General features: G+C 37.1%; 4 protein-coding genes and 2 long non-coding RNA genes across 11 annotated transcripts; 1 reads left to right on the plus strand and 5 right to left on the minus strand.

The window, feature by feature from the left end:
• Positions 1–3,889: 3,889 nt before the first annotated feature.
• LOC114269346 (abscisic acid receptor PYR1) lies at positions 3,890–4,923 on the minus strand. The gene is made up of 2 exons (XM_028210657.2): positions 4,238–4,923; positions 3,890–4,041 (listed from the first exon to the last, which is right to left on the minus strand). The coding sequence occupies exons 1-2, from the start codon at positions 4,850–4,852 to the stop codon at positions 4,039–4,041; spliced, it is 618 nt and encodes a 205-aa protein (XP_028066458.2). The 5' UTR covers positions 4,853–4,923; the 3' UTR covers positions 3,890–4,038.
• A 4,001-nt stretch (positions 4,924–8,924) lies between these two features.
• Positions 8,925–9,521, minus strand: LOC145806121 (uncharacterized). The gene is made up of 2 exons (XR_014348806.1): positions 9,061–9,521; positions 8,925–9,005 (listed from the first exon to the last, which is right to left on the minus strand). It is a non-coding gene; the product is annotated as an uncharacterized LOC145806121 (long non-coding RNA).
• Positions 9,522–11,615: 2,094 nt separating this feature from the next.
• MSP2 (microspore-specific promoter 2) lies at positions 11,616–13,655 on the minus strand. The gene is made up of 4 exons (XM_028210576.2): positions 13,443–13,655; positions 13,088–13,252; positions 12,440–12,619; positions 11,616–11,828 (listed from the first exon to the last, which is right to left on the minus strand). Exons 1-4 carry the CDS (start codon positions 13,512–13,514, stop codon positions 11,676–11,678), a joined length of 570 nt encoding a protein of 189 aa, XP_028066377.2. The 5' UTR covers positions 13,515–13,655; the 3' UTR covers positions 11,616–11,675.
• A 305-nt stretch (positions 13,656–13,960) lies between these two features.
• On the minus strand, positions 13,961–17,709 carry BOU (Mitochondrial substrate carrier family protein). Of its 2 annotated transcripts, XM_082902144.1 has the most exons (4): positions 17,363–17,635; positions 16,036–16,101; positions 15,199–15,590; positions 13,961–14,652 (listed from the first exon to the last, which is right to left on the minus strand). In XM_082902144.1, exons 3-4 carry the CDS (start codon positions 15,588–15,590, stop codon positions 14,151–14,153), a joined length of 894 nt encoding a protein of 297 aa, XP_082758270.1. In that variant the 5' UTR covers positions 16,036–16,101; positions 17,363–17,635; the 3' UTR covers positions 13,961–14,150. The 2 variants fall into 2 exon arrangements, with proteins under 2 accessions (XP_082758270.1, XP_028066376.2); XM_028210575.2 differs by lacking the exon at positions 16,036–16,101 and having other exon boundaries at positions 17,363–17,709.
• Positions 14,765–15,059, plus strand: LOC145806122 (uncharacterized). The gene is made up of 2 exons (XR_014348807.1): positions 14,765–14,902; positions 14,934–15,059. It is a non-coding gene; the product is annotated as an uncharacterized LOC145806122 (long non-coding RNA).
• An 8,780-nt stretch (positions 17,710–26,489) lies between the features above and the next one.
• LOC114269292 (uncharacterized) lies at positions 26,490–46,265 on the minus strand. Of its 5 annotated transcripts, none has more exons than XM_082902145.1 (12): positions 46,109–46,265; positions 45,020–45,096; positions 33,517–34,320; positions 33,139–33,414; positions 31,261–31,346; positions 30,617–31,137; positions 29,965–30,486; positions 29,389–29,845; positions 29,032–29,262; positions 28,820–28,944; positions 28,265–28,692; positions 26,490–27,215 (listed from the first exon to the last, which is right to left on the minus strand). In XM_082902145.1, exons 3-12 carry the CDS (start codon positions 34,207–34,209, stop codon positions 26,757–26,759), a joined length of 3,798 nt encoding a protein of 1,265 aa, XP_082758271.1. In that variant the 5' UTR covers positions 34,210–34,320; positions 45,020–45,096; positions 46,109–46,265; the 3' UTR covers positions 26,490–26,756. The 5 variants fall into 5 exon arrangements, with proteins under 5 accessions (XP_082758271.1, XP_028066379.2, XP_082758272.1 ...); XM_028210578.2 differs by having other exon boundaries at positions 46,023–46,200; XM_082902146.1 differs by having other exon boundaries at positions 33,517–34,214; positions 46,109–46,196.
• Between the last annotated feature and the right edge of the window lie 25,824 nt (positions 46,266–72,089).

Raw genomic sequence — 72,089 nt, forward strand, 5'->3', positions numbered from 1 at the left:
CTTTAAACAATCTAAGCCAATGCTAATTCTAGATATATTAATTTTAATAATCCATGCCAATGCTTTATTAACAAAGCATCTTTGACTTTGTATCAAATTATATATCATCATTCAATAGATTAAGACATTATTTAATTTACAGAAATGGAATAATCATTTTGTCAAAATAATTATTCTTAGATTTGATTCATTAAACAAAATGAATATATGTTGTAAATAGAATAACTAGTTACCAACTTAAGAGAATGAACAATTCATTTGGAGGTTAAGAATAACTATTTCATTTTTACACAAAAATTATTCTACTGAATCAAACACAACCTAAAAAATTTACCTCATTTTCACTATAGGAAATTACATTTTTTCCGACTAAAAATTTATTCAGTAAAAATCTATTTTTAGTTGGCAAAAGTTTTCTACGACTAATTTTTTTGGTCGCCACTTTGATTGCAAATTCATGGTTGGCAAAAGTAATTTGCAACTAAAAAATTTTTAGTTGGGAAAAAGAATATATTTGCTGACTAAAATTTTAGTCATCAAATATATAATATAATTATCGCGACTAAACCATTTTGTAACTAAAAAACGTTAGTCACTAAAAGTACTAATTTTCTTTATCATCAAATGTTGTTTCATATTTGTGTGAGTGTGTTTTGAGTTATTAATTTCTAGTATTATTGTTTCTTACAAATTCAAGTTAACTGTGAGCTTTTTTAAATTGAGTGCCATTGACACAGATCATGCACTAATAAATAAATAAACATATGATTCTTTGTATGAAGCATATGATTCTCTGTACTGTAAACAAATAAATATAAATAAAAATTAGCAACCAAATAAATAAACCAAAAAATATATATATATTCCAATTGACACATACAATGGGTATAATAAAGAAGCCTGATAAGAAGTCTAAAACTTTTAACAAATATAAAACAATAATTTCATGGCTTTTCATAGAAACCCATATAAACATAAACCAGACTAGAGAAATCCATAGAAACCAAAATAAGAGAGAGATAAAGAGAGAGCATACCATTTGTTGAAGGATCTCAGGAGTAGATGGTTGTAACCAATGAAACCCTAAACGATCTCGTTTGTCCATGCCGACACTACAACAAAAAACACAAACGGCGACTAAAAAAAAAAAATTCGTCGCTGAAAGTGCATGAAATGGCGACTAAAATGGAATTAGTCGCCGAAAAGCAGGTTTTTAGCGACTAAAAGGGTTTAGTCGCTGAACAGCGTGTTTTTAGCGACTAAAAGGAAGTTTTGTCGCCTAATATACGGTTTTCAGCGACTAAAGTTTGTTTAGTAGCCAAAAGTCACGGTTTTTAGCGACTAAAATAATTTAGTAGCGAAAAGGTAGGGTTTTGGCGACTAAAAACAGGTTTAGTCGCTGATTATAGCAGTTTTGCCGACTAAAAGCAATTTAGTCGCTGAAAGTGGAGGTTTTGCCGACGAAAATCCATTTTAGTCGCCGAAAGTAGTGGTTTTGGCGACGAAATTTCTCTTTAGTCGCCAAAAGTGCTGATTTTTAATTGAGAACTTGTTTTTTTAGCGACAAATAAATAATTAGTAGCCCAAAATAATACAATTAGCGACTAAAAAATGGTTTTAGTCGCCAAAAGTCGCCTAATTTTTTTTTATTAAATAATTTATTTTTTGACAAAAATTATATTGAATTAAAAAAATTATATTTATAAATATTATTTTGTATTAATTGCGGTTAATATAGTATATAAATAATATATATTGCATATATGATCATGTGATGATGTACTGGCATAGTGAAGGGAGTGTTGTGCAAAGGGTTTGGCGTGTGCAAAGGGACGTCGCAAGTTCGAAACCTGTTGGGAGCAACGGAGGCGAAATTTTTTTTTTCTGAAAATACTTTCAGCGACTAAAGTGAATGGTCGCCAAAGGTATTAATAATAAAATAAAAATGAACTATTGGCGACTAAAAGTTTAGTCGGCAAAGGTATAATTTCCAATACAGAAATTGACTATTGGCGACGAAATATTTAGTTGCTGATGACATATATATTGGCGACTAACAGTGTTTTAGTCGCCAAAGGCATTCGCGACCGTTTATTGGCGACAACACGGGCGACTAAACTTTTTTGTCGGGAAAAGTGAAATTTTGACATTTGGCGACTAAAATCGGACCTTTGGCGACTAAAAATTTAGTCGCCAAAGGTGTATTTTCTTGTAGTGCGACTTTCGAAGTTTGTAATCAACGAAGCCCTAAATCATCTCAATCGCTTATTTATATAAATATAACTAAAACAGGGGAGATGGTTGATGGAATGAAGGAAATCGAGAGAACGAGAGGCTAAGAAGGTGTCTGGGAAGAAGGTTGAGGAGCGGCCGAGAGGGAGAGATATATGAAAAAGAGAGGCCGGTGGTTTTTGAATTTCAAATTTTGAAACTCATTAAATTTTGGTGGTGACTGATTGTATGTGTGTGATAGAGAGAGAGAGAAACAGAGAAAGAGAGAAGAACCCTGCTTATATTCAAAAAATGCTGTGAAGAATTCTTGGGCGCTAATCTCAATTGTTTCCCACTAATTTATTTAGTAACCAAACAGTTAACAAATGGTGACCAAAATTTTAGTCGCCAAAAGTAATAATTTGCCGACTAATTTTGTTTTTGTCAAAAAAGTTCAGTATACCACGACTAAATCTGTTTTAGTCATCAAAATTGCATATTCACCGACCAATTTTTTGGTTGCCAAAGAGTAATAATCAAATTATAGTTGTTATTAGGCGACTAAATTTCTTTTAGTTAGCAAAAATTAGTATGCACGACTAAAACAAATTTTAGTAGTCTAAAAATTAGACTAATGCAGACTCTTATTTTTTTTTTTTTAGTCGTCAATTATGGCATATTTAGTGACTACTTTTTTTTTTAGTTGCCAATAGATAATATACATCTACGAAAAACATGTAGTAGCTAAATCCTAAGCCAACACCGACTAATATATCTGTTAGTCACCAAATTTAATCGCCAAAAGTATAAATTGTTGTAGTGTTTATAAAAGACATTAAATTTGAAGAAGAAGCAAAGTTGATACATACAATCAAAAATGGATTGCCAAGAGAGAGGAAGGGAGAGAGAGAGGAGGCCATTTGGGAATATCATAAAAAATTCAAAAGTCAACTTTTAACTTATTTTGAATCACATGACCTCTCTCACATAAAAAAGTTAAAAAAATAACAAAAAAAAAATTAACTTTTAACCATCTTTCCAAAAGACCATTTGTGACTATGGATTGTGCTTCCATCACAATGTTCTATTCATTATCTAGGTACAATAACAAGAAATAAACAGCATTGTGCTATTTTCGGTTTTATGTTTGGATTAAGGTCTATAATTTTTGTACAAGAAATGGTGAGTTGAGTGATCAATCAATGAGCAGTTCTAGGAACCAATAAATGGAGACCTAGATATCTATCCAAAATTAATAATAAAAGGGTTGAGATTTATTCACAATATGACTTACAATAATAACTTTAAATATGAATCATAGATTAAAATCACTTTGATCAATTTTTGATTCAAAATTCAAGATGGTGGACTTTCTGGTGATCAATATATAGTTTGAAATTTCATTATAAAAAAAAAATTACTTCAAAGTTTCATTCTCTTTTAAAGCTATCACAAAGATTTGGCCAATAATCACTTAGTAATATTACACATACAAAAAAATTTATTTAAAATTTCATCCAAAAATATTAATGTACGGTTTATATTTGTGCATATCTCACAGCAAAACAAATCTCAGTCATAAATCAAAATTCTTGTCGTTTTTCTGCAAGCTATGGACTAAAAATAAATAAATAAAAAACAAAAAACAAATAACAAATAACAAATAACAAATGGAGAGTAAATGTACAACATTACCAACAATTTAATTAGGAAAAAAAATATAATTCAAAATAAGATTCTGGCAAGAAGAAAATACACCGAACAAACGCCAAACCACCTCAGCTCAATCTCAACTTTTTTTTGTACACTGCACCATGTGCACCGTAGTCACTGAAAAAAAAAAAAAAAAAAAAAAATCTCTCAAAAACTTAAAAATAAATAATAAAAAAAAACCCAAGATTTTTTTTTTTAAACTCATCTTTAAATTTTGTATAGGATTATTATGAGTAAATCAAAGAGTGAGTGAGTGAGTCTGTATTCGATTCTGTTAAAATCATCAGTGTACTTAGGAGTTCGTATCACGTGCCGTTCCTTCGGCGACCGACGCCAGCTTCTGCAGATTCAACCTCACCACCGTATCAGCAAACAGATGCGTGTCCGCTTCCGTATTCCCTTCTGGCACATCCACAACGTACGATTCCAAAACAACGGTCCAGATCCTCCCGTCACGCTCGAACTCGTGCACGCTCGTCACCGACCGGTAATTCTTCAGCCGATGCTCACCCCCAGTAATACTGAACCCTGTGACGTGCCGGTCATCGTCCAGCAAATCAAGCCTCTCCGTACTGGTATCAGCCGGTAACCCGGAGATAACGTTGACGTCACGCGTGCAACCCACGGTCATGTTAAAACCTTCCTTGACGGTACAGCTCTTGATGAAATGCTTGTATGTTTGGGGCTTGTCGAAGCGTCGGAGGATGGACCAAACGACGTCGTTTGGGGCTTGGATGCGCCGGGCGAGGAGGGAGGAGCATTGGCCTGACTTGACTCGGTAGGTGTGGAACTCGGTGATGGACTGAGTTAGGACTTCGAACTCGTCCTGGGTTAGACCTTGTGGGAGGGTGAGGTGGTGGGTGGTGGTGGTGGTGGTGGTGGTTTCCTCGGTGGCTGGTTGTTGGTGGTGGTTATCTTCTTCTGCCATTGAGGGAGGTTGGAGAGAGAAAGAGAGAGAGAGAGGGGAGAGTGGAGGTTTCTATAGAGAGAGAGCGAGAGAGTGAGAGAGGAGAGATAAGAGGTGGTTTTGTTTATAAGTGGGGAATTGTGGGAAAAGAAGGGGGTAGAATTGGGAATTAAGAAATAATTGGAATTTAATAGGCGTTATGATAGGTGTAATGAAAAAAAATATCATAAAAATAATAATAAAAAAAAATTTATCATTAAATTACACATATAAAAAAATATTACACTAAATGATTTATTTTCATAATTTCTCATGTTATTCATTTAATAATGATATAATGATGGTAGTGTGAGTGAATATTTTGGAGGCTAGAAAGGTGTCACTAAGTGGTGACGGCAGGTGGCCTCGCCCATTTCCAACCACATCCATTAAATTTGATTTTGCCTGAATCATTTAAATTTATACATGTCAATTGATCGTTCGATTGTCATTTGGTAGATATTAATTGACAAAAGTAACAATTATAATTAATAAAAGTAATGCTAATCATTTGGAGAGTGATTTAACTTACATAATTCAAATGATTCGAACACACTTAAATTTTATAAAGTTGAAAAAATGAGTAAAGTTATATATATTGAGTTTTTTTATTTTATTTTATTCATATGAGATATTATAATAAAACTTAATAAATTATAATTATAGTAATGAAAATCAAATATAATGTAAATTTTTTTACAAAGAAACCCTCAAAATGAGAGAGAAAATTTCAATTAATATACAGAGCATTGTTTTCAAATCCGGACTGGACCGGGCCTTGTTCTGGTCCGGTAAATCCCCTAAATCCGGAGTGGGGCCAAAATCAAGAAAACCTGGCGATCCAGTGGTCGAACCGGTAAAACCGGTGACCCAGACGGGGTCAGGAGGGTCAGACCGGATTTTTTTTTTTATATTCAGTTTTCCTTTTTTTTTTATTTTCTTTCTTTCTTTCTTATATATTTATATATATATATATATAAATATATTTCAAAATTTTGACTAAAAATTCTTATTTCAAGAGTCTCCTCTCATACAGTACAGTCTTATTGAAAGCTTAAGAAGATTATGAAAGTTTATTCCTATTTATAGGAAAAGATTTTTTAAAGAGAATCTACAAAATTTTATGTGGGATTCAATCAAATTATTTGAAACATATTGATTGGAGGGAGAGTTGAAAATTTCATTTCCCTCCAAAATTAAATCTAGCATTCAATCGATTTATTTGGAGGGAATGTTTAAAAAATTTAATTTCTTTAAAATAAGTGACTTTTTTTTATCAATTATGACTTTATTAAATATTATTAATAAATACTATGCAATAATTTTTATTTTTATTTGATTATTTATATATATTTTCATTTATTTATAATTTATAATTATATTTTTTAATTATATAATATTAATTATGACGTCACGGTTCGACCGCTTTGACCCGACGGTTGAACCGGTGACCCGTCCACCCGATCCCTTTTCCGGTTCGCTCACCGGTCTGATTTTGAAAACATTGATATAGAGAATAAGATTCACACACAAGTGAGAAGATTCAAACTATTAACCTCCTAATAAGGTGCATGAGTTCTGGTCAATCAAGCTAACCCCATTGATTTATATATAGAGAGTTATATGGTGAAAATTTTAATTTTTTTATGAATAAGGATTAATTTACGTACACTTCGACTAATTTTGAGATTCACTCAAAGCTCTACGTGGATTGGAAAAATCTTGGACAAAGCTCACGGACATACTCTTAAGGAGTTGATAGTAGGAATTGAATCTGAGACCTGAAGAGAGCACACCCCAGGCCTCTAGTTACACCCACTAGACCAATCCCTCCAAACACTAAATTACATCTATTAGGCCAACCCCTAGGATTGTGAGTAAAAATGCACATTGAAAAATCATTGAAAAGTGCATAGAAAAATTGATTAAAAAAGTCACCATGGCCATCGGCGGTAGTTGGTGTTGGTGGTGGAGGTGAACATATATGTGAACTTGAACAAATAGGTGAATAAATTTGTGATCTTTAAACAAATAGACGGATAAGTAAACTTTGAACACATAGGTTTTCTTTTGAACAAATAATGTTGTTTTGGTCCAAAAAGAATTTAAACTTGTGCCTATTAGCCCAATAGTTTTAGGATTGAATTTTGGTCTTAGTGTTTTTATATACAGAGTAAATTACAAAAACACTTCTTGAGATTTGCTTAAAATACGAATTGCCCCCTGTGATTTAAAAAATTACAAATACTCCCTGTCAGAATTTTTTATTTAACAGAATTAATTGAAAAGATAAAATGTCTAACTGTTCACCTATACAATAATAAAATTAACTGAATTATTAATTGAAATAAAATTTTAAGATTGTTAAATACTGTTATTTAACTTGGTGGTTTATTAATAAAATAACTTATTTGTTATGAAATTAGAAACCTTAGAGGGCATAATGTAATTTCTAGAACCATAAGAGGTAATTTATAATTTAAGTAAATTTCAGGGAATGTATTTGTAATTTACCCTTATATATATAACTGAGGATTTATTGAAAATATAAAATTACACATATTTTTAAGTTAACAAAATCCTTTAAAAAAATTTAAAATATTTGTCACACATGAGTGAATAGATATAATTGCAGCCTGTTTGGATTGGATAATTTGGTAAGAAAAGAAAAGATTTTTTTTTTTTTTATGGTCCAGCTTGTCTCATATTTGAGATCAAGATTGGACTGTCCAATCCGGCCTATGGGCCCATGTTTTGGGTAACATTTTAATAATTTGAATCGTTTAATGTGTAAAACTCGTCGATTATTATATCTCTCTAAAAAAATCACGTTAATCGGATATTGATAATTATTTGATCGGATCAAATTTTTGTTAACCGTTTATTTTTTTACCGTTTATTTTTTTATACAAATTTGATACAATCAAATATCTATCGATATCCGATCAACGTGATTTTTTACAGAGATATAGTACTCGACGAATTTTACATATTGAATAGCTTGGTTATCGAAACGAAGCCCAAAAATGGGCCAATCGACCTGACTGGACGATCTAATCTTGATCTCAGACGTGAGACAAGTTAGACCCTTTTATAAGTACAGAGGAGAGAAATGGAGTAAAATGTAAAGAAAATTTTCTCATATATTTTGCATCTATCCAAAGTGGAGGAATTATGGGAGAAAAGAAATCAGCTAAATAATATTTTGTTATGATACCAAAACTGCTTTTTAGATATAGAACAAATGAAAAGATTAACACCTATAAAAGATTAATATGATAATATAATATGATATCATTTCTTTATATATATATATATATATATAACTTAAGCAAATAAAATAGGAGGAAAATGATTTTTTTTTTCCCTCTCCTATTTCTCCAAACAAGAGAGAGAAAAATCACAATCTATTTTTTTCATATATAAATTATTAATTACAATTTAACAAGTGTCCTATCTTAAAAAAAAAAAAAAATACACTTAAAAATTGTTTCAATTAGTGTATTAACAATCAAACGGAATATAAGAAAACAAAATTGTAATACCCAACAATGATATGTGTTAATGTACACTAAACCTAACCCACTACCCTAACCCACTACATTCACTCCACTAAACCTAACACACTTACCATCTCCACTACCACCCACCACCTCCACTACCATCCACTACCACCACTCACTTACCTCACACCTCTCCTATATAATAGCTTGTAACATACAAATCAATACACATCAATCAAAATATCAATCAATAATACATTTATTTTAACTTGGTATCAGAGCTAGGTTGAGAACCTAGTATTTTCGTTCCACCGGCGGGCGGCAATCTCGCCTTGGCCGCCCGCCGGACAAACCCAAATCTCACTCACCTTGGCTGCTTCATGTTCTTCTCAGGAGATAAACTTGAAATGAAGAGTTTACCAAGGTTGCTGGATCTGATCTGATTAAGCCTTGCACTGTTCAAGCAAAAACTACATCTGATCGTAACACATACTTAACCCACTCCAAGATCTTCCCACACGCCGGAGCTCCAACATCACAGAGATCCTCTCTTCCTTCCCACTCCATACACCCACTCCATACACACCCAAGATCTTCCCACACCATGCACAAGAGACCCAGCTAACACACACCTCTCTCTCACCCACGGCTCTCACACACGCCACTCACCCATGCACACTCAGCCACCTCTCTCTCACCCACGGCTCTCACACACGCCACTCACCCATGCACACACCCAGTCACCATACACTTCTCACACACAGCCCAATCAGAGCTACACACACACACTGCCATCTCATTCTCTCTCTCTCGGCAAGCCCACATACACACTGATACACACACCATGGAAGTTTCACTGCAACACACACATAGAACACACACACACAACACCATTCACACACACGGTTTTAGAGAGAGAGAGCACACACACCATAGACAGCACACATACAGAGCTCCCTTGCATGAAGGACACTGATACAGATCAACACACACACATGCATCTATTCTCGGGCTCTCTCACTCTCTCGGCAGTTTTGGGTTGGAGCTGAACACACACCACAAAAGATGAAGCTCTCTCATGGGATAAGGGATACTCAACATGCACTGATCTCTCTCTTCTCCCTCTGGGATGATACACGGCTGCACCAGCACACACCAAACAACCAGCACATGGGGGCACCCACTCACTCTCTCACTCTCTTTCCCTCTCATATTTTATTACTCTCTCTCTCTCCATCTAACCCACCAACTTAGCCACTTTTGTCCCCCCACCATAATTGTTTTCACTTCCCACCACCCCACACCAGCACTCACTTCCCTCTTTTATTTCTTTATTTTACCTACTTTTCCACGGAAAGTGAGCCAGCCCTTTTCAAATAATTTTTCATTACATTTTTTATTTTACAACCAAAAAAAAAAAAAAAAAAAAAAAAAAAAAACCACAAATACATTCATTCCACTTGGTTTTTCTGCCTTATCACACCTCCCATTCGAGTTTGCACAACACACTTATTTTATTCATATCAGGGATTCACCCCGATCACCGTTTTACACCACAAAAAAAAAAAAAAAAAAAAAAAAAAACAACAACAACAACAACAACAACACCGGCTTTGTTTACTTTTCTGCAGATGGCCACACACCGCCATCCCTTCTCTACTCTGCCGCCGGTCTCTTCTTCTTGCCTCCGTCTTGGCCAGCCCTTGACGGTGTTGCCTCTGTGTTTTCCACTCCACTGGGCATGATCACTACTCCCTGCTCCTCCACTGCAACATATGGCGGCCCTCCAAATCGGAACATCACGGTGGCCTTCCGCTTCAGCTCCTTGTTTTCTGCCCTTAGCACGCTTATCTCTGCTCGCGCATCCTTATACATGCGTTGGAGCAGAGCCAGCTGGGAGTTTAATTGCTGCACCTCATTAGTCCTACTCTGTAGCCGGTGCGACAGATTTGTGACCGCCGTCATGGACTCCACACATGCCTTCAACGTATACTGATTGGCTTCCACATCCGACTGCACCGCCATTTTTTGCTCCACAGACCGCATCGGAAAGTTCAGCGGAGCAAACCCAGCAGTGTTTGGTTGAGGTTCACTGGCCACCGCACCAGTTCTCTCTCCTGTGGACTCGTTGAGGTCGGGAAAGAGGGTAAGCAGCCCACGGGACGACGAAGCCATTTTCTGGGCAACAGCAACAGAGTGTTACAGCCTATCTCTCTCAGCAAAATGACCTCTCTTTCTCAGCAAAATGAAGAAGTTTTCAGAGGTTTCTCTCAGTTTTTCTGTCTCAGTTTCTGCCTCCTCCGCTTCGGTTTATAACGACCATGACACAGAGACAGCCACGCGCATCGCGCGCCTTTTGACACCGACAACCTGGCACGCCTTTTCATGGCACACCTTTTCATGACTCGGGCACGTCTTTTGATGACACGCCTTTTGATGGCACACCTTTTGAGGGCACGACTTTTGAGGGCTCGATATCTACATCCATATATATTTTTTGGGCAGCCTACATACACACTCATACAGTGTCTTCTACACCGGTCAACTTTATCAATCCCTTTGTTTCAACCTCAAATAGGTTTCTATCTTTACACCTATTTGAGTTTGAGGGGGGGTTATACACAGTATCATGTATAAGTCACTCATGGCGCACTCCCTAAGTCGCCCCCTTGGTACACCACCACAACCTGCTACAACGGTCCGACATGACCCCGTAAACTGTCTTTTACAACGGTCCGACATGACCCCGTAAACTGTCTGCTACATCGGTCCGACATGACCCCGTAAACTGTCCTGCTACATCGGTCCGACATGACCCCGTAAACTGTCTTCTACAACGGTCCGACATGACCCCATAAACTGTCCCGACATTGATTCCGGTCAGCTTCTACAACGGTCCGACATGACCCCATAAACTGTCTGCTACATCGGTCTGACACGACCATACCGTGTCTCCTATCCTGTTTTATTTATCAGTTTATTTTTCTGTTTTGTGACTCTCTCCAAACTCAAGTTGGCTAGTGCCTATCCTCCTTGAGTTTGAGGGGGGCTGTTAATGTACACTAAACCTAACCCACTACCCTAACCCACTACATTCACTCCACTAAACCTAACACACTTACCATCTCCACTACCACCCACCACCTCCACTACCATCCACTACCACCACTCACTTACCTCACACCTCTCCTATATAATAGCTTGTAACATACAAATCAATACACATCAATCAAAATATCAATCAATAATACATTTATTTTAACTATATGGAAAAAAATTAGTCAAAAGGAATGGAGAGAGGACTAGCAACCCAAAATCTTGAAGTGTGGCCAATTGGGAGGGACACCTTTCTTCCCATTTTTGCAAAATTTGTCATCTTTGTTCCCATGTTGTTGTTCCTGCTGCTTCACACTACTTGGTTGTTTTAGCCTCTGCTGCACTCTTTGAGGCTTTCCCTTTGCACAATGCGCAAATTCAACACAACAAATAGATTAAAAGTTCAATTTGATATAAAGACTAATTATTTGACCTATTTTGAATAACATTATGGTCATGTTTGTTTGGGTGGACATAAGTTTGGGATTGGACTAATAGTCCAATAAAATTATTAATCCGATGTTTGGTTAAACAATTGAAGTACGGATTAATTATTTTAAACTTGACTATTAGTTAAGATAGGATACATAATCCAACGAATTGGTTGTCCTAGGACTATTAGTCATGGGAATGCTAATCCAGTCCGCCCAAACAAACATGGCCTATATGTTTAATTCACCTATTGGGTAATTATTTAGTAGTTCCAAGTCAATAAGAACAGTAGTCATGAAATGGGTGGAGTTGACCTGACCCACCTTAATTGGTAGAGTAAAAGACAAAATTAATCTCATTTATCTTCTTTTACCAGGTTATATTAGTCAAGAGTACCATGTGCACATGCCATAATGGTCCCATGGAGTAATTAGGTTGTCGGAGAAAGCAACTTGTAAGGTACTAAATGATGTGTATTGTTCACATCATAGTTATCATTAAAAAATGAATGAAGTTGATAGGGGAAAAAAAATATTACCTGGAACTCAAACCTATTGGTTTGGGCACAATGTTGTTGTTGATTGTATATAGGCTTTGGATTGTTGAAAGTAGGAAATGAATAAGATAGTTCCCTTTTGGATCCATAGCCAGAGGCTAAACCCCAAGATTTCTGTATTGTTGAATGTGGTACATTGCTAGATTCGATCTCCAAGCACAGCTGTTAAAGTACATATAATCAAACATAAGATCAGTATGTGATTTTTGTGTTAGCATGCATTCTTTTTAACCATTAGTTTTGAATCAAATTTCATACAAATTTTTTGACATCGTGATTTAGCCTATTTATGCAGTTGTGACAATTTGTCATAATTATTAACTAATACTCCTAACTCAACCTCTATTGTGAGTCTATAATTGATGAAGATTAGATTAGGCCACTAAAACAAGTTAGGCTAAACTTAATGGCTGCTAAAATCTGTTCTACAATAGTTATTCTCAAGATTCAAGTCATATCAATGATGGATAGTATTGTCATTGAATCAGGTCCCGTGACAATAATATTAGAAACTCTTTATTTTTATATAAGACTAGAATCCTCTATAATAATTCATATTGCAATAATTCATCATGAAAGAGTATATCATAATTTTGAAATCATAATTTGATTAAATTATTTGACACAGACCTGAATAAGTCGATCTTCAAGAGATGCCACCCGATCCAAGAGTGAGCCTTTGGAGTTGGCCTCCCTCACTGCCACATCCAACGGTTTGCATTGTCCCTCCACTCTCCTTACCAAACTCTGGTTGCTCCACCTCCTTAATTTCTCTTTTCCTTCAATAAATTTCACCTATATGTATACATACACAAACTCATAAATTTTTATTTTTTATTTTTTTTTAAATGAGAGGAGATAAAAGAAGAAATAATTTTATTGACAAAAAGTTTTGAAGATGAAACTGAAATATAAAAATAAAAAAAATAAAAAAATAATTTAAAAAAAAAAAATTTAAAGAAAAAGAGGTGGAAAAGAAACTCACAATAGAATCCAAGCGATCCAACCTTGAAACAAGAGGAATGGAGGAGTGACATCGTTTGTTGTCCTCACCCATCTGCTGTCACAAGCCAACCTTACTAGAATGCTTGTGTTTGTTTGTTAACCCTTTCTCATCTTCTTATATACATTCAATAGTATTGAGAGAGAGAGAGTGAGGAATTTTTCCTATAACTGTTACACCCTGATATAGGGGCGTTGTTAGTTAGTATTTGAGGGGGCTGGTGGATCGAGTCATGGATCCCTTTCTATAGCGGTTCAGAAATATCACGTGATTGTGTGACTAATTAAAGATATTTTATAATTTTTCATATTTTTTTTGCTAGTTTTTGGGATCATGTAAATACATAACCTCATTATTGAACAGATATACTGTTATGATGAAATTCCCAAAATACAGTTTTACTTAGATTGCTTCTATTTTATGCAGTTCTCTCTCTCTCTCTCTCTCACACACACACACACACAGATCACTAAAAACAGATTTTGATGTGGAAAGACACATTGAAAGGTGAAAATGGAACTTAAATAAATATGGTTTGTCAAAAAAACCTTCTTTAAACTCTAAAATGTATCTTATAGTATCTCAAGGCATGTAGAACCAACCTACACTGAACATGATTCAACACGCCATGAAAAACATAATTGATTCAATGGCATAAAAAGAGTTAACATTCAACCAAATTCTTAGTTGTCACCCCAAACTAGACCTTGCTATCTCATATGCCAAGAAGCACGCTGCATTCGCTGGAACGCTCCGAGCCATGGCAGGTCCAAAGCCCCTGTACAGACCTTTCACTCCCTCTGAGGCCATAATCTTTCTAAAAGCATCGACTGAACCAGAGAACTTTGGATTTTTGTAATCGTCGACTTGAATTACACTCTTGACGACATCAGTTGGATAGACAGAGGCCCAGAAGGAAGCTCCAGCCAAGCCTCCAGCGACAATCAAAGAACCTCTTCCCAACTTGGAAGTGTCTTGCCCTCCTGCGAGGTATTGCTTGAGGCCTTCATAGACGCCAAACATTGCAGCATTTCCTGGTATTTCACGTGCCATAGTGGGAAACAAGCCCTTGAAGAGACCTCTCATACCTCCTTCTGAGCGGAGAACGTGCCTAGCTACATCCATGGGCCCGCCATATTTCACAGCCACAGCAGCTGAGCCAGAGTCTGCCAGTGCACTCTGGGCTTGCAACCTGAGCAGTTCATTGGTAAATCTTAAAAGTACCAAATAGAAGAGTTTGAAAATTAAAAATTCAGGAATTGTACAGCGCAGATTTGTTTTGAATTTGTAATCATTGAAGATAGTCATGAGCAAGGAAAATTCAAAAAAAAACTTTGATGAGAGGGAAAAAAGAATGTGTAAATAATCAAGTTGCAGTTGATCTGAAACATTAGGAAGGTTTCTGAATGGTTAAAAAATTACTCATAACCAGGATTTCCAATGTTCAAAAATCGAAGAACTCAACACAATCAGGTTAGGCAGGCTTAGTAAGGGGTCCAAGTCGGACTTTCAAAACCTGGAAAACAGGGTTTTAGAGGGAAGAAGTGAATTTAAAAAATAAAAAATAAAAAAGGGGGGGGGGGGGGGGGGTTAAAAAAATTCTACATAAGATTTTCCATACAAAATAATATGGTCGATTTGTGTTCTCTCACTTCAAAACGAAAGACACACAAAGTGACAAATAGAATATGTATGTTAAAAGTTTCCTCAGAAAATTAAAGAGCACCATAACACTGACCTGCACTTGATCAATTCAGTGGGGCAAGCCAAAAAGGAGACTGCAACTCCAGCCCCAGCACCGCAAATGACCTGTTGGTTGACTGTAAGAGGGGCACCAGGTTCAGACCTCAATAAAGCTTCCATTTGTCCTCTCACTGTGAAGAGGATGGCATTGAAGGCCGCCACTGTGGCAAGTGGTGCTCCCATACCTTTGTACAAACCCCTTGGGCCTTCTGATGCTAATGTTTGCCTGACAGCATCCATTGCACCCGAGAATTTGGGAGGCTGGCCTGGAAGTGGGGCGGGTTGGCTTTGGAGTTTGACCTTGATGGTATCAAAAGGGTGCCCAACAATCAACTGTGCTGCCCCGCCAACAGTCCCAGAAACTAGGTCCTTGGCTACATCACCCATCTAGGAATTAAAATATATGAAAAATAATCAGCTTGGAACATCTGATTCATCTAATTTACGACTTGAGGAGAAAATCGTTTGACAAAAAAGCAAGTACGACACGGTATGCTACTGCCATTATATGTATGAGAATGGCAGGAGGATGAAAAGACTGATTACCAACCCAGAAGGCAAGCTTATTTATATCATCCAGATTTATGAACAGTGACCATTGGTCACCAACAACTGGGGGGAGCTAGTGATTTACATAAAAATGGTAAAAAAAAGACCACTAAGTGAAGAATACATTCTTGACAAAAGAGAAAGGAAAATCCTTGTTGAAGGCCTTAAAACACCCCTGTTATAAAGCTTTGCAGCTTTTACCTCTAGAGGCAATGCCATAAATGATTATTGATTTAAATTTCTCTACAAGATGACACCTTCGAAATACTTGGGATTAAGGTACCTGAAACTGCCCTCGTAGTTGTGCTAGTGTGGGCTTACTCCAACATGGGACTAATTTTATTTGGCCCTGAAATTCTGAAACTTATTAAACAAAATTCTTGAGAACATATGTCGTCTTTTACATCATGGTAACAACACATTCTACCACACCAACATGGAGATAATGCAAAACTACATGCTACACTAATGCGTATGGCACAGGAAAATGATGTCTCCTCTTTTTTCCTATTTTCTCTTTTTATTTAAAAAGTTAGATAATTCATTGAAAGGCACCAAAAAAGGGATGCAACTCAAGTACACAAAATGTAAGAAAAACCTATCTTCAACAGAAAAATGTCCTCTATTATCTACAAAATCTAAAAATGTCTTGAAGCTACAAAGGACATATCAATCCTCCACAAAAACCAAGCACGCAAGAGACTCAGAAAGAATTGCTTTTTCAATGAATAAACCAATTCCCTACATCTTCACAGGCTCTCTATTTGTCTCCCTCCAAATGTACTGTTGTGCCTCAACATCACTATATTGGTGCAATTCAAACATATAATACACCAACGCATAAAAAACCTCATGTTCGCATAAGAATCTTGTTGCAAGAGTTTCCACGTTCAGCTTATCTTAAATTTGCACTCACAAAAAGGAAACACATATACAGTAATCTTGAGTATCTCAATCTAGACTACTTCTAAAGAAAAGATGAATATTTGACTAATTTGCACTCACATATCTGAATAGAAGAGATGAACAGAAGAAGCTTGACTGTCCTCTTAAAAAACTATACGCAATAAGAGCAATAACAATCCAGTCGATTTTACGAAACACCCAACAAAAGAAAAAGCCTACTACTAAATAAGCACAACTTTGCTTATGCTGTGTTTTGTTGATGAATTTGGGTAGGAATTTAAAAATGGAAAAGCAAAAAGTATGTGAAATGTGAATGAGTTGTAGTTATATTTCATTCACATTTTCCCTTTCCATTTCCAAATCCATTAACTAAACAAAGGCCTTAGGAAACGCAAATTTTTGAATTCAACCCAAGCAACATTTTTTAATTCAACACAATATCATTTACATTTCCAAATGATTTCATTATATGACAATCCAAAAGCTTTAAAAGGTTTGTGTTTTGAGATTGAGAACCCCTTTTGATGAACAAACAAACGGGCTCAAAATGGATGCAAAATATAATGAAAACCAAACACCATTTTATACAGAATTGATGCCAAGAGCTCTGTTTGATGACCCAATGATGAAAAGAATCCAATTATAGATTATGTAAGGTTGGAAATAACGAATATAAACATTTCTGAGAAACCCATGAATCTTACCTAGCCGATTTTTCTTGACCCAGATAGAAATTTGAAGGAGAAGTCCCAAAGAGTAGGCTAACAAATTCAATACCCAGAAGAGAAGAGGGAGGATGATTTTCAGAGGCAGCTCTGTGGAGATGAGTTTGTAAAAGAGAAATGTGAGAAGTAACAAATTTAAAGAAAGAAAAGAATAGAATCTTCAAAGATTCATAGCCACATGAGAAAGCTCAGTAGTGGTTGGTCCGGAGTGGATTTCACACTCTATATAGAGAGAGAGAGAGAGCCGCGGGTGAGATGCGAACCAGAAATGAGACCGCTTGAGATGAGATGCGGACACAACCTATGGTTTATTTTTTATTTCTCTTATTAGAAAAAAGGGCAAATTACATATACACCCCTCCAGGTTTGGTTAAATTACAGATACCCCTGAGGTTTCGGAAATTACATCCCGCCCCCTGAGGTTTGTATTTTCATAACAATTTACCCCCTGAGGTTTATATTTCATAACAAATTACCCCCTAATTTCTTATGCAAATATAGCATTCAGGGGGGAATTCGTAATTTCTCAAACCTCAGGGGGTATCTGTAATTTTGTCAAACCTGGAGGGGTGTATATGTAATTTGCCCTAGAAAAAAAAACGTACTGAAATATAAAAAGGTGATTTATCTAAATAAGTTAATAAATTGATTTTTTTAAAAAAATTTATCTCAAAAAAAGGAATCAAAAACATTTTAAAATATTCTTGTTATCAAATGTTTTAAATTTTAATATGCACATCATTTTAATGTTTAACTTGAGATTTCAAAAATTCTTAAGCAATTACTGTATATAAGCGAAGCGAATCGAATGTCAACCTCTCTTCCCTGCTAGAAATTCCACATAGTGTGAGTTCCTTAGCATCTCCGATCTTCCATCAATTTTTTCATAGAAATTTTAATTTGGCATGAACTATTTCAATAATTTTATGGGCAAAATACCATTAAATTCCAAATTTGAAAATATTAAACCATTTAGTCTTGTGTTTTTTTTAAAGATTGATAGGTCCTATTTCAATGTTAAAGACTTTACAACCCATGGTTTATGCGTGTAGGTTTGAAATAATGAGGGTAAATACGGGTTTGTGTTCATGTTAAAATTACTAAAGTGTCCAACAACGAAAAATAATGTTCTTTTGTTGTCCCTCATACATGATCGGAACTATGACGGTGAAGATGGAAGGTTTTGGATTTTGATTCCAGTGTCGCAGCGATTCACTAACGTGATTTCTAGGATTGGTGTTTGGTTTGTTAACGTTGATGTTAATCTTCCAAATTAACATTAGCATACCTCACAAAACCCTAGCCTGCCCAAAACCCCCATTATAGTAATATTTTGCAATGTTCGTGACGTTGCATGTGATAACCATTTCGTCCTTGCATTAGTGGTGAATACAACATCTAAACAATATCGACGCTGGAGATCGTTGCGGGAACACATGGCAACAAGTTTGTAGTGTATGTTTTTCTGATGTATGTATTGGTTTTTTGGGCATGGATTGGTGAAAATGTACGTGGTACGTTGTATTTCTCCGTTGATTGTATGTCTTGTATTTGCCATTGCAGTGATGTTACAGTGCACGTCGAATGTGGGTTTGTGTCAATAGGAGTACGGGAAATGGAGTACTGTTTAGTGTTTGATTTTGTTGTAACCTTCATCATATTGTGGCTTTGTGATAATGTACATTGGTGTGTTATTGTGATTAATTCAATTAGGTAAAACATAATCTCTCACATCAATCCACGCAAATCCCCTCAAAGAAAAAAAAAAAAAAAAAGGTAATGTTACAACATATCTTAACACACACATAGTAAAAATCAAAATGAAATCACAACATGGGTAAAAAAAGTAAACTCCATACACAATATATTAAACAAATATATCATATCAAAAATAAAAAGGACTAAATGGTTTAATTAAAAACCTCCAGGACTAGATAGAGCAACATTTTTCAAATTAGGATTTATGGGTAATTTTTCCTAATTTTATTTTATTTTATTTTTTGTTTTTTTAAAAAAAAAATTATCACTTATCCCAAATTTCAATTTTTCATCAAATTTGATTAAAGCCTCTGTTTGGGAAGAGATTTTTTGGGCTTTTTTGGCTAAAATAGTCACACAAAAATAAAATAAGTTATTTTAGCCACAATAAACAAAATATCACATCCAACTCATAATCATTATACTCTTCTTTTACAAAAAAAGTCAAAAAAATCAAAAAGCCCTTCCCAAACCAAATTTTTTAGCCTAGGTTAAAATAGCCAAAAAAATCAAAAAGTCAAAAAACTAACCCACTTCCCAAACCAACCGTTTAAAATATAATTTCTAATATTTCATCTATTCAAATTGTCATGTAAACAAATAGAATATAAGTTTGGGAGAAAAATTACAACACCACCATGAGCACAAAAAATTCTTCACCAAAATCACTTAAAATATTTTGTTCACAACTGTAACTCACATTTATAGAAGTGAATAAAATATTTGAAATCAATTAGGGGTGTTTTAGAAATATGATTAAAAGTTGACATTTTAAAAAAAAAAAATTTTGTTGATTTTTTTGGACTGTTTTATGTGAGAGATAATATGATTCAAAATGATGTAAAAGCTAACTTTTTAACTTTTTTGATTTGTTACCACAATAGCCCTCAATGCGCCTATCTTTTTGTCAAAAACTCATGTACCCCGTGAAATTTTTTGGTAAAGTGAAATGTGTTGTTTAGATTCAAAAGAAAAATTTGTTGTGCACACCTCTAAAATGAATGTGGTCTACACATTTTTTTATTTTTATTTTTTTTAGATTAATTAATTTTTTAATCCCAATAGTACACAAATTGTATAATTTTAATTTTTAATATTTATATTATGTTAATTAATTCTTAATACATAAAATATATATATATATATATATATATATATATTTTGAATTGGTCTCTCAATCCAACTCCATTCATAACGTTAAATTCAAAAGTAAATGTAAAAATATAATTAAAAAATGTTTGGTTTGTATTTTAAAACATGTTTTTAGAATAAAAATTTCAAAAATATGTTTGGTTACAAATTTTTTTTTTAAAAAATTCTAAAATTACTTTTTCTCTCTATTACACATTAATCAATCACTTTTTCTCTCTCCTTTCTCCTCTCTCATTCTCAATCACTTTTTCTCTCACACATATCTACTCAATTACAACAAAATATCAAATTATCTCAAACTCCCAAACTCCAAACTATTTTCAAAATATACAACCAAACAAATCAAAAAAAATAAAAAATAAACTCTCAAAAAAAATTTAAAAAATTTATCTCAAAACAAAAACCAAACACACCAATATTTTCAATTCCTAAAATATGCAGTATGCGTCCTTTTGGACCCCTAGGGTTTGAATTGTGTCAACCAGTCTACAATGTATAAGAAAAAATGTTAATTTAATCGTCATCCTAATCCCCTCTCCCTCATTTAAACCAAGAGTGAAGAATGAAAATTATAAGTACACATAATAATAAAAATTAAACTAACTAGTTCTAACTTAGATGGCCACCATAACTTTCTTAAGACTTAATCCTAAGGAAGTCATGGATTCAATTCTCCTTAGAAAAGTTGAATTAAGGAAGTACAAGCACTTAGGTGCTTTGTTAAGGGTGAAAAAATTTTCTTCCATAAGTACTAATCTAACCACTAACAACTAACATTTGCCGATCAAAACATAATAATAATAATAATAATAAAATTAAAAGTAGCAAACACTAATTCATTCACTTAAAAAGTTTCTAGATCATGCTCTGAAACTCCCACTACTCAAAGTTCACATTCATTTTATTCATCATGGATTGAATTGGAATTGATCATCTCTATTTTATGCTGTTTCATTTATGCAAAGTTTTTGGGTTCTCTGTTTCATTTTCTGAATCTAAGAACCAGCAATGAGCCCCATGGGCCTACCAACATTTTGAGTAAGAAGTGAAAAATGCAATGATCTTAGTATGAGTGCTCAATGAAAACCATGTTAATGTACACCTAAACCTACTCCACTAAACCTAACCCACTACACCACTCCACCTCCACTTCACCTACTCCACTACACACTCCACTTCACCTACTCCACCACTCCACCTCCACTTCACATCTCCATCTCCTATATAATGTACATACAATAGATCAATCAAAAACACATTCAATACATAAATCAATATACATAATTCATTCTGTATGTATCTCTCTCTATCAATTTATCTTACATGGTATCAGAGCTATAGGTTAAAGATCTTGGTGTTCTTCGCCTTCCGGCGGGCGGCAACCTTGCCTTGACCGCCCGCCGGATCTCAACCAATTCACTGAAACACACTACCATGATCATCACTCAATCAATTCACAGACCCACCCATCAGCGTCACCCGAGTCGGCAATGGTAGCTTCGGAAGCTACCCTTCTTCCATCATCATCGCCCAGCGACGGTGACAGGTCCAATTCCTCCAACCACCCTCCATTTCTTGCAATCCGCTAGCCTCGGGTACCCGCCGTCACTGCTGCAGTCACATTTCTTCATACACTTGGACCGTGATGTCCCGCCCCACAAGCACCTTGCCATGCACCTCAACATCAGCACACAGGGTGGACAACTGTTCTTCAACCGATCAACGATAGTAGCCCCATATACACAGCAGCTATGGTGGTGGTAGACAACCTCCTTTTCTTCTTCATTTTTCACTGCTAAAGGTGTTATACAGCCACAACGCCACAATTTATCTCTCTCTAGTGGTGCCGCAGGACGAACCACCACGCACATCTATCTCTCTCTAGTCTATTATCAAGGAGCTTTGTGCTGTTATCCAGGAGGAGAGCTCTCTCTCTCAGCCTCATCTCCGAATCTATCTCTATCTCTCTCATATTTCCACTTTCATCTCCGAATCAACCCACACTCTCTCTCTTATCTCTCTCTCGAGTTGCATTTTGCAAGGGGAAGCTGAGCATACACACAGAGCTTAATACACACACAACCCACTCACATTTTTTGATGCTCTCTCTCATCACAGATTCACGCGGGTTATGACCATCTCTCTTTCACTCTCTCTCTCTTTCTCAAATTCGGGAAACAGATTTTCTCTCTCTCACCTTACTTTTTCCACCACCCACAAAACATTATCATCGCCATTCCCTAACCCACATGGGCTTGTTCCCATCTTTTCATACAACCCATCCTTCATCCCACTCGAGTATATAGAATATATATATATATATATATATATTTTATAATAAAAAAAAAATGCGCGATGTTTTTCATATGACCCATCCACAAATATTTTTTATCTATTTTCTTTCTCCATTGTTTTATTTTATTTTATTTTGTTTTATTAAACAAAACAACAACACAAAATAACACCACCACCATTCCACAAACTTGTCCTTTCTTCATGCCGGGGATCAACCCCGGTTCCAAAAAAAAAAAAAAAAAACCCACAACAATTTACAAATTTGCACAACAACCCATATTTTATTCATCTCCGGGATCAACCCCGATCACAATTTTACACACACAAAAAAAACAAAAACAAAAACAAAAAAAAAAAAAACCACAAAACAAAACAACAACCAACCACATCCACAGGCGGGATTTTTCTTCTCTACTCTGCCGCCGGTCTCTTCTTCTTGCCTCCGTCCTGGACGGCCCTTGACGGTGCTGCCTCCGTGTTTCCCACTCCACTGGGCACGATCACTACTCCCTGCTCCTCCACTGCAGCATATGGCGGCCCTCCAAATCGGAACATAACGGTGGCCTTCCGCTTCAGCTCCTTATTTTCCGCCTTTAGCACGCTTATCTCTGCTCGCGCATCCTTATACATGCGTTGGAGCAGAGCCAGTTGGGCGTTTAACTGCTACACCTCATTTGTCCTACTCTGCAGCCGGTGCGACAAGCTTGTGACCGCCGTCATAGTCTCCACACATGACTTCAATGTGTACTGATTGGCCTCAATATCCGTTTGCACTGCCATTTTTTGCTCCACAGACCGCATCGGAAAGTTCAACGGAGCAAAACCAGAGGTGTTTGGTTGAGGTTCACTGGCCACCGCACCAGTTGTCTCTCTTGTTGACTCGTTGAGGTCGGGAAAGAGAGTGAGCAGCCCACGGGACGACGAAGCCATTTTCTGGGCAAGTGTTACAGAGTCTCTCTCTCAGAAACGGAAGAGTTTTTTTCAAAGGATTTTCGCAGGTTTTTTTTGTCTCAGCCTCAGCCTCAGCCTCCGTCTTGGTTAAATAGCCGAGGCCGACACGCGCATCGCGCGCCACTTGACGCCAGACGACAAAACGGGCGCGCAAACCAAGGTAGTCACGCGCCTCGCCATCATGTCCGGCACACCTTTTTATGGATTGGGCGCCTTTTGATGGCACGCCTTTTTATGGATTGGGCACGCCTTTTGATGGCACGCCTTTTGAAAGATTGGGCAGGCCTTTTGAGGGCGCGACTTTTGAGGGCTCGATATATATATCCATGTATATCTTTTGGGCAGCCTATATACACACCCATCCAGTGTCTTCTACAATGGTCAACTTTTATCAATCCCTTTGTTTCAACCTCAAATAGGTTTCTATCTTCACACCTATTTGAGTTTGAGGGGGGGTTATACATATATCATGTATCATGGTGAGCATGGTTACACACCATGGGAACCACCCAAGCCACCCCATGGCGCACTCCCTAAGTCGCCCCCTTGGTGCACCACCACAAGCTTCTACAACGGTCCGACATGACCCCGTAAACTATCCCGACATTGATTCCGGTCAGCTTCTACAACGGTCCGACATGACCCCCATAAACTGTCCCGACATTGATTCCGGTCAGCTTCTACAATGGTCCGACATGACCCCGTAAACTGTCCCGACATTTATTCCGGTTCGCTTCTACAACAACGGTCTAACACGACCACACAGTGTCTGCTACATCGGTCCGGCATGACCTCGTAAACTGTCCTGCTACAACGGTCCGACACGACCCCGTAAATTGTCTTCTACATCGGTCTGACACGACCACACAGTGTCTGCTACAACGGTCCGACATGACCCCATAAACTGTCTGCTACATCGGTCTGACACGACCATACCGTGTCTCCTATCCTGTTTTATTTTATTTATCAGTTTACTTTCCTGTTTTGTTACTCTCTTCAAACTCAAGTTGGTTAGTTCCTATCCTCCTTGAGTTTAAGGGGGGCTGTTAATGTACACCTAAACCTACTCCACTAAACCTAACCCACTACACCACTCCACCTCCACTTCACCTACTCCACTACACACTCCACTTCACCTACTCCACCACTCCACCTCCACTTCACATCTCCATCTCCTATATAATGTACATACAATAGATCAATCAAAAACACATTCAATACATAAATCAATATACATAATTCATTCTGTCTGTATCTCTCTCTATCAATTTATCTTACAGTATGAAGTTAAAGCTTATTCCTTTGTGAGCCTTTTGAATTTATGAAGTTTTTTAGAAGCATACATGTCATATGATTGGAGCAAAGATTAACATGGAGATCATAGTTGTGACTGTGATACAGACTACTGTCATACTTGTTCTATGCACATGCATTATCTCTCTCTATGTGGGGCTTAACTAATCCAAAACCCACGCAAAGTGTTACTTCCACACAGATTAGGCAAATCTCAAGCTTGACATAACCTTAATAGATTGTTTATATCTTACATAACTTTATTCATTGTTATATCCTATTAATATGGTGTGTTTACATATTAAATAGGATCACACGAATTCAATAAGTTAACTCGAATTCAATAAGTTAACTATATGATATGATTTCAAACCAAGGTATCATGTGGCATGACAAGAATTGCTGAGATAATAGCAGAAGTCAAAGCCCGATAAAAATATGACCCTAATTTTGAGTGGACCTTCTTAAATAACTTGAATAGATAAAGTCCAATCTAATTAGGAAAAGAATCCTAAGTAAAGAATACTTATGTTTGTTCATTCTGGATTCATAACTTTCTCAATTGGTGTTAGTGTTCCAAACAACATAGTCGTTAATTTTAACATTGAGGTGAATTCCAATCCACAACATTTCTCAATTTGTGGTAGTGTTCTAGACGACATAATTGTTAACTTTAACATTGAAATGAACTCCGATCAACAACATCGTGACCGGATAGATACTAATCTCAATTTTGCAAATGTGAAACTTAGGCTATTCATTTTCATCATTAAATACCATTTCCCACCTCAAAAGAAGATAGTTATGTCAACACACGTTATATAAATTTTTTACACCCACATAATATCCAAAGCACGTGGTATAGATTTTTGTCCACACGCCTTGTTTGGGAACTTAAATTTGTAGTCAAAAAGTCACTATAAATTATCATATCACTCTCTTTAACTGTTACCAAGAAACTTGCAACCATACAAGAAGAAGACCAATGGGGATTTGTTAATAATACTTTCTATATCTACTTATCTGATAACAGCTTAATTACTTTTAACTGATAACACCATAATCTCACTATGTATTGGCACAAAAACTGATAAATGAAACAAACAAGCTATGCCTATTGAGGTCATGCTCAAGAATCCAAAGTTTTGACAAGGAGATCTGATAAATAAAATTTAAAAGTTAGAATACAACTTGGAGGAAGTCCAAATGTACAGAAGAGGGGCATTAGGTAGGTCTCACACTTTTCTCTTTCCATTATGCGAAAATCTTCTCTGTTCCTAACATAACTGGACAATTTGACACAAAATGTATACAATCGCAGTACTTGACAACAAAAGTTGCATCCACAGGTGGAGAAAGAGGAAGCATTTAAATTATGCAACAATAATCTACAACCAAAGAAATCATCACTAACAGCTTACAAGCAATCAATGAAGCCAACATGCTATCTAGCACTTGGAAAAAAGAGTTGCATATCCATCAAGAAAAGGGACAACTATGAAACAATTCCTCCAAGGTTGCTTTTCATCAGCTTTATACAAATGATGGTGCAAAATTGAAAGATGTATAAACCAACAAAAGATGAAATAGGTATATACATATATACACACACACACACACACATATATATATATATAAGCAATAGAAAGACAAGAGAAACAAGAAAAGAAAAGATTCCATGTAATTACAAAGATGAAAAGTTTGTTCCCTATAGAAAAAGTATCTAAGTCATTATTGGTGAACCGGGTATACACCTATGTTTGTGCATGTTGTTGGGGTCTATTTACAATACATTGTTTTGTACCTAAGTCTTTGGAAACCTATCATTGAAAGGGAACCTATTATTAAAAAGAACAGCCTAGTATTCATACCATTCCAAGGGCAAAAGTTGCTTTATGACACCAAGTCAGGCTTTGGGGCATCCTCATTTATCATAGGAAGACAAGGTGAGAGCAAGTTCAACTGACGGTGAGAATTTATCATCAACACCGTGGTTATTTTGGTCACTTGCTATTGAATTTGGATTCATGTCTCTGTTGTTATTATTATCCACAACCCCGTTGAAGGCGGGCACTAGTGCCTGTTTTTCACTTTCCTTGCCAAACCCTAATGAGAGACCAAGATCTAGGAACTCGGATTTCATACTATCCTTGCAATCTGATGTAAGCACTTGCCACCTTGAGGAGTTCAGCCCCAACATGCCATCCACTGGACCTGGTTCTGCTGATGAAAATGGAGACCCGTATGTGGTCCTTGAGTTGTCAGTAACCTCCATGCTACGAGCTTTGCCACCGCTCCAACTAACACAATCCATATTATAGTTACTTGCTTGGAGACTGGGTTGGTAATCTTCCAGCTTTCTCTCGGGAAGTCTGAATTCTTTCTGCAAGATGAAACACGTGTACATTACCACAGCTCACAGGCACACTAAGCATAGACTGGAAAATGGACACTAAAAGTGGCACAAACACTTTTTTAGAGCTTTTTCATTCAAACTCAAGCATAGACTAGGAAATGGAGACACCACACACACAATTTGTAGGAGAGTTGTGTTGTGCTAGTGTCCTTGTCCGTGTTGGATATCAACACTCCTTGAACATCCACACACACGCTTCCAGCACTTCTTGGGCACATCGACAAGGACCATAAATAAAAATAAACTTAATAATTTTGGAAACTTTGTCTACACTTCTGGGCCAATTGGCTCACATTTAACAGGAGCATAGCGTGAGACCGTTGAACATGACTCCCCAAGTGTCCAATATTTTTCAAACACAAATAAAGAAAAAGAGAGTTTTTTTGTATATGTAGCATTTATAATTCAAGCATCCAATGGACACAATGGACACCTTCAAACATATAAGAAGAGATCTAGTTGTCCTAATCATTGCCCATTTTACATACCTTGATCAGGTTGAAAATCTCTTGTTTATGATGCTTATTTCATATCTTTGAACTTCGTTAATGTTATTTACCACTATTTCATGTACAATTTATTTGTCTCCGAATATAAAATTTGCTCTTATGCTACCTCTCCTTTTGGCTCTATTAAATTTATAACCTCACTAAAATTAATAAATTTTTATTCTCAGCCAGTGCTTTTACTGCCAACTGCAGAATAATGAATTGCAGTGAAAATTAAATGAAAAATTAAATGGAAGCATGCTGATTTATCACAATTAGGAAGCCAATTTATTTGTTATTATTAATTAATTGATAAAGATATCTTACACTTATTTTCCTTCAATTTAACAGTTAGCCTTTTCTTTTCTTAAGCCTACATTCTTACTGCCAAATTATTATTATTATTTTTTTTAAAAAAAAAAAAACTCATTAGAATACAACTCAGGTTTATGACTGCAGCTGTGCACAATTGAATGCAAGATAAAGCTGGACACACATACAGAAAAGCACAGTTGAAACAAAATTTACCTGGGAGGTAACTGTATGTTGCATATCCCTGCACAACTGGTTTTGCATTGGAATACTTTTAGGGATGGCATCATCCGCACTTGATCGCTGGTCAAATTTTGTTTGTAAATGGCTACATTTCTGCTCCCTTGAAGATTGTTGATGTTCATAATTCCCATCCCTTCCACAAGAAAAAACAGATTGCAACTCCTGAGGATCAGTCGAGCTAGATGACTTTTGGGTGTTGTAGAATAACTTAGATGCAGATAAACACTCCCTTGGCTTCCCAGAAGAGCACATGTTTTTGATCCCAGTGGACAAATCTTGGCCTGAACAAACATTACTTGAGCCATGGATAGATGGTTTATCCTGAGAGCTAGGCATGGTCTGTTCATTGCTGACTCTCCTTCCTCTAAATACACCCCATAAGAAAAACAACGTATTCCAACCTGCATAAAATGAAACATACAATTGAGCAAAGACACTGCGGCCTCGTAAGCTTATGTGTTTGATTGTGCAGGTGCATGGCCCAATCAAATAGAGAAGTCTAAAAATAGCATGCAGATCAATTATTACGCTGGGATTTTTCAGGAAGCAAGTTGGATGAGAATATTAGCAGCTCAATTCCATCAACATCCCCTTTAAGAGCTAAATCGTGATTAATCATGCATTCCATCAAGCTCCTGTAGTTACCTTCGTAACTGCATGAAAAGCATTTCAAAAAGTCCCTATGCATAAAAGATAGTACATTGAATGTATATGTATGAAAGTAGCACACCCAAACAAACCTTGCTACATCTTGTGCAAAGAAATAAACTCCAATGCTATCTTCTTTGGGATGATTTTCCAGGAACTGGGTAGGCCACACACTTGAGCGAGACACTTCCTCCAAAAGGACTTTGCAAGGAAACTTCTTCACTACTTCAGGAACTTTAGGTGAAGCGCATGTAGACAAGTGGGCTTGAATCCCATAACAGAAACTGGGGAGTCTTCTGCTACTCTGTATTTCAAATCCACCTCTGCATAATATGTCAGAGAGCCTTGTGGATGAGAAATTCTCAAAATGCACAGCAACTACTTACACTAAAAAAACCAAATTCAACGATCGACAAAATAAAATATGAGAGAAAGGGAAGACATCATACTTCCAAATAAAATCGAGCTTTGGAATGGCCAAAATGCTAGATGCATTGGTTTGATCACAAAATATTGGGCCACAATCCTTATAATTACTTCGGTTTGCTTCCTTTGAATTCTTCGTTTCAGGAACAGAAGCCTGAGGACTTGTAACTGGGCAAGACTCTATAGCTTCATCAATATTTTCACATTTACGTGAGTGTGCACTTTTGTTGCCTGCCAAAATGTGCTCCCTAGCAGAACTGAAATAAGATGTCTTTTCAACTTTTGGGCTTTTTGGCCCAGTTAAATCAGAACTATTGCAATGTCTACCAGCAGCCAGTGAAGCACTCCTCTTGAATCCATCTTTACCAGTAACTACATTTGGCTTCAATTCACGAGAAGAGTTAGACTTTGCAAAAGAAGATGGAACTCCAACCACTTTGGATACACACGATTGCAGTTTCTTTGCCACAACAGACCCATCTATCCACCAAAAGATGATCAATCAGTGAAAAGGCACATATTAAAGCATACCAAAAGCAAAAAATGACTGAAGAAAACAATAACATCAATGATTTTCAGAAAATAAAGGAAACTCCCACCTTGGCCATTATTTTGATAATTGGAGCCTTCATGAGCTAGATGGAACTTACGCTTCAATGGAATATTTGAATTCCCATGACTCTGAACAGGCTTCGGATAACATTTGGTTCCAGAGCGTGGTGACATAGTTTCAGGATGAGATGCAATTACTTTGTCATTTCTTGATGCAGAAATACAAGAACCAGCCATTTGTGAACTAACTGGAGGGTTATCTAATCTGGCTTTGTACTTCTTTGGACTTAAGTCATGCTCTTTACCATTTGCAAATCTCTTCAAATCCTTGCCAAGATTATTATTTGAAGAGAACATTTTAGTTTTTGAGTCAGCAACCTTTGAATGGCTTGAGCTTACATTGTTAAATGACAGTGATTTACTCATCCTTCTGACAATGTCAGGCTTTCTATTGTCACTGGCAGCAGTTTCCAAGGAAAATTTCTGCTTTCCAAGAATATCTTCCCCTGGTGCTTGGACCTTCAGTTTCAAGTCTGGGATATTGAATGAATTTGACTTGGTGAGTAAACCTGTAAAAACCAAAATACAAACTCATAGAAACCAAACACAAAGTAAACAATCATGCTGATGAACATAGCATCTACTTCATATCATAAATGAAACAACTTTCCCAGAGTAGAAGAGAGGCTAGAAAATTACCTCGTGAAATCTGACGATTCGTTTGAGACTTGGGTGAATTAGAAAAAGAAATCATGGATGAGGGTGAGCGCTCACTGAAAGTAGGTACGTGACACGTCGGTTTTACCTTCACATTATCCACATTCTTATGCAGAGAACCCTGAGAAAGTGGACTTTTTTTGCAAGGGTTGGACATCCTTGGAGATCCAACACTCGTTTCAAGAGCCCTTCTTTTTGTAATAGAGTCAAATTCTAAATTGCCCGCAGGTCTCTTCGCACAGATGCGTGAAATTGAACCAACTTTGTCTCGTCTACTTTTCTCAACATCTGAGCCTTTAGTGTCCAATTCCACACAAGTTCTAATATTGGTATTTAGATTTCCAGCATTTTGGAGGTTTTTATTTGAGGATGGACCTTGCGGAGTCCTACCTACTTTTTCCAATTTATTTTGATTCTGTTTCTCAATTTCTTCCTGAAGCAAGCAATCTTCACACATCCAATTGCCTTCAGGAACTTTTTCCAGCCTAACACGCATGCAGTAACTGATTGATTGAAAATAAAACAAAATGTGAATGTTCACATTTTAAAGAAAAGAATAAGAGAAGATACCAAATGAACTACAGTAAAAATAGTAATGTCTAAGTGACAAATCATAAATGGCTTACGTGTGCTCTGCCCCATCACTGCACTTGCTACAAGTAGCAAGAAAATCCTCCCGACCAGCATCACCACAGATATCACAAACTTTTACCTGTTTCACCATGGGCACCAACTAAGCAATGTTATTCTAGCGAGTCAATCACAATACGAAAGAATAGGTATTACTCAAAGCAATATAAGTACAAAGCAAGTAAAGGCTAATAGACGTAAGAAAAAAATGAAAGAAATGAAGATAGCATGCCTTCACCAACATGAAAAATGTAATATATACATTGTTTATTGACCTTGCATTAGTAGAATCTTATTACCATAAGACGTATTATTTGCGGTTATAGTATTTCCACCCTCCTTTCACTTACGATATATCAACAGCCAAAAATCACGAAAATATGTATGTTGTGGATATATATACACAAAAAAGCCAACCAACTCATGATGCTGATGGATTGTCAGTTCTATCCACTGATGCAAGGCACCCTAAAAATTCCTTAGGTTTGCAGGCTGAACCACAAAAGCAAATGGTGGATCAAGAAATTACAATAAGGCATATAAAGCTAAGGTTTGCACAACAGTGGCTTTCAAGACTACAGTTTAGATTCTAGTAATTAAAATTGTTGTCAACGATTCTTTTACAAGAAAACAAAGATAAAAGGAATCAAATAGAAGAGACAAAGGAATGAGCAATGTACCCTTTACAAGGGCTCATTAGAGCACCACAATCGAATCCATATAGATGTTCAATATTATTTCATTAACCAAAAAATATCACTAAACTCTAATCTTGTCATACAACATGCTTAAATCCACAGAAAAAATCCACATTACATCATTAATCCAAAAATAGGCCTAAATTATATCGTTAACCATAGAGGATGTAATTACCACAAAACTTACAATTATTTAAAGGATTAATGGATAGGAAAACAATCTCTCCCTCCCCCCATGGGGGCAAAAAATTCTCAACTAGATCAAAGAAAGTGGATAAAGCCTCCCAAACACCAAGAATAGCTCACTAAACAAACATAAGAAACAACAAAATCACAATTAACTGTGTACTGACTCGAATAACAAATAGCTTCAGCATGCAAACTTACTAAACGCCCTTATATTAAGATGTAAAATTTAGCTATTCACTTTTGATCTGGTTTCCCTTTCTTTTCACTCCCGTATTACCTATGTGGTTTGCTAAATGATCAATCATTGCTTACTCGGCAAGTCAAGCAAGTTAGGTCCTTTCCAAGACACTGAAAGTGGTTCTTCATAGTTAAAATTATTTTATTAGCTAATTCTCAGCCCAAAAAAAACAGGGTATCCCCATTTTTTCTCTTCAGTGACTTCGCAATTTCATCCTAAGAATGTCAGTCAATGCAATGAAACAGTGCCACCTAAGAAGCATGGACACGGACACACGATACGACATGGATACGACAAGGACATGTCGACACGCCAATTTTCAAAAATGAAAGACACGATATGTGGAGGACACGCACGAAATATATAATTTTATATATTTATTATATGTTATATATAAGAACATATCATTCAAAGATAATAAAAAGTGCAATATAACACTTAGTTTTATAAATTTACATTGTTTTTGTTTTATTATTGTATCTTAAGTTATTTGGTTCAAACTTATAATTAGTTTCATCTGTCCAATCGATGGGCATGTGTGTCATCCAAGTGTCCAAATAGTGTCCGGGTTTAAGAAACCTTTAAAAAAATAAGACACATTTTGACGAGTACTGGTGCCCAACACGGACATGACACTGAATTGACACAGACGTGACATGGATACGCCACCTTCTTAGAAGTGTCCATGCTTCTTAGAGTGCCACAATTATGTATCTTGCAAAAAAAATCAGTAAAGTAGTGGTACGTACATCTATCAGAAGATCCGATTCTCCACTACCCATGACAGTCTGAGATTGCTCTGGAGGTCCTTGTACATCAGGTACCTCAGGCAACACCAAATCTTCATTCTGGTCCAAATGCTTTTTCGCCACAGTTGATGGATCCCCCTCCTCGTTCACTTCAGTTTTGGGTTTAACAGATTCAACAATATCAAGTGCATCATGTTTGTGACCATCCAGACTAACAGTTGCCACTCTCACAAAGGATGATTTTTCTTGTTCCTTGGAGCACTCAGAAAGATCTCCCTGGAAGGAAAAAAAAAACACAGGAGTTGCCCTTGTAATCATTAGTCATTTCATTACATAAGTAAATTTCCAGTTGACGGGAAAAAATAAAAAAATCCACACCTTTAGTGACTTAGCACCGGTATTATGAACATCTCTTAAGGAAGAAACTTCACCTTTTTCTGATTTTCCAGAAAAAGGTGCAGTCCCCTGTTCCCTAGCAAACTTGGTTGGCCTACAAGAGCAATTGTGTCCCTCTTTCACTTCATAATTGCTACTGTCTTGGACAGAAGAAGCTATTTGCACATCAACTGCCTTCTCAAGTCCTCGAGGAAGAAAACTACTTACTGAAGCTGAGCTACATGATACATTCTTTCTGTCTATGTCACACCTATGATCACCACTCATGTTTGGGCTTTCAGGTCCACTGATGCATGAGGTGTCATCACCATTGCATTCTGAAACCTTCTTCATCTCAAGCTGATTTGAGATGGTTTTATTACCACAAAAAAATTTTGGTTCAAGAAAGCCCTCATCTTCTGCAGCAGCGTGACTAACAGCTGCCTTTAGAAGCATTGATATGCCTTCAGAAGCATCAGAAACCCTCGGAATAGCTTTACTTTCTTCATTTTCAATCGATGAATCATGACTTGAACTAACACTGAGGGGATTACTGGTTTCACTACTTGTATGACGTCTATCACTGCATGCCCTGATCTCCAAAGGAGATGGTGAAACATCATCTTTAGAAAAACCTGGACAAGCTGCCTTTTCCTGAGAGATTTCGTCTGATAAGTTGCCCGACTTCCGTCCCATTGGAGCTAATGATGGATTAAAATATACAATAGATGAGAATCAGGTGGCAGAATTCAGATCTTGCACAAGATTTCCCACTAGTGAAATGCTTTTTAGATACATTTTTCACTCCTGGATAACCAACGACATAGAGAAGATAAAAATCACCAAAAAATAGATCTGACTGAAGAAGATTCATAAATGTAGATAGAGTCTAAAGGAAACAATAACATATAACATACAAGAGGAAAAAACAGAGAAAGAAATGAGGACTTCTCCCTTCAAAATCAGAGAAACAATGTAGTATTCATTTTATGCCGCGTGCATCATGCGTGCATATTTACTAGTACGTGATCAGTATATTTTATAATGGTAAGCTTGCAAAATTACACAAGTTTATACTGCGACAATGACAAAAATTGAAGAATGCGATTAATATTAAAAAGCTATATTACAAAAGATGCTAAAACATAGGTAATTACACAATATACACAAGTACAAAAGATAGATGACTACCATAGTGTTTAAATGAATTCACCAGTAATAACAAAACTTTGCTAGAGTGTATACACATGCATACAGATTTAAATCAATTACCCCCAAAGATTACTAGCCTAATTATCTAAAAGCTTAAGCTATTAGAGAAAGGGGCAAGTTTATTATTTATATCAAATTCTCAACAGTACACACACTATTTAAACAGATAAAAACACACACACAGAGAGGCAAGTAAGCCAATTTGATAACCTCCTTAGTATGTAGCATTTTCAGAGTGACATATTGTCATCTATTCATTAAAAACCAAAATTTGACCAATTTGCTTCCTTCATAAGAAAGACAAAGAGGAGACAAGTGAAACAACAGAGCATTCAAAAGTCGGGTCTACTACAATCTGATACTGACTACATAAAGACATACAGCTTAGGTCGCATTCCCCTAGTTAAACCTTACATTTAACAAAAATATATTCTACGGTGATATCTTTCTCTCTTTGTTTTCCCTTTTATCCTTGCCACAAATTAGTGTCCATTTTATGCCACGTGCATCATGCGTGCATTGCAAGCTTGCACACACCATGCATGCATTTTGTGCTACATATTTACCAGTATGTGCAATAATCATATTCTATAATTGTAAGCTTGCAAAATTACATAAGTGTGATACTGTGACAATGATAAAAAATTGAAGAATATGATTAATATAAATATACTATACAAAGATGGTAACGATAAATGCTAAAGCATAGAGAGGTGGAGTTAGCTGAAGGCAAAAAAATGAATGTATTTAAGACACACCAAAATGTTACTACAAAACGCTCTTGACTAACCGAAAATCACAGCGAGAGGGGTAGTGGGCGGTTACTAGACTGGGCGACACGAAAAAGTGAATGTAGAGGCGGATGAGAAAATGGAGGCTAGATCAAAAGTTAAATTGATATTTTACATAGCAATTAATAACAACTTGGCTAAAATACATACACCTACATACAGATATAATATAAATCAACATTGGTGTGAACTAGAAATAAGGTCATTATTGACATCAATTACCCCCAAAGATTACTTGCGCCATAAAATATGGATTACACCACTCAAAATATCATGTACCCCATAAAATATAGATTCCACCATATAAAACCAAAAGCTGAAGGTAGAAGCGGATGAGAAAATGGAGAGAGAGGTGGAGCAGGCCGGCGTGCATCATGCGTACATATTTACTAGCATGTGCGATCAGTATATTTTATAATGGTAAGCTTGCAAAAATTATAAAAGTATGATATTGTGACAACAACAACAATTGAAGAGTACAATTAATATTAATGTACTATACAGAGATCTATGTTACATGGATTCGAGTACGGCTGTCGATTGCTAGTGCATATCTAAGTGTTGGACACATGAAACTCTAAATTTTAGGATATGCGAATACGAAAAAAAAGGATCCAAAAATTAGATATGGATACGAGGATACGTTGTCTAATTGGAAAAATTAATATTATATATGCAAAAATAAAATTTATTCATGATAAATCATATTATATACAATGATGTTACTATAATTTTAATATATTGACAATATAAAATATAGAATACAATGATTTTACAATATTTTTAATATATTGGTAATGATTTTACTCCAAAATTTATTTTTTCCTTAAAAAAAATAAATAAATAATTTAAAAAAAAAACACTAAGAAGTATCCATCTCAAAACAGAAGGATCGGATCTGTATCATATACCTACACAAGTGTCAGGTCGCGTCGGCATAGTACTTCAGCAAAGAGTCCATGTAACAAAGGTTTCACCATGCGATTATTTTGTCATTTCTTGATGCAGAAATACATGAACCAGCCATTGGTGAACTAACTAGAGGGTTATCCAATTTGGCTTTGCACTTCTTTGGACTTAAATCGTGCTCTTTACCATTTGCAAATCTCTTCAAATCCTTGCCAAGATTATTATTTGAAGAGAACATTTTAACTTTTGAGTCAACAGCCTTTGAATGGCTTGAGCTCACTAAGATGCACAGACACGGACAACGACATTTTCAAAAAATACAGGATACGACACGTGGGGACACACATAGAATATATAATTTTATATATCTATTATATGTCATATATATAAACATATCCTTCTAAGACAATAAATAAATAAAATATAACACTAATTTCGATAAATTTACATTATTTTTCTTCTATCATCGTATTTTAAGTTATTTAGTTCAAACTTATAATTATTTTCTCACCATGAGATGCAATTATTTTGTCATTTCTTGATGTAGAAATACAAGAACCAGCCATTGGTGAACAAATTGGAGGGTTATGTAATTTGGCTTTGTACTTCTTTGGACTTAAATCATGCTCTTTACCATTAGCAAATCTCTTCAAATCCTTGCCAACATTATTATTTCAACAGAACATTTTAATTTTTGAGTCAACAGCCTTTGAATGGCTAGAGCTCACCAAGAAGTACGGAAAGGACACGTGACATGACATGGATATGACACAAACATGGCAATTTTTAAAAAATACATGACACAACATATGGAGGACACACATAGAATATATAATGCTATATATTTATTATATGTCATATATATAAATATATCATTCTAAGACAATAAATAAATGAAATATAACACAAATTTCTATAAATTGAAATTATTTTTCTTTTATTACCGTATTCGAAGTTATTTAGTTCACACTTATAATTATTTTGTCACCATGAGATGCAATTATTTTGTCATTTCTTGATGTAGAAATACAAGAACCACCCATTGGTGAACTAATTTGAGGGTTATCTAATTTGGCTTTGTACTTCTTTGGACTAAAATCATGCTCTTTACCATTTGCAAATCTCTTCAAATCCTTGCCAATATTATTATTTGAAGAGAACATTTTAATTTTTGAGTCAGCAACCTTTGAATGGCTCGAGCTCGCTAAGAAGCACAGACAAGGAGACATGACACGACACAGACACGGAAATTTTCAAAAAATACAAGAAACAACACCTGAAGGACATACATAGAATATATAATTTTATATATTTATTATTTGTCATATATATAAATATATCATTCTAAGACAATAAATAAATGCAATATAACATTAATTTCTATAAACTGACATTATTTTTCTTTTCGTATTTTAAGTTATTTAGTTCAAACTTATAATAACTATGTCACCATGAGATGCAATTATTTTGTCATTTCTTGATGCAGAAATACAAGAACCAGCCATTTATGAACTAATTGGAGGGTTATCTAATTTGGCTTTGTATTTCTTTGGACTTAAATCATGCTCTTTACCATTTGAAAACCTCTTCAAATCCTTGCCAAGATTATTATTTCAACAAAACATTTTAATTTTTGAATCAGCAGTCTTTGAATGGCTTGAGCTCACCAAAAAGCACGGAAAGGACACGTGACACAACATAGATATGACACGGGCATAACAATTTTCAAAAAATACAGGACACGACACATGGGGGACACACATAGAATATATAATTTTATATATTTATTATATTTCATATATATAAATATATCAATCTAAGTCAATAAATAAATGCAATACTAATTTCTATAAATTGACATTATTTTTCTTTTATAATCATATTCCAAATTATTTTGTTCAAGCTTATAATTATTTTGTCACCATGAAATGCAATTATTTTACCATTTCTTGTTGCAGAAATATAGGAACCAGCCATTGGTGAACTAACTGATGGGTTATCTAATTTGGTTTCGTATTTCTTTGGACTTAAATCATGCTCTTTACCATTTGCAAATCTCTTCAAATCCTTGAAAAGATTATTATTTAAAGAGAACATTTTAATTTTTGAGTCAGCAACCTTTGAATGGCTTGAGCTCACTAAGAAGTATAGACAAGGACGACATGACATAGATACGACGCTGACGCGGAAATTTTCAAAAAATACGGGACACGACACGTGAAGGACATACATAGAATATATAATTTTATATATTTATTATTTGTCATATATATAAATATATCATTCTAAGAAAATAAATAAATGCAATATAACATTAATTTCTATAAATTGACATTATTTTTCTTTTCGTATTCTAAGTTATTTAGTTCAAACTTATAATTACTACGTCACCATGAGATGCAATTATTTTGTCATTTCTTGATGCAGAAATACGAGAACCAGCCATTGATGAACTAATTGGAGGGTTATCTAATTTGGCTTTGTATTTCTTTGGACTTAAATCATGCTCTTTACCATTTGCAAATCTCTTCAAATCCTTGCAAAGATTATTATTTCAAAAAAACATTTTAATTTTTGAGTCAGCAGTCTTTGAATGGCTTGAGCTCACCAAAAAAGCAAGGAAAGGACACGTGACACGACATAGATATGACACGGGCATGGCAATTTTAAAAAAATGCAGGACACGACACATGCGGGACACACATAGAATATATAAAAAAAAAAAAAAAAAGCAACGCCCAATTAGTACACATTAATGTGTGTTTGGGAGGGGAAAGATTGAGTACACACCTAACCTTTAGCATAATGCACAAAGTGGTGGCCCCAAGACTTGAAACCATAACCTTAAGGTTATTAGGCCAAGTCTTAACCATTGAACCAATGGCCCCTTAATTTTAATTTTATATATTTATTATATGTCATATATATAAATATATCATTCTAAGATGATAAATAAATGCAATATAACACTAATTTCTATAAATTGACATTATCTTTCTTTTCTAATCGTATTCCAAGTTATTTTGTTCAAGCTATAATTATTTTGTCACGATGGGATGCAATTATTTTGTCATTTCTTGATGCAAAAATACAGGAACCAGCCATTGGTGAACTAACTTAAGGGTTATCTAATTTGGTTTTGTATTTCTTTGGACTTGAATCATGCTCTTTACCATTTGCAAATCTCTTCAAATCCTTCAAAAGATTATTATTTGAAGAGAACATTTTAATTTTTGAGTCAGCAGCCTTTGAATGCCTTGAGCTCACTAAGAAGGACAGACAAGGAGACGTGACACGACACAGACACGGAAATTTTCAAAAAATACAGGACACGACACCTGAAAGATATACATAGAATATATAATTTTATATATTTATTATATGTCATATATATAAATATATCATTCTAAGACAATAAATAAATGCAATATAACACTAATTTCTATAAATTGATGTTATTTTTCTTTTATAATCGTATTCCAAGTTATTTTGTTCAAGCTTATAATTATTTTGTCATCATGAGATGCAATTTTTTTGTCATTTCTTGATGCAAAAATACAGGAACCAGCCATTGGTGAACTAACTTAAGGGTTATCTAATTTGGTTTCGTATTTCTTTGGACTTGAATCATGCTCTTTACCATTTGCAAATCTCTTCAAATCCTTGAAAAGATTATTATTTGAAGAGAACATTTTAATTTTTGAGTCAGCAACCTTTGAATGGCTTTAGCTCACTAAGAAGCACAGACAAGGACGACACGACAAAGATACGACGCAGACGCGGAAATTTTCAAAAAATACGGGACACGGCACATGAAGGACATACATAGAATATATAATTTTATATATTTATTATTTGTCATATATATAAATATATCATTCTAAGATAATAAATAAATGCAATATAACACTAATTTCTATAAATTGACATTATTTTTCTTTTCGTATTCAAAGTTATTTAGTTCAAACTTATAATTACTATGTCACCATGAGATGCAATTATTTTGTCATTTCTTGATGCAGAAATACAAGAACCAGCCATTGATGAACTAATTGGAGGGTTATCTAATTTGGCTTTGTATTTCTTTGGACTTAAATCATGCTCTTTACCATTTGCAAATCTCTTCAAATCCTTGCAAAGATTATTATTTCAACAAAACATTTTAATTTTTGAGTCAGCAGCCTTTGAATGGCTTGGGCTCACCAAAAAGCACGTGAAAGGACACGTGACACGACATAGATATGACACGGGCATGGCAATTTTCAAAAATTGCAAGATACGACACGTGGGGAACACACATAGAATATATAATTTATATATTTATTATATGTCATATATATAAATATATCATTCTAAGATAACAAATAAATGCAATATAACACTAATTTCTATAAATTGACATTATTTTTCTTTTCAAATCGTATTCGAAGTTATTTTGTTCAAGCTTATAATTATTTTGTCACCATGAGATGCAATTATTTTGTCATTTCTTGATGCAGAAATACAAGAACCAGCCATTGGTGAACTAACTTAAGGGTTATCTAATTTGGCTTTGTATTTCTTTGGACTTGAATCATGCTCTTTACCATTTGCAAATCTCTTCAAATCCTTCAAAAGATTATTATTAGAAGAGAACATTTTAATTTTTGAGTCAGTAGCTTTTAAATGCCTTGAGCTCACTAAGAAGGACAAACAAGGAGACGTGACACGACACAAACACAGAAATTTTCAAAAAATACAAGACACGACACCTGAAAGACATACATAGAATATATAATTTTATATATTTATTATATGTCATATATATAAATATATCATTCTAAGACAATAAATAAATGCAATATAACACTAATTTCTATAAATTGATATTATTTTTCTTTTATAATCGTATTCCAAGTTATTTTGTTCAAGCTTATAATTATTTTGTCATCATGAGTTGCAATTTTTTTGTCATTTCTTGATGCAAAAATACAGGAACCAGCCATTGGTGAACTAATTGAAGGGTTATCTAATTTGGTTTCGTATTTCTTTGGACTTGAATCATGCTCTTTACCATTTGCAAATCTCTTCAAATCCTTGAAAAGATTATTATTTGAAGAGAACATTTTAATTTTTGAGTCAGCAACCTTTGAATGGCTTGAGCTCACTAAGAAGCACAGACAAGGACGACACGACATAGATACGATGCAGACGCGAAAATTTTCAAAAAATACAGGACACGACACGTGAAGGACATACATAGAATATATAATTTTATATATTTATTATTTGTCATATATACAAATATATCATTCTAAGAAAATAAATAAATGCAATATAACATTAATTTCTATAAATTGACATTATTTTTCTTTTCGTATTCTAAGTTATTTAGTTCAAACTTATAATTACTACGTCACCATGAGATGCAATTATTTTGTCATTTCTTGATGCAGAAATACAAGAACCAGTCATTGATGAACTAATTGGAGGGTTATCTAATTTGGCTTTGTATTTCTTTGGACTTAAATCATGCTCTTTACCATTTGCAAATCTCTTCAAACCCTTGCCAAGATTATTATTTCAACAAAACATTTTAATTTTTGAGTCAACAGCCTTTGAATGGCTTGAGCTCACCAAAAAGCACGGAAAGGACACGTGACACGACATAGATATGACACGGGCATGGCAATTTTCAAAAAATCAGGACACGACACGTGGGGGACACACATAGAATATAAAATTTTATATATTTATAATATGTCATATATATAAATATATCATTCTAAGACAATAAAAAATCAGGACACGACGCGTGAGGGACACACATAGAATATAAAATTTTATATATTATAATATGTCATATATATAAATATATCATTCTAAGACAATAAATAAATGCAATATAACACTAAGTTCTATAAATTGACATTATTTTTGTTTTATAATCGTATTCCAAGTTATTTTGTTCAAGCTTATAATTATTTTGTCATCATGAGATGCAATTATTTTGTCATTTCTTGATGCAGAAATACAGGAACCAGCCATTGGTGAACTAACTTAAGGGTTATCTAATTTGGCTTTGTATTTCTTTGGACTTGAATCATGCTCTTTACCATTTGCAAATCTCTTCAAATCCTTGAAAAGATTATTATTTGAAGAGAACATTTTAATTTTTGAGTCAGCAGCCTTTGAATGGCTTGAGCTCACTAAGAAGCACAGACAAGGACGACACGACATAGATACAACACAGACGCGGAAATCTTCAAAAAATACTGGACATGACACGTGAAGGACATACATAGAATATATAATTTTATATATTTATTATTTGTCATATATATAAATATATCATTCTAAGACAATAAATAAATGCAATATAACACTAATTTCTATAAATTGACATTATTTTTCTTTTCGTATTCAAAGTTATTTAGTTCAAACTTATAATTACTATGTCACCATGAGATGCAATTATTTTGTTTTTCTTGATGCAGAAATACAAGAACCAGCCATTGATGAACTAATTAGAGGGTTATCTAATTTGGCTTTGTATTTCTTTGGACTTAAATCATGCTCTTTACCATTTGGAAATCTCTTCAAATCCTTGCCAAGATTATTATTTCAACAAAACATTTTAATTTTTGAGTCAGCAACCTTTGAATGGCTTGAGCTCACCAAAAAGCATGGAAAGGACATGTGACACGACATAGATATGACACGGGCATGGCAATTTTCAAAAAATGCAGGATACGACACGTGGGGGACACACATAGAATATATAATTATATATATTTATTATACGTCGTATATATAAATATATCATTCTAAGATAATAAATAAATGCAATATAACACTAATTGCTATAAATTGACATTATTTTTCTTTTCTAATCGTATTCCAAGTTATTTTGTTCAGCCTTATAATTATTTTGTCACCATGAGATGCAATTATTTTGTCATTTCTTGATGCAGAAATACAGGAACCAGCCATTAGTGAACTAACTTAAGGGTTATCTAATTTGGCTTTGTATTTCTTTGGACTTGAATCATGCTCTTTACCATTTGCAAATCTCTTCAAATCCTTGAAAAGATTATTATTTGAAGAGAACATTTTAATTTTTGAGTCAGCAGCCTTTGAATGGCTTGAGCTCACTAAGAAGCACAGACAAGGATGACACGACATAGACACAACACAGACGCAAAAATTTTCAAAAAATACCGAATACGACACGTGAAGGACATACATAGAATATATAATTTTATATATTTATTATATGTCATATATATAAATATATCATTCTAAGATAATAAATAAATGCAATATAACACTAATTTCTATAAATTGACATTATTTTTCTTTTCGCATTCTAAGTTATTTAGTTCAAACTTATAATTACTATGTCACCAGGAGATGCAATTATTTTGTCATTTCTTGATGCAGAAGTACAAGAACCAGCCATTGATGAACTAATTGGAGGGTTATCTAATTTGGCTTTGTATTTCTTTGGACTTAAATCATGCTCTTTACGATTTGCAAATCTCTTCAAATCCTTGCCAAGATTATTATTTCAACAAAACATTTTAATTTTTGAGTCAGTAGGCTCTGAATGGCTTGAGCTCACCAAAAAGCACGGAAAGGACACGTGACACGACATAGATATGACACGGGCATGGCAATTTTCAAAAAATACAGGACACGACACGTGGGGGACACACATAGAATATATAATTTTATATATTTATTATATGTCATATATATAATATATCATTCTAAGACAATAAATAGATGCAATATAACACTAATTTTTATAAATTGACATTATTTTTCTTTTATAATCGTATTCCAAGTTATTTTGTTCAAGCTTATAATTATTTTGTCACCATGAGATGCAATTATTTTGTCATTTCTTGATGCAGAAATACAGGAACCAGCCATTGGTGAACTAACTGAAGGGTTATCTAATTTGGCTTTGTACTTCTTTGGACTTGAATCATGCTCTTTACCATTTGCAAATCTCTTCAAATCCTTGAAAAGATTATTATTTGAAGAGAACATTTTAATTTTTGAGTTAGCAGCCTTTGAATGGCATGAGCTCACTAAGAAGCACAAACAAGGACACGTAGCACGACATAGATACAACATGGACATGGCAATTTCCAAAAATTACAAGACACGACACATGGGGACACACATAGAATATATAATTTTATATATTTATTTTATGTCATATATATAAAGTAGATGAATTCACCAGTATATAATGCAACAAACTAGGTGAAGCAAAGTAGGAATGCACCAACATCACACGTGGAAATCACAACAATAATAACATCATGATTGGAATCTTGAACAGATCAAACACAACATAAAATGCTAAGATGCAGAAGAACCACAAACAGATTATAAAAATCAAGGCCTCACCATGTCCATCTGAGTGGCACACCAGTATTTAATGCACAAACTAGATGAAGCAAAGTAGGAATGCACCAACATCGCACGTGGAAATCACAGCAATAACAACATCAAGATAGGAATCTTGAACAGATCAAACATAACATAAAATGCTAAGATGCAGAAGAACCACAAACAGATTATAAAAAACAAGGCCTCACCATATCCATCTGAGTGGCACACTCCAATAAATTACTGGACCTCAGAATGCAACACTGCCTTTTAATACTGGTGTAATCTGAAAAGCAGACCAAAATCAAAATCAGTATTAAGTGCCTTTCCCAAGATTACATGTCCCATATATAGATAAGATGGCATTGCAATTGATAACAACTTTGCTAATATATTTACACATACATACAGATTGGTGTACAACGAGAAATAAGGTCATTATTGACATCAATTACCCCCAAAGATCACTTACCCCATAAAATATAGATTACACCATATAAAAATAAAATAATTTAAAGCACAAAATAAATATGCACATAAAAGACCTCAATAGAGACAAAAATACCAAGCCATGGGACAAAAATCCATATATATCAATTACCATACAAAGACACAAAATAAAAATACACACATTAATATACACAATCAATACAATTTATTAATATACACAATCAATACAATTTATAAATATACCCACTTAAGATTAGATATCCCTTTTATAACCTGAGATCACCCCAACCTTAAAATATGAACTTTGTAGTAATGGTAGCAAAATTACTAAACCACACAATAATTGCATATTTTAAATAACATGAATACAAAAATTTAGAGAGAGAGAGAGAGAGAGAGAGAGATAATATTTACTGAAATGAATTCATCAGAATACAATGTAATGAACTAAACCAGAGCTTAATCTAAAAAACCCAGAAAACCTAAGCAACAATACAATTGAACCCACAATTCAATCAATCCTCATGAATAAAGAAACGGGGACAATTGATCCATGCAAATCACGACTTAGATTCAGAAACATTGATCAACCCATAATCAAATTAACCAATTAATGCCCACAATTATAGGACAAAACACTATTGAAACCCAGAAAAATACAAAAACAGAAGAAAGAGAAAGCGAGAGAAACAAGTAAGCCAATACGATAACCTCCTCAGTATATTGCGCTTTCAGAGTGACGTATTGTCATCAATTCATTACCCAAAAAAAAAAGACCAATTTTGAGAAATTTGGTTTCTTCAGAAGAACGACACAGAAGAGAGAAGTGAAAGAACAGAGCACTCAACAGTTCTACTATACAATCTGAGCGAGAGACATGTACAGAGAGCTTTTATACCAAGATAGGACTTTTAATTTTTTTTTATTTTAATGAGTTCCTTGAAAAAATTTGTAATGCGTACGAGCTTTGTTTGTTTGTTTACTTTCTCTCTCTTGACTCTCTCTGTACGTGTGTGACGGGTCTATTTCTTAATATTTTAAATATAATGAAACCATAGCGGTTATTAATATAAAAAATGACTCAATCTTAAAAATATATATTTAAATATGGGATTGGATACTGTGCAGATGTGATATCATCCAATTCAGTTTTCTATGAATCCATTTCGGACATATTTTGATAATTTAAATTATTAAATTCTTCAAGTATATCATACACACTAAAAATTAAGTTGATCGGATATCAGAAACTAATCAATCGAATCACATTTTATTGAAAAATAATAATTAACTATTTTTTTAAATTATGCTTGTTCGTTAATTATTTTTAGACAAATATAATCCGATCACTCCTGATGCTCCATCAATTTGATTTTTTGTATGATTGATCTTTTCAAAAAGTCCTACAAAATAAACTATTTGAATTATAATGTAAATTGATTTATTTTTAATGAGAAATGACTAAAGCCGTCAATATATTGTACATCCAATTAAAGATGTACGGTTCGGTACGATCGGTATTTAGGTATAAAATATCACCAAACCAATATGTCGGTTTTATTATTTTGAATATCGATACAGACCGCTTCTCCTATCAAACTGCACCAAACCAAATGGATTGAAATGATTTGGTTCGGCGCGGTTTAATTAGTTTAGAATCTTTCAAACTTGAATCATTTATAAACATAATCACTAATCTATATAAAGCGGTAAATTAGTTATTTATTCACCATCTCAAATATATCCAATCCATCTATTTAGTAAATACTTTTCAATTCCTAAATTAACAAAAAAAAATATTAAAAATAATAAGATTTTAAGAATAATGAGTTAGAGTTAAATATATAATAAGAGTTTACAAACTTAGGTTATAAAGATGATAAGGTTAGTAATTTATTATACTTATTAATATTACTATATTATTAAATTATAAGTATATTATAAATGCAATACATGCTGAAGCAGTCGGTTTTAGTTTAATTCGGTGCATAAGGTACTTGAAACATTACCGAATTGAAAATTGAAAAAAAAAAATCAAATTTAAAAACTGTACAAACCGATTCTTATTTAAAAAAATAGACCAAATATAATCGATTTGATTTGATTCAATCAATTTAGCCATTTTTTTTCGATTTTTCTTATATCTCTACATCTAACCATAAATCGATTGATTAATAAGATCGAAATATAATAAAATTATTTAGAGGGAAAATAAACCCTACAGAGAGGGACCCAAGGAAGAAAAACCAATCCTTTGAAAAAATATATATAAAAATAAATAAAATACACAAAAATAAAAGAAAACAAAAACACCAATTAAAACAAATCAAACCTTATGTGATGATTGTGATTGCCTAGCATAGATCGACAAGTTAAATGGCGTATGATGACGATCTGCAACAAATTTAAGCTAGATCTGAAAGCAATGACGACAATAAATCAAAGAAAGCCTGCAGAAAAATTGTGATAGTTCAAATGGTGGCAAGACACAAACAAATTTAACCACAAATAATAATAATAATAATCAAAAAAATGTGCAAAAAAAGTATTGGGTTAGAAGAAAAAGTGAAGGTCAAGGTGGAGAACAAGAAGAGGAGGCAGAGCCGGGCAGCAAAAAAAAAAAATGTGGTCATCTAGCATAGATCGATGCGTTAAATGGCATACAATGAAGATCTATAACAAATTTAGGTCAGATCTATAAACTATGGCGACGGTGAGTTAAGAAAATACTATAGAAAAGGTGGCAACAATTCGAATAGTGGTGAGATACAAAAAAAATTATAAAATAGAAAATACAGGGAAAAAAATTTACCAGACGACGATAAAAGATAAAGGTGGAGAGGGAGAAAAACAGGACGACAGAGGTGGAATCGGCTGGTGAAAAAAAGTTTGGTCATTTAGCGTAGATCAACGCTTTAAATGGCGTATGATGGCAATCAACAACAAATCTAGGCTAGATCTGGAAATTAGGGCAACAGTGACTCAAGTGAAACTCTCAGGAAAAGATAGTGACAATTCGAATGGCGTCGAGAGATAATAAAAAATTATCAGGCAATAAGAAATAGTAAAGGCTAAGGTAGAGGCCGAAATATAAAGAAAGGCAGAGGGGGATAAAAATAATAATGATAAAAAAAAAAAGGGGGGGGGAGGGGGTAAAAAGTCACTTAGAGGAATTGTGGGCACTTTACTCAAATGAGTTTTGAGAGAATGATGTAAATTGCAGTTAATTGTGTCCTAATCTGTAATCTATAATCTCAAACATAATTCATCCCAAGAACACTATACAAATAATGTAATAATATCATTCGTATAAATAAAAGTCATATTTATAGTTATTTTATTTTAAAGTGAAAGATTTATAATGAGACATGCAAAATTTCAGTATAAAATTTGTAGTATACTATTACTTGATTGTAGGTTACAATTAGGATATTTTATATCCTGAAAAAAAGATAGATTTCTTAAATCTGTAGCATTACTACTATAAATGATGATTTTTTCAGTTATTGGATGTGAGCAGATCAAATTAGATTATTTGACTCTTCTTTACAAATTTGAATTCCAAGCATTTCTCTAAAAATCTAAAGATACAATCAAATTAATTCCACTTAAATTTATTATTAATAATGTTTTGTACACATAAAAATTAATATGTGAATCAAATTAATTTTAAATTTTTTTTAGTTATCACTACTAGCAGTAATCACCTTGTTTGGTTTCAAAAAATTGAGTTTTTTTATTTTTCGTATTTTTTTAGTCAAAAAATTTAATATTTGAAGAATTTTTTTTTTTAAATGCACCTAAATAAACTTAAAAAAATATAATATTTATGAATTTTTTAAAAAAAAATTCATCAAATATAAAAAACTATAAAATTTTAGTACATTTTCGTATTTTTATGTATTTATTAAATTTTAAAATATTTTTCATGAATATTTTATTTTTTAAATATATTTGAAAAGTAAAAAAAATTATTTAAAATATTAAAAAATTTACTAAAAATACGAAAAATAAAAAATTAGTAATCAAAATCACACAATGTGAATGGCTTTTTCCAGATTACATTAATGATTTAAGAAATTGGTTATTTAAAAATCAGCAATGCTACAGGCTCTCAGCGACCTCTCAGTGTCACGTGTCGGCCCGGAATTGGTTGAAAATCAAAAAAGAAAAAAAAAACTGTTTTTTGAACCAATGAAAAAGGACCCCTAACATTTCCACTGAAGTCCGAAGCTTTATTCTTTAAAAATTACTTTTGACTTTTTAAATTTTTTATCTTTTTATTCTTTTAACTAGTTTTCTAAATTGCTCCTGCGATGAAGCATTTTGAAGCATTAGAAAGTTGCACATTGCTTCTGACAATCCTGTCAATAGAAAGTATTTTTTTTAATCAAGGCAGATTTTTTTGCCACGGAGCGCCAATTCAGTGTGATTTGAAATAAAGAGTCCTTGTAGGCCCTACAATTATGTGCTTGTTTTAGCTGTGGATGAACCCATCTCGAGATGAGTTGTCAAGTTAATCCATCGGACGGTGGATGTTTAGAGGAAACGTACGACCGAGAAGGAGGATAGAGACATTCTTATTTAATGTTACAGATAGAGTAAAGCAAAATAGTACAGTCCCGGCAGGTGACACGTGCAATGAAGCGTGTCTTTGCAAAACAAGAGGATCATATAATATGGTGCTTCGCGTACCACCTGAGGGAAATAACTTGCACCATTCATTTTTAAGCACGTTTTCAAGCTAGTAAATTCTAGATGCATCTGGTAAGATCGAGAGAACCTTGTATATGTACAAGTTTTTATGAATTTCGTATAATTTAAGGAAAATATTTGGTGGCTACAAATTTTGTGGTTTAAATGGTTCGAAACTGTCAAAACGACGTCGTTTTGCGTCGTTTTGCGTCGTTTTGAGTGTTTTGAGCCATTTAAGTCACAAAATTTATGACCACCTAAATAATTATATTTGGCCCCCCGATTTTCCCACGTTTTTACTTATAGTAAGACACTACCAATTGACTCATATAATGCACATTATTATTATTTTTAAATATTTGATAATACGATGTACATATATAAAAGAATAATTTTAATTATTTAGTAGGTTAATTACAAAAAAAAATAATTAAGATTTCACACATTTTTCATTTTAAACCTCGGTATTTCAATTTCAATAAATTAAATTTTGGAATTCTATCCATGTTTTAATTTGCCCCCTCCGTCCATCCCCGTCTGTGTAAGGTAATGGATGGGGTTTAAAATGAAAAATATTGAGCTTTAAAGTGAGAAATACGTGAAACTTTGGAGTTTATTTTATAATTAAACATTTTTTTATTTTTAGTGATTTTAATTTTTTAAAAATGGTTAATTACACAAAAAAATCCTAAGGATTACTTGAATAATTACATATATTAATTTTAATTAAATTATATGTGTATTTTGATAATTTTAATTCTATCTAAGGGAGGCCCAACCCTTTTGGAGGCCTAAGGCAAAATTTTTAAAGTGAGGCATTTTGTTATTTAAAATATCAATTATGATTTTTCATATTTTATTTGCATTTAAAATTAATTTTTCTTACTCTTTGTAAAAATTACTAATTAAAATTTTAACGTGTCTTATTCAATTTATAAATTAGCTAATCTACTTAATTATTTAAGTGACACAGTCAATATTAGATGCGATTTTATTAATTTTAATTTTGAAAAAATCTTTTTGCAAAAGTAACTAATACAAATGTTAACAATATTTTGTAATCAATGCATGTATTAGAAAGAAGAATATAATATTTTCATATAATTTAATAAGTTAATTAATGTATTTTCTTTTTCTTAATTCGGAAAATAAATCTAAATCATCCATATCTTTAAAATTTTTACATTTCAGTAAATTATCAAAAAAGGACTATTGTTTCTTTGAACTTTTTGAAATTAAATAAAAACTAAAAAAGACTTTTGATTTTTTTTTTTTTTTTTTTTGGGAATTATTGAAATCTACTCTCAAAATGATTTAGTATAGAAAGGAATTTTTTTGATGTTCTGATTTCAACAATCTTTGCATCAGTTGTAGAAAAGTTTGAAGAGGCAATCAATGCTTCTTTTTTTTTTTTTGTTATTATTATTTTTTATTCTTTCCTTCTTCTTCTAGTGATAAGAACAGTTATGTTCTCCGGAAAATAGTAATAAAATTGGAGAGCCCTTTTAACGACTCTAGGTTACGAGAGAGTTTCTATTTACATCCTAAAAAAATAGATTGCATACTCTATTACTTTGAGCATCTCAATAATAATTTAAAATTTTATTTATTTGTTTGGACACTGTTATTTAAATATCTGACATGGATAGGCCCACAAGGCATACGGCCCACGGCAAACCACCCCGAACCCATCGCTTGGGGCCAATGGCACAACCCGGTTGACAAGGCCCAGAACAGCTGGAGGCCACCTAGACATGAAGGGCCAACGGCATTTAGGCACACGGCAGGTGGGACACGGGCCACATCAGCAGACAAAGATCTGCAGAGTTATTATCACAACACATCACCATTAATGCGACCCATCACAGCATTTATTACAACAGCACTCCCCGCCGGAACAGAGCCTCCATCACCCTAAACAAGATGAGCTATGGCACAGGCTTTCGGCGAAAAAAAGCACGTCACAGGAGACAGGAAAAATGATGACAAAAGGATATAAGCAAGGATAAGAGGAAAGAAAAAGGGGAAGTTATCTCTCTCTTGATCTCTCGATATACAGTTTTTCATACTCTGCTCTACTAATTCTGGCACCGGAGGGTTCACTGGGGGACTACCCCGTTCCCCCCCCGAACTTGCATGCAGGTCATCTGACGGAGTCTCCTTCTTGAGCCGGAGCCTGAAGAGCCTGGGCCGGTCCGACCCATCCACCCGGGAACCGATACCTCATCAGTTGGCGCCGTCTGTGGGAAAGTACTGGTTTATTCGCGCGGTAGTTGTGTTCACTACCGCCGGAGCCCTCCCTCCTCACTATCACCTCTCCTTTTTGCCCATCTAGGTGTATGGTCACGACTAGGTCCATGGCTTCTCACCACAACGCCTCCGGTCACCAAACAGACCCCTCCCACCCAATCAATCCACCACAATACATCATCGAGCTCACCAACAGCATTAACCGCATGGCCGAGCAAAACCAGGCCCTGATCAATGCGTTACTCCAAACAAACCCCCCCGTTCCACCTCCAAACGTTCCACCCAACCAAGGAACAGCCCCAGACCATCTCGCTCCACAGCCCCCTCCACCTAACCCAGAAGGTTCGCAGCACCTTCCTCCCCAACATGAAAACATACCACCTCCGCGCCCGCCGGTTGCAGTACTGCCTCCTGAGGGGGAAGCTAGCAGCGTCCAGCCTCCATTAGCCGACCATGGCGACAACACCCCCCTCTGGGACGCTGAAATCCGAGCTATGAAACTCCAACTACAAGGGGTCATGCAGAACATCCAGCACAAGCCCTCGGCCACCGCCAACTCACCTTTTGTTGCCTCCATCCGCGACAAACCATTGCCTGCCAAGTTCAAGATGCCTACCATTGACTCCTTCGATGGCACGACGGACCCAGTCGACCATCTGGAAACCTACCGCACCCTCATGGTCCTCCATGCCTTCCCTGATGAGATCATGTGCCGAGCTTTTCCAGTGACACTAAAGGGATCAGCTCGGCTGTGGTTTAGCCAGCTACCGGCGGAATCCGTCTCCGCCTTTCAACACCTCAGTGACTCCTTCCTGAGCCATTTTATTGGAGCCCAGCGTCAGAGGCGCCCGGCCACCCAGCTCCTTAACATTCGTCAGACTGAGGGGGAGTCGCTCCGCAGCTTTGTCACCCGTTTCAATACCGAAGCCCTTCAAGTAGCGGAAAATGACGACAAGGTCATCCTCACCGCCTTTATGGCCGGCCTGCGGTCGTCTGACTTCCTCTTCTCCCTCTCCAAAAACCCCCCAACCACCATGGCAGCCCTACTGTCCAAAGCTCAGAAATACATGAATGCAGAAGATTCCCTGGCCGCTCGACAAGAGCCGACCCCTAAAAATCCGACTCCCAGAGAGAAGAGGAAAGACTCCGAGCCCAGAACCGCCCAGTATAATGACCGCCCCCCCCCCCGAACTGACCGATCGATTCCGACCCGACCGCCCGGTCGGTTCGAGCGGTACACCCCTCTCAACTCCCCTATGGATCACGTCCTCAACCAGATCCAGCGGGACTACCCCCTCAAATGGCCCCTACCGTCCCGAAACCCTTCCACCCGGAAAGATCAGTCCAAATACTGCCGTTTCCACCAAGACCATGGCCATACCACCGATGAGTGCATTAACCTCAAAGACCAGATCGAGACCTTCATCCGCCAGGGCCGTCTCAGCCGATTCACAGACCCCCGTCCCCCACAGAGACAAAGAACTGACCATCCCAGGAACAATCGCCGACGCACACCGCCCCGCAATCCAGCCCCACCAAACGAAGGCCACGATCGCCCCCCACCACAGCCTCGGCCTCCGGGCAATCCCCCCCCACCAGTCGGCGAAATTAGAGTCATTTCAGGAGGCCTTGCTTGCGGGGGGCCATCCCGCTCAGCCCAGAAGGCAGAACTCAGAAAAATCAGACAAGGCTCAGACAAAGCAGTAACGACGGTGGACCGACCTCCCAAACAGTCAAAACAATGGATCGAACCCATCACCTTCACTGATACCGACTGTGCCGGAGTCCGTTACCCACATGACGACCCCCTTGTCATTTCCGCCATCCTCTCCAACTACAAAGTCAGACGAGTCCTCATAGACAACGGCAGCTCTTCAGACATCATCTTCCTCAATTGCTTCCGCCAACTCAAGGTTGGGGAAGAGAGCCTGTCCCCTCTCCAAACCCCTCTGGTCGGCTTCACCGGAGACCGAGTGACCTCCATCGGCTCCATCGATCTGCCTATCACCATCGGTGAGCACCCGCGGCAGACCACTAAGCTGCTCACCTTCCTCGTGGTCGACTGCCCCTCCGCTTACAACATCATCCTTGGCCGCACAGCCCTAAATACCTTCCAAGCCATCACTTCCACATACCATCTGGCCATGAAATTTTCCACCGACCTCGGCGTCGGAACCGTCAAAGGCGAACAAACCACAGCCAGGGAGTGTTATGTCGCCTCACTCAAAGAAGTCAAGCTAAAAGAGGCCATGATCATCGAAGGGCTTGACGTCCGAGACGAGGACGAGCTGGTCAGAGGTGAACCTGTAGAGGAACTTGTTGAAGTCAACATTGATCCCACCAATCCAATCAGAACCGCCAAGATCGGCAGCCAATTACCCGCTCAAGCCAAGGCCGACCTTACTGCCCTCTTAACCGAGCACAGAGATGTATTCGCCTGGACTCATTCTGACATGCCAGTCATCGACCCCTCCTTCATAACCCATCGCCTTAGCATCGAACCCCATTTTCGACCCCACCGCCAAAAGCAGCGCATCTTCCATCCGGAGCGCAACACCCTTATAGCCGCCGAAGTTAACAAACTCCTCGAAGCCCAATTCATCAGAAATGTGGACTATCCTAGGTGGTTGTCCAATGTGGTCCTCGTCCGAAAACACAATGGCAAATGGCGGCTCTGTGTCGACTACTCTGACTTGAACCGAGCATGTCCTAAAGACAGTTACCCCCTCCCTCGCATAGATCTGCTAGTCGACGCCACCGCCGGTCATCAAATGCTCAGCTTCATGGATGCCTTCTCTGGGTACAACCAAATCCTAATGCACACATCCGACCAGGAGGACACATCATTTATTACCGACCGAGGTACTTACCATTACCGGGTAATGCCGTTCGGATTGAAGAATGCTGGGGCCACTTATCAGCGGCTGGTTAACACCATTTTCCATCACCAAATAGGCCGGAATATGGAAGTCTACGTCGACGACATGCTAGTCAAAAGCAAATATTCCTCCGACCACCTCACTGATTTACGAGAAACCTTCACCACCCTGCGCAAGTACCAGATGAAGCTCAACCCAGAAAAGTGCGCGTTCGGCGTAGGATCTGGCAAATTTTTGGGTTTTATGGTCAGCCAACGCGGCATCGAAGCTAACCCTGAGAAGATCAAAGCCTTGGTCGAGATGCAGTCACCTCGGACGGTCAAAGAAGTTCAGAGGCTCACCGGCCGAGTGGTGGCCCTTAACCGCTTCATCTCCCGCGCGACAGATAAGTGCTTGCCCTTCTTCAAAGTCCTTCGGCAGACCTTTGAATGGACAACTGAGTCCGAAGAGGCCTTCCAACAGTTAAAGCAATGCATGGCTAACCCCCCCTTCTCTCTCAAGCAATCACGGGTGAGCCTCTCTTTCTCTACCTAGCAGTATCAGAAACCGCAGTCAGTGCGGCTCTCCTCCGAGAAGATGGCTCAGTCCAACGACCGGTCTATTACATTAGCCGAGCCCTCAGGGGCGCGGAACAGAACTACCCCTTGCTGGAAAAACTATCCCTGGCCTTGGTCATTGCCTCTAGACGACTCCGCCCATACTTCCAAGCCCACTCCATAGTGGTCCTCACCGACCAGCCCCTGAAGAAGGTCATGCAGCAACCGGAACTCTCAGGCAGATTGATGCAGTGGTCAGTAGAACTCAGCCAGTTTGACATCTCTTACCGCCCTCGGACAGCAATCAAAGGGCAAGCTATAGCTGATTTCATCATGGAATTCACTAAACCGACCCCGACCACCACACCCCCGCCCTTACCAACTCCAACAGAGCCAGAAGATCCTCATTCCTGGACTCTCAATGTTGATGGGTCGTCCCGAAGAGAAGGAAGCGGTGCCGGCATCATCCTCACCTCTCCTGAGGGCGGTCACTTCAAATGTGCCCTCCGTTTCCTGTTTGAAGCAAGCAACAATGAAGCCGAGTATGAGGCATTAATAGCAGGACTCCGCCTCGCCAAGGACATAGGGGTCAGCCATCTCCGAGTTTTCAGCGACTCCCAACTCGTCGTCGGTCAAATGACGGGGGACTTTGACGCCAAGGACGATACGATGCGAGCCTACAGAGACCTGGCACTCCCCCTTGCTCGCCTCTTCAATACCTTCCACATCAGACATATTCCTCGGGCAGACAACTCCAAAGCAGACGAGATGGCTCAGTTGGCTTCAGCTGACCATCCTACTCTCAGCCATGATGTCCGCATAGAATACCTACACCACCCAGCCGTTTCACCGAGTCTACAAGCTATACAATACATTCATAATGAACCTATCCCATGGGCATCCGACATCCTCCTATTCCTGACCACAGGAGCACTCCCAGAGGACCAGCAGCAGGCTTCCAAAGTCCGATCCCGAGCGTCCAATTACGTCATTATCGACGACATATTGTACAAACGCGGTTTCTCCCGGCCATACCTACGCTGCCTCAATCCAGCGCAAGAAACTTACGTAATGCAGGAGATCCATGAGGGGATTTGTGGCAATCACTCAGGAGGCAGATCCCTTGCCCAGAAGGTACTCCGTACTGGGTATTTTTGGCCAACACTCAGTCAGGATACGAATGATTTCGTGCTCAAATGCGACAAATGCCAACGCTTCGCCAACATCCCTCATGCTCCTCCTACAGAGTTAATCACACTCTGCAGTCCTTATCCGTTTGCCAAATGGGGGATTGACCTGGTCGGTCCCCTTCCCACCGGTCGAGGTCAGACCAAATTCGCAATCGTTGCCATCGATTACTTCACCAAGTGGGTCGAAGCTGAACCCCTTGCCACAATCACCGAGCGGAACACAACCAGGTTTATCTGGCAATCGATCATTTGCCGATTTGGCATCCCTCAAGCCATCATCTCTGACAATGGCAAACAATTCGATAACGCGAAGTACAGAAAATTTTGTGCAGATCTCCAGATCCAACCGTGCTTCTCCTCCCCCGGTCACCCCCAGGCAAACGGCCAAGTTGAAGTCACCAACCGTTCCCTTCTCAAAATCATCAAAACCAAGCTCGAAGCTGCTAAAGGCCTTTGGGCCGAGGAACTGCCCAATGTACTCTGGGCTTACCGAACCACAGCTCGCACCCCCACCGGCGAAACCCCTTTTCGCTTAACATATGGCGCTGAGGCGGTTATCCCGGTAGAGGTCGGCCTCCCCACTCCTAGGGTTTTACATCCGGATCTGGCCTCAGCTGAAGAGCTCCATCGAACACACCTCGATCTAGTCGAAGAGCTCAGAGAAACCGCTGCTGTCAGATTGGCTTCTTACCAGCAGAAAATGAGAACACACTACAACCGCCGAGTCCGACCTCGAGAGTTCTCTGTGGGGGATCTTGTCTTACGAGAAGTGACTCTCACCAAAAAGAATCCAGCCGAGGGCAAACTGGCAGCCAAATGGGAGGGCCCCTACATCGTCAAAGCCCGACCACGACCAGGCACTTACCGACTCCAAGACATGGAAGGCCGAGACCTGCCCCATCCCTGGAATGCAGAACATTTGAAGCGTTACTATCAATAAGTTCATATTTTTGTATTACCAATATTGTTGTATTCCCCTTTTCTTTATATATAACGCAAATTCCGATTGCAGATCTACACTTTCATAATTCAAATGTTTGTATGTCGATCCCATAACATTGCCACCGACAGCAATTCAAAACTTCACAACCTCAGCCAGCCGGAGCACTTCAAAGCCTCGGCCAGACCGAGCACGTCAAAGCCTCGACCAGACCGAGCACGTCAAAGCCTCGACCAGTCCGAGCACTTCAAAGCCTCGGCCAGACCGAGCACTCAAAAGCCTCGGCCAGACCGAGCACTCGAAGCCTCGGCCAGACCGAGCACTCAAAGCCTCGGCCAGTCCGAGCACTTCAAAGCCTCGACCAGTCCGAGCACTTCAAAGCCTCGGCCAGACCGAGCACTCAAAAGCCTCGGCCAGACCGAGCACTCAAAGCCTCGGCCAGACCGAGCACTCAAAGCCTCGGCCAGTCCGAGCACTTCAAAGCCTCGACCAGTCCGAGCACTTCAAAGCCTTAGCCAGACCGAGCACTCAAAAGCCTCGGCCAGACCGAGCACTCAAAAGCCTCGGCCAGACCGAGCACTTCAAGGCCTCGGCCAGACCAAGCACTTCAAAGCCTCGACCAGACCGAGCACTCAAAAGCCTCGGCCAGACCGAGCACTTCAAGGCCTCGGCCAGACCAAGCACTTCAAAGCCCCAGCTAGACTGAACACTCGACCGAGCACTCCAAAACCAAACAAGGCTACATTTTTCACACTTGGTCACATTTTCAAACTTCCCCATAACACTTACTTACTCTCACTTTCATGTTTACACTCTCACTCGTCCGTTTCCAAACCTCCTCATAACACTTACATTTTTCACATTCACTTTCAAATTTACCCTTAACTGTAACTTACCCTTTATCCTCATTTGTGGACTTTTACTGCACAAAATTTCTTACTCATTTTTACTGCACAAGGTTTTTATTCATTTTTGCTGCACAAACAGTCAGCTGCCAACAGACACAAAATAACATTCGTACACAAATTCATCTTAACCAAACCCTTCATTTATTTATTCATTCACTCATCGAATTACAATGTAAAAAAAAAAAAAAAAAAAAAAAAAAAAAAAAAAAAAAACAATGAACAAAAATTACAATGTATACACTTAACCAAACCCCACAAAGCACGCCCAGCCCTTCTTCTCCTTGGCTACTCTTCCTCGCTGGATGCCAGATCCTCTTCTTCAACGCCTTCGTCCAGGGGGGTCTGGGCCACATCATCCTCGCCTATTGTCACACTACTCAGGTCCAAGTCTGGAAACAGCTCCTCAGCTCTACGCTTGAACATTTTCCAACCGCTGTCCCAGTACTCGGCCATTTCATGCTTATAGAAGTCGGACTGTTGGAAGCTTTCAATCACCTCTGATTCTGTCCTACCTCCAGCAGTCTTCCTTGACGGGCCCACCTCCCCAGGCTCTTGACCAGCCAGACTCCTGGCGACAGCAGCATCCACCACCATTTGAAATTCGGAGGACCCTTTATACTGCTCCACTGCTGCGACGCATAGATCAGGGTAGGCCGCCTTTTCAGACGCCGCCTTCGCCCTCTCCTCGTCCAACTCCCTTTGCAGAGCCACCCTTCCACCAGCTGCCGTCGCCCTCTCCTCTTCCATCCCCTTCCTCAGACTCTCTAGCTCCGCCGCCATCTTCGCCTTCTCCCTCTCCCATTCCCTCAGAAGCCTCCCCTTGTCCTCCTCTGCTCTGGTGCGCTCCTCCCCCAGCTCCTTCAGCAGGTCTCCAATTCTGGAGTCCGCTTCATCCTTCTGCCTGACCAGCTCTTCATTGCTGGTCATAGCCTCCTCGTGCCTCTCGACCGCCACCGCGCAGGCCTTCTCGGACTCTTCCAATTTTTTCTGCTCGCCAGCCAGTTGGAACTCCAGCGACACAACCTTACGGCGTGTGTCCTCCAGTTCCAACTTAACTGCTGGCAGGTCGGCATAGGCAGTCTCCCAGTCGGCACTGTCCTTCCTCAACTTGGCCAGCTGGGCTCTGGCCTCCTCAGCCTTCAACTTGGCGGCCCCAGCTTTCCTGAGAAGAGCCCCCGCCAAGGTAGTCACCTCCATTTGGGCGGAGCATAACCCCCTCAGCAGGTCGGCCTCACCATACCCAGATGCCGCGCGCAGAGCTCCTTCGTCCACAATCTTCACCAGGCGGTCGGCTCCCGCCCTGGATGGGCCTTCTTCTCCCTCCATCCTCCCAGCTACCGCGCGCGCATGATAAATAGCCGTGGCCACACGAACCCCCCCTTCTTGGGGGTCGGGCCTCCTTTGAACCTGTTCCCTCCCGCTCAGCGCCGCCTCCCCCACCCCAGCCTCCGCTTGTACTGGTGGACCCACCTCCACAACCTCCACCGTTGGGATGATCTCCACTTCCTCTGGGGCGTCCTTTGCCGCAGGGACCTCTGCATCCGTTGGGGCCACCTTCGCCCTCTTGGCCCCAGATTCCTCTGCAGCCTCCTCTGGGGCCCCCCTCTTCCTCTTCTCCTTCTTTTTCTTCATGACCGTCACCCCCCCTCTGGCCTTTTCCTTTACAAGGTCTACAGGCGGCGGAAGCGGCTCAAAGCTGCCCAAGTCTTTCTCCCCCAAAGGCCTAGGGCGCGGTCGGATCCTCTCCCGCGAAAGCGGCTCAGCCGGTCGGTCCCTCTGCGCCTCTATCAACTTCGCAGCCTTGGCCATAATGGCTCGATCCTCCATCTCCTGTACTCTTCTCCTCTCTTCCAACTCCCCCCGGCCGAGGTCTCCACCTTTCGGCTGCGGTCCCAACCCCGCCTCAAACAGTGCAGACGGCTGGACAAGATCGTCCCATCTGGCTTTCTCTCTCTCTCTCCACTCCCTCACTTTCTTCACCCTCTCTTCCGCCACCACCCCCAGCCTAGACTCCATCGACCGATTTGGCACCTTCCAGATGGTGCGCACACCCATCCCCCCATTAACTGACACGAAAAACCACCGTGGCCGCCACCCCTTGATCGACGTAGGCAGCCCTGCCACCAACCCCCTGCCCATCACCGCCTGTAGGGTGACCCACGTTTCTTGCTGCCCCGACGCTTTGTAACATGAGAAGAACTCGTCGATCGTCATGGCCTCTCCTCCATTCGCCTTAGGCCACGCACTCGCACAAGCCATCAGAATCTTCCATGCATTGGGCATCAACTGCCCCGGCGCTACCTCCAGGCGATTTAGCACATCAACCACCACTTGAGGCAATGGCAGCCTCAGCCCCCCTTTCAGCGCCTCCTCGTACAGGGAAAACTCCCCTGGCTTCACCATAGACGGCCTTTCCTCTGGCGTCGGCAACCGTAAATCTACCTCCGCCGGAATCTGGTATCGCTCCCTAATCGCCTCCAAATCCGCCACCGTGAGTGTGGATCTGTCCGCCTTAGTGTGCCACTGCCCCGACTCCACCTGGTTTAATGGCTTTGGGGCCAATATCACGGCCGATGCCTCTGTCCTGTACTGCGCTGCTAACTCCTCCCCATCATCGTCCCCCAACGGGTCTACCCTCACGTTAACTACTCCTTCTTGTGCCATTTCTAGGGCTTGCTCACAAAACACTTCTGACGCAGACACAAGAAAGTTGAGAGAATGCTACACAGATATGTCGCACGCCGTGAAGGAGTTGGATATTTCAAACGCATTATACCTAAAACCTACGGTTTTGCCCGTATTCCACGGATCCACATTAATTTTCGCCCGTTTCAAAACCTTTCAAATCAACCGCCAAAACCGCCTTTTCAAAACCCCCCGTGACCTATCGCTTCATTTCCTGCCCCAACGCTTCATCTTCCCCCACGACACTGCCACGTGTGTGGCCACGATGCACTGTCCCCTCCCCTTACCCTGTCTTTTCCATTTTCACATCAGCACCTTTTCGAACTCCACGCCGCCCTGGTCGGCACACCTCACGGCCGACCCCTCCCGCTCGGCTACCCTCGTGGTCGGCACGTCTCACGGTCGACCTCTCCCGCTCGGCTACCCTCGTGGTCGGCACGTCTCACGGTCGACCTCTCCCGCTCGGTCACCCTCGTGGTCGGCACGCCTCTTGGTCGACCTCTCCCGCTCGGTCACCCTCGCGGTCGGCACGCCTCTTGGTCGACCCCTCCCGCTCGGTCACCCCCGTGGTCGCCCCGCCTCACGGTCGACCCCGCCCGCTAGGCCCCCCTCGTGGTCGGCCCGCCTCACGGTCGACCTCTCCCGCTCGGCTATCCTCGCAGTCGGCACACCTTCCAGTCGGCCTCTCCACTCGTTTCACACTTCTCTCCCTTCTTACTATTCCCTTCGTTGGTCTAAAGCTGCACTCGGAAATGGGGGACTACTGACATGGATAGGCCCACAAGGCATACGGCCCACGGCAAACCACCCCGAACCCATCGCTTGGGGCCAATGGCACAACCCGGTTGACAAGGCCCAGAACAGCTGGAGGCCACCTAGACATGAAGGGCCAACGACATTTAGGCACACGGCAGGTGGGACACGGGCCACATCAGCAGACAAAGATCTGCAGAGTTATTATCACAACACATCACCATTAATGCGACCCATCACAGCATTTATTACAACAGCACTCCCCGCCGGAACAGAGCCTCCATCACCCTAAACAAGATGAGCTATGGCACAGGCTTTCGGCGAAAAAAAGCACGTCACAGGAGACAGGAAAAATGATGACAAAAGGATATAAGCAAGGATAAGAGGAAAGAAAAAGGGGAAGTTATCTCTCTCTTGATCTCTCGATATACAGTTTTTCATACTCTGCTCTACTAATTCTGGCACCGGAGGGTTCACTGGGGGACTACCCCGTTCCCCCCCCCCCGAACTTGCATGCAGGTCATCTGACGGAGTCTCCTTCTTGAGCCGGAGCCTGAAGAGCCTGGGCCGGTCCGACCCATCCACCCGGGAACCGATACCTCATCAATATCAATTATAATTTTTCATATTTTATTTTCATTTAAATTTAATTTTTCTTACTCTTTGTAATGAAAAATTACTAATTAAAATTTTAATGTGTCTTATTCAATTTATAAATTAGCTAATCTACTTAATTATTTAAGTGACATAGTCGATATTAGATGCGATTTTATTAATTTTAATTTTGAAAAAAATCGTTTTGCAAAAGTAACTAATACAAATGTTAACAATATTTTGTAATCAATGCATGTATTAGAAAGAAGAATATAATATTTTCATATAATTTAATAAGTTAATTAATGTATTTTCTTTTTCTTAATTTGGAAAATAAATCTAAATCATCCATATCTCTAAAATTCTTACATTTCAGTAAATTTTCAAAAAATGACTATTGTTTGTTTGAACTAAATAAAAACTAAAAAAGAATTTTGACTTTTTTTTTTTTTTTTTTGGAATTATTGAAATCTACTCTCAAAATGATTTAGGATAGAAAGGAATTTTTTTGACGTTTTGATTTCTACAATCTTTGCATCACTTGTAGAAAAGTTTGAAAAAGAAATCAATGCTTCTTTCTTTTGTTATTATTATTTTTTAGTATAATACTATATATACTAATTAGTGTATATACTAGTGTACCAACAGATGATGTGACATAATTTTAAAAGTTTAGAGTATTTGTAATTTATATAATAAATAGGGTCATTAATGATATCATAACACCAACTAATATACTAATACATACACTAATTGATGCATGTAGCACAACCGTATTTTTTATTCTTTCCTTCTTCTTCGAGTGATAAGAAGAATTAATGTTCTCAAGAAAATAGTAATACATCCTAAAAATTAGATTGCATACTCTATTACTTTGAGCACCTCAACAATAATTTTAAAATTTTATTTATTTGTTTGGACACCTGGTATGGTGGTTTAAATACTAAAATATTTTATTTAAAATCAAGTAAAAACAACTATTTCGTAAAATAGCAGTTAAGATCAGGTGTTGATCCATAAGAACTAACAATGAATAATTTAATTTAGAAATTTAGTTTGTTTGCAAATATTTGAAATGAAAATTAAACTAATTAATTAAAAAATTAAATAAACTCTAATATTTGATTAGGATTTCATCTCCACCTTAAGACAAAAAAATTACTACACTCTAAAATTTACAAAGGCTCCGTTTGGCAAGAGCTAAACGGGATTTTTTTGGCTATTTTAGCCACAAAAGACAAAATAGGCTATTTTAGCCACAAAAAATAAAATATTACATTTAACCCATAATCATTACATTCTTCTCTCACAAAAAAAGTCAAAAAAGCCAAAAAATCCTTTCCAAACCAAACTTTTTAGCCCAGGCTAAAATAGCCAAAAAAATCAAAAAGTCAAAAAGTCAAAAAGTTAATCCACTTCCCAAATGGAGGCAAAATAAAGTCTCCCACTTTTCCTATTTTTATTTTTTATTTTTCTCTCTCTCCCTCTCTTTTCCTCCCATGGGCCGAAGTAGGGATGGCAATTTGAAACCGGCCCGACGAGGATCCCCGATCCCGACCCCGATTTAAGCGGTTTTTTCCCGAAAAATACCCCCGACGGGGAGGTGACGGTATTTGAAAATCAATCCCCGATCTGTCACGGGCCGGGGACGGTGATCAGTGTTTGATCCCCGGCCCGGCCCGATCCCCGTCCCCGGCCCGTCCCTGAATTTCCCCGAAGTGAAATTACTTTTATACCCTTTATATGTATATATATAAATAAACCCCTTAATTATAATTTATATGCATATATATATATATATAATATATGTGATCTCACTCTCAATTCCTTTCTGACTCTACTCTCTCTCTCTCTTAACTCTATCGCTCTCTCTTTCCCCGAGTCCGCGACCCCCTCTCTCTCTCCACTTCGTCTCTCTCTATTCTATCCTCCCTCTCTCTCTTTCAGTAGATCGAAGGGACAGTCGGCGTCGGAGGCGATAACGAAGGGACAGTCGGCGTCAGAGGCAGTCGACGTCGAAGGAAGCAGTCCGATCGTGTACAGGGGGAAGCGTCGGCATCGGAGGCAGATCTCAGATCTGTTTGTGATACAGATCTCTCTCTTTCTCTCGTCCACTCTCTCTCTCTCTCTGTGACAGATCTCAGATCTGTTTGTGTTTTGTCTATTTTTTAATCTGTTTGTGTATCTATCTGTCCATTTTTTTTTATTTTTTTGTTTATAATCTGGTGATATTTTTGTTGATATGTTGATGTTGGTGTTGATGATTCGGTTGACGTTGTCAATGATGATGATTCTCTTGTTGTTGTTGTTGATGATTCGGTGTTGAAACAGATTTGGGGGCGGGGAATTTTCGGGGTCGGGGAAACCCGATCCCCGGTAGGGGCGGGGATGGGGAGGGTGGTAGGTTCCTCGTCGGGGATCGGGGCCGGGGCCGGGGAGATTTTCACAATCGGGGATCGGGGACGGGGTGGGTGATCCCCGGCCCCGCCCCGCCCCTTGCCATTCCTAGGCCGAAGCCCTCTGCTTCTGTAACAACCCTCATACTGTTTACCGACTTATGACTGATTGATTACCGATAACCATCGATTACCGTTAAACTAAATTGATTATGACTGATAATTGAACTGATTAAAGTACTGAACTGACTGATTGAAATTGGAAACCGAATTGATTGAGTATATGTTAGTTAGATTGCATTCTATCTGTTTGACTGTATGATTATCTGTTCATGCTTATATGTTTAAACTGCTAATTGAAGGCCATATCGGCGGCCGAATTAGAAACCGATTGATGTTCCATGATCCTCAGAATTAATGTGATTTTATGGTATAATTATCTGAAAATTGATTAGGTATGATTAAATTAGATTAAAATAAGCTAATAAAAGAGTTGGACTTATTTACCATTTTGCCACATGAGTGGCCCACTACTTGAGTCATCTTTGATTCTCATTATACTCACATAACACATTTTCATCAGTCCTTGTGTTGCCTCTAACCGACCAAGAAGAGAGTTAGATAGAGAGAGAATTGTTCTTGTTGATTTAGCTTGAGAATCTTGAAGAATTGAAGGAGTTTTTGTACATTTGAGCTTCCCTATCCTAAATACAAGACTAAAGGTAGCTCCATTGTCTTCTTGTTCATGTTTTGAGTTGATTCTTGCATGGTTTAGAGCTAAGTTGAAGTCTAGAGCCACCCTATGGCTCAAATTGCTATGTTGAAGCTTAATTGTTGCATGCATGTACATATATTGAAGTTTTGAGGTTGTAGTTCATAATACCTCACATGCATGTCCATCTTTTGGTCATACTCCATGAGTTCATCTTGTTTTGAAGGTTTGAGCTCTTTTGAAGCAGCATTAAAGCTTTGAAAATGATTTAAGATCATGCATGTCATGTTTGAGGATTGTTTTTGGAAAATGGTTTGAAATTGGGTTTGAATTAACCACCCTTGGGCCTTGATTTCTCAAAATTGAGCCTTGATTCATGTTATTCTATGTGTTTATAAATGTTTTCCAGAAAATGGGCCCAAGAGGATCGGTTTTAATGCTTTTGAACTTGGTTTTTGGCTTGGAGGTGCAATCTGGAATTTCCAGATTCTGCACTTCCGCTCGAGCGGAGGAAGTGCCGCTCGAGCGTAGAATTCGAGCATCCAGTATCTCTGCACTGTTTTACAGTCCGCTCGAGCGGAGGATTGGGCGCTCGAGCGGAGTCAGGTCTTACGCTCGAGCGGGCATCGAGCGGAGATTTCACCCATCCAGTACTTTTACGGTACGCTCGAGCGGAAAAGTTTACGCTCGAGCGTGTACCTTTGTTTGCCTGTACGCTCGAGCGGGGAAACCTGCGCTCGAGCGGGACTCTGTTTTTCTGAAAATGCTTTTAAATGTGCATCCTTGCATCCTCATCCCGTTCTAGGCATTCTTAGGCCTAGTTTAAGGCATCTTGTTGAGGATATAGATGTAGAACACACCGAGGCATTAGGGATTAAGTTGTTATCTTTCCCAACTGTGTAGCTTAGTGTGTGTTCAACCTGTGAACTGTGTAGGGTTGGCGACTGGGGAGGCATGCTCTAGCATACTGTAGCCCAAACTCTGTGAGTAACAATTGTGTAAAGATATGTTCAACTGATATCTTTTGAATACTGAACTGAACTGTTTACTGAACTGGTATTACTGAATGAATGTATGTCCTTTATTTCTGAACTGTACTGTGGCATCCTTAGTACCTACTGTTTACTGTTACTGTTACAGAGATCTCTATCGGTTCCCTCGTGGAGCCACTACTGTTTACTGACTGATGGCCATCATTACTGTTCGGTCTTTTAAGACCTACTGTTACTGTTATGCTAATGGATGTACCACATATGATTGTTTACTGTACTGAACAACTGAAATACTGATTGAATTGAATTGTTTGCATTACTGTAAGGACATTCATTCTAAACCCCTTTACGCTTTATGTTATTCACTGGGCTTTAGCTCACTGTTTATATATATATGTAGGTGCTCAGCCACCAGACCGAAGCTAGGAGCGTGAGTTAGATTCCAGTTTTGTCAAGCCAGCCTTTGTGCCTCACTGCGAGGTTCCGAGCCTAACGTGTTAGGGCTTAGGGGTGTTTTACAATTCCCCCTTCTGTACTGTTTCACTGCTTTGTATAGACTGAATGTTTACCGTACTGTTATCAAGGGATTAGGTCCCTGTACTGTGTGACTGTAAATTCTGTATATACTGTACTGTTTGTGTATGTATGAATGCATGAAAAACCTTTTTGGCATGCAGACTGTCACAGCTCAATGGACATTGTTTAATTACTGTTTTGGCTTCCGCCAGACCCTGCACTCTGTTTTACAGTATTACTGTTCAGCAGGCCTTCGGTAATCTCGGATTACTGGCCGGTTACGGTGCTAAACCCATAGGGCCGGGTTTGGGTCGTGACAGCTTCATTGAGCTCCCCTCTCTCCTCTCCTATTTCTCTTCTTCCTCTCTTTTTATAATCTTCAACCTGCAAAATAAAACAAAATAATAATAATATAATATAATAATACAAAAATAATATATAAATTATCGAGGGAAAATTGGGGGTGGTTGCCCGACACCCTCCATCTTCTTTTTTTTTTTTTTTTTTCCTTTTCTTTCTCTTTCCTTTTCTTTTCTTGGTTGCAAAATTCGTAAAGTATATAGTAGATTACTATGCATTTTATAATATAATAATATATAAAATATATTATTTATACTAATTTATAATATAAACACTAAAATATATACAAACACATAATATTATATAAAAATATAAAATAATACAAATTAATAGACTAATAAAATGTATTTTAACGAACCAAATGTATAACATTTAGGTTCTAATCAACACCCCAAATAATACCTATCATAACTCTAAAAATTTTAAAACCCTATACAAATCTATTTCGTACACACCATTACTAATAAACAGTAAAACAAAAACCACATTTAGGGTTTCTGAAATTCCAAGCGACAAAAAGGGATTCTGAATTCATCTGAGACAAAAAGGGATTTCGAGACGAAGAGGCTCTCTGTTCCTCTACACAATCCGTCCATCAAAGCAAACCACTACTCCTACATCTATTGGTGGCTACCTATTTTTAGTGCCGAACAAAATATATTTATTTGGATACTTAATTCCAAACCTGTGAAGTTTGTTTAGATACTTAGTGCCGAACACAAGAAAATTAGTTCCAATTAGGACTGTAAACGAACTGAACTATTCGTGAGTTGGCTCGACTCGACTCGTTTAGTAAACGAGCCGAGTTCGAATTCAAATATTAAGCTCGTTTAGTAAACAAGTCAACCTCAAACTTGAATAATCTCAGTTCATCAAACTTGACTCGTTAAATAATACATAATATATATAAATAATAACATAAATATATTATTTATGTATTAAATAATATAAATAATAATAATAAAATCTTATTGAGCGAAGCCAAACTCAAGCTCAATAAACAAGCTCGATAAGCAAACAAGCTAAGCTCGATCTCAACAAAGCTCGGCTCGACTCGTTTGCAACCCTAGTTCCAGTTGTTTCATTTAGCTACTTAGTGTCAAACAAAAATATATTTGTCCTGATACTTAATTCCAAACATGTAAAGTTCAGATACTCAGTGTCAAACACAAGAAAATTAGTTCAAGTTGTTTCATATGGATACTCAATGCCGAACAAAATATATTTGTCTGGATACTTAATTCAAAATATGTGAAATTTGTTTGGATACTCAATGCCGAATCAATTCGGAAAACCAACCTACGAAAAACGATGAATAACAATTAAAAACTTTACTTTCTCTACAGATAATTGCTTGGAAATGTTATCTTTATTGTCCATTATTGATTTCAATATAAAATATAATGCAAGAATGATTGATTAAAGCAAATATGATTTGGTTAGGGTTGGGGTATGAAGATGTTGATGATGAAAGTAGGAAGAGAAGATAAAAAGTGAATATTAGGATTGATAATGGCCTCGTTTGGTAAAACTGTGAGAAAGTGATTATAGCTTATAACTTAACAGCTTATAGCTTATAACTGTGAACATAAGCTGATTTTTGACTTATAAATTAAGTTTTTCCTCCCCCACTCAAGAATAAGTTGATTTTTGACTTACAAAAGGTATAAGCTGTATTGTTAAGCTGAACCAAACACATCAAAATAACTTAAATTAAACTAAAAGTTGAAATAAATTGGAAATAAGTCTTACCAAACAGGACCAATAAATGGGGTATCCAAAATACTTTTATTTACATTTTTTTCAAAGTCAAATATTTTTTGATCATTTTGAATAGGAATTTAATAGTAATAAAAACAAAAATGTCATTCAATTAGGATGTTTAACCTACTTTTTGGGGTGCAAATAGAAGCTCCCTAGGTTACACGCAAGTTTTTTTTGAGCCGCATTGAACACATGACAAACATATAAATGCATCTAGGCATTATATAAAGGAAAATGTCTCGTAGCTCAAATTTTGTGGCTCAAAAGTGGCTCAAATGGCCAAAACGACGTCGTTTTGGCCATTTTTATGTTGTTATGTACTCAAAACGACGTCGTTTTGGCAATTTGAGCCACTTTTGAGCCACAAAATTTGAGCTACGTAGCATCGTCGATATATAAATTTGGGCCCTTCATCTGTTCGGAACCCAAGGCAATAGTTTCAATAGCCTTACCCTGGGGCGTAGGGATGGCAATGGATAACCTATTCTGTGAGTATTTATAGAGATTCAACTTAAAAATATGGGTTTTTCCCTTTTTTTTTTTTATCCATTGGGTAGGATAAGTGATATTCTTTAAATATCTACAAGGGATGAGTTGGGGATGGGTACCCACTAATTTCCCCATATGCTTTTTTATTTTTTTATTTTTTTTAAGGATTCACAACCAAAACTAAATATACATTCAATCTTTTTTCTTTTATTTATTTATTTATTTTTTCAGGTTCACAACCAACTTTTTTTTTTTTTTAGATCCACAACCAAAACTAAATATACATCCAATCTTCTTTTTTTTTATTATTATTTTTATTTTTAAGGTTCACAACCATTTTTTTTTTAATTTTTAAGATTCACAACCAAAACTAAATATACATTCAATATTTTTTCTTTTGTTTTTTTTTTTAATTTTTAAGGTTCACAACAAAAGTTAAATATCATTCAATATTTTTTCTTTTGTTTTTTTTTTAATTTTTAAGATTCACAACAAAAGCTAAATATACATTCAATCTTTTTTCTTTTTAGAGGTTTTGCCTATTTGACTATTTTAGTAAACTATTTTAGTTTTTGCATTTAAGAAGATGGGTTGGATTTTTTGTTAGATTGATGTATTGAAAAATGTGTTTAAAATAATGTAGAGATAATAAATGACCAAAATGTCCCTATGTGAATTATTGTTGTTGTTGTGAGTTTCTCAAAAATTAAAAAGGCAAAAGCGTCATTTTACCCTTTGTCCGTTACAGCTGTGTATCATGTGGGAAGACAGCAACAATACTTTTTGAATTTTTTTCTTGAAGAAGCTAAAGTGATCTATAAATTTCATTTCCAAACACTGATATAATTAAATGCATAAATCACTTTTATTTTCATCATTTTGTAATTATTTTTTACTTTTGATTTTTTTGATATTCTCCACACAAAAAAAAATTGTTTCAGTCAATTTTTTTTTTCTTTTATCAATAATTTAGTTTTTAAATAAAAAATAAAAAATTAGAAAGAGAGAACATGAGTGGAACGAGGCCGGCAGTGGTGGAAGAATAGGAGAGAGAGAGAGACTACATTAGTAGGCGTCATGCGTATTTTGACATTTTTTGATATTTGAATTTTAAAAAAAATAAACACATTAATAAATTATTTAGCTTTTGTTGTCAACCTTAAAACAAAATAAAAAATAAAAAAATAAGTTGTTAACATTAAATATATTTAAAAAAAAGAAAAAAGATTGAAGGTATATTTAGCTAAAACCTTAAAAAAAAGAAAAAAAAAGAAAGGTTGTTAACATTAAATATATTAAAAAAGAAAGAAAAAAGATTGAAGTTATATTTAGCTTTTGTTGTGAACCTTTAAAAAAAAAAAAAAATTGTTAACATTAAATATATTAAAAAAGAAAGAAAAAAAGATTGAAAGTATATTTAGCTTTTGTTGTGAACCTTAAAAAAAAAAAATAAATAAAAAAAAAGTGGTTGTTAACATTAAATATAAAAAATAAAAATAAAAATAAAAATGGGGATTAAAGTGAGTTGGGGAAAATCCAAACCCATTAAGAAATGGGGAGAGTGGTACCCATGGGGAATGGGGAATGGGAAAAATTTATTATAGGGGAATGGAGATGAGGGATTAATATCCACCCCATTAACTCCCATTGTCATCCCTACTTGGGCGGGCCCTAGTTCTATCATATTATGTAAGTATAATTATCGTATAATAATTTTGTATGATATATATTAAATTGTAAAATAAAAAAATAAATATTCATTTTGATATTAAAAATAATAGTTAAATTAAAAGAAGAATTAGTAACATCAAATTAAAAGTAATTCTAACCATTTAATATTTTTTATATTTATTTGGAAAATAAAAATATGTAAAAATAGAAACTATATAAAATTTATTAAAAAAATCATATATAAATATGTTGTAGTTGGATTACCATATAATGATTTTATATAAAATTATAAAATAAACACTCTTAATTAAATTAAAATATCAATTATATAAATAAATTTAATAACGACTAACTAAGAAAGAATCTTATAACAATATCTAAACCCAAAAAGAAAAAATAAATGAAAACATCCAAACAATAGATGCATCTCAGTGTATGAAGTGATTAATATCTGTAATATGATGTCAAAACCTATAAAAACTTGTTGTTCAGCAATTGA

Source organism: Camellia sinensis, chromosome 13, assembly GCF_055761805.1.
Source record: "Camellia sinensis isolate YWXY chromosome 13, ASM5576180v1, whole genome shotgun sequence".
Lineage (NCBI taxonomy): Eukaryota > Viridiplantae > Streptophyta > Magnoliopsida > Ericales > Theaceae > Camellia > Camellia sinensis.

Excerpts from the sequence above, each read along its gene's own strand:
- LOC114269346 (XM_028210657.2), bottom strand. The coding sequence starts at position 4,852 with ATGGCAGAAGAAGATAACCACCACCAACAACCAGCCACCGAGGAAACC.
- MSP2 (XM_028210576.2), bottom strand. The coding sequence starts at position 13,514 with ATGGGTGAGGACAACAAACGATGTCACTCCTCCATTCCTCTTGTTTCA. Across the intron at positions 13,253-13,442 it reads TGGATCGCTTGGATTCTATT|GTGAAATTTATTGAAGGAAA; the intron begins GTGAGTTTCTTT and ends GTATACATATAG. Across the intron at positions 12,620-13,087 it reads TTGAAGATCGACTTATTCAG|CTGTGCTTGGAGATCGAATC; the intron begins GTCTGTGTCAAA and ends GTACTTTAACAG.
- BOU (XM_028210575.2), bottom strand. The coding sequence starts at position 15,590 with ATGGGTGATGTAGCCAAGGACCTAGTTTCTGGGACTGTTGGCGGGGCA. Across the intron at positions 14,653-15,198 it reads ACTGAATTGATCAAGTGCAG|GTTGCAAGCCCAGAGTGCAC; the intron begins GTCAGTGTTATG and ends TGAACTGCTCAG.
- LOC114269292 (XM_082902145.1), bottom strand. The coding sequence starts at position 34,209 with ATGGGACGGAAGTCGGGCAACTTATCAGACGAAATCTCTCAGGAAAAG. Across the intron at positions 31,138-31,260 it reads AGTGATGGGGCAGAGCACAC|TTACTGCATGCGTGTTAGGC; the intron begins GTAAGCCATTTA and ends TCAATCAATCAG. Across the intron at positions 28,693-28,819 it reads GCTTCCTGAAAAATCCCAGC|GTTGGAATACGTTGTTTTTC; the intron begins GTAATAATTGAT and ends CATTTTATGCAG.